Source organism: Sarcophilus harrisii, chromosome 4 (assembly GCF_902635505.1).
Source record: "Sarcophilus harrisii chromosome 4, mSarHar1.11, whole genome shotgun sequence".
In the NCBI taxonomy this organism is placed as follows: domain Eukaryota; kingdom Metazoa; phylum Chordata; class Mammalia; order Dasyuromorphia; family Dasyuridae; genus Sarcophilus; species Sarcophilus harrisii.
Window position 1 is genome coordinate 136,938,540 of NC_045429.1, and position 72,089 is coordinate 137,010,628.

Below are 72,089 nucleotides of genomic sequence, written 5' to 3' on the forward strand. Positions count from 1 at the left end.
ACACAGGGATATCATCTTGAAAATGTCACATGGCTCCTGAATGTTAAATCATTTTCCTCATTTTCTTCTTTTATAAAGGCAGGATTGAGCGCGCAGTGGCTAGCAAGTCAGCTTCAAAGCCAAGAAGACTTAGATAAAAGTCTTGACTCTGACACTGGCTCTGCTACTGGCTCTATGAATTTGAAATATCATTTAACCACTTGGTATGTTCTATGCCAGAGCTTCTGAATTCTTTCCACTAGCAACCCCTTTTCTCCCAGGAAATTTTTATGTGCCCTCGGGTATATAGATATTTAAGTATATTTAATATAGATAATTAAGTATTGATTTATACAAATCAAACATTTACTAATAATAAATTGTAATTTTGCAACCTCCACATTTAGTGACATGAGCCCACATGGCATTCCCCATATTCAAAGAAACTTTGCTCTGTTGCAGTTTTCTCTGCCAATGAAATCCTAGGTCTAGTTCCTATTGTTATCTTGTGTGTCCTCATCTGTTTTTCTTACATATTGTGTCACATGGGATTCTTTATCTGCAGATTTCTCTTGATATTATATTGATTCCTTGCTTTTAAACTGATAGTTGTGTGCATTCCTAAAGTAAACTTCCTGAAAGTTTCTTTTTTTACTTGTTGTTATATTGCAGTCTTCCCCTTTACAAAATCAATGGGCTTTTACTGTAAAAAGAAATCTATTTTTACTCAGATGAATATCAAAACCTCTGGTTAGAATAAATATTCAAGAATTGTTCTCACAAGGAATGAACAGGCTGATTTCAGAAAAACCTGGAAAGACTTATGTGAACTGATACTGAATAAAGAGAGCAGAACTAGAAAAAACTGTAATAGCAAGATCGCGTGATGATCAACTATGATTGCCTTTTAATTCATCTCAGTGATACGGTGATCCAAAAACAATTCTAGAAGACTTTGAGTGGAAAATAACATCCATGTCCAGAAAAAGAACTATGGAGACTCAATGTGGATCAAAGCATAATATTTTCACTTTTTATTGTTGTTAATGTTTTTTGTTAGTTGTTGTTTTCTTGTGTTTTGTCCCCTTTGGTTCTGATTTTTCTTTCCCAACATGACTCACATGGAAATATAGTGACTCATATGGAATCAATTTCCATATGGAAATATATTAAATATTATGTACATGTACAACCTATATCAGTTTGCATGCTGCCTTGGGAAGGGGAGAATTAAGAGGAGAAAAAAATTGGAACTCAAAATTTTACAAAAAGCAATGTTGACAACCATCTTTAGTTGTAATTAGAAAAATGATATATCATTAAAATAATTTTTAAAAAAGAATATTCAGCTTAATTGTGTGCTTGTGATGATCATATTTTGTGCCCACTTCTAGCCAATTAAAATTAAGGTTGGTAACTTTAAATAGCATTTCCTTGGAGAATATGAGGAATGTACAGAGCTTTCCAAAAATGCCTTCTGTAAATGGGTTTTGTTCATATGCCATGACTGCCAAGTATTTTTACTGCATTAAGAATGCTGCTTCAGCTGCATTTGAGTAGAATAATGGTGATCTCTAATGGCCTGTGTTGAGTTAATCATAGTTATTCGTTCCCTGGAAACAAGTCTGAATATAAGCCACTTTCATTTCCCATTTAGATTCTTGAAGTATAGCCATTCCAATATATACAATCTATAACCACTATTTGTTGGAATTAAATTAAATACAAAATATACACTCAAAAAAAAAAAAATCTGCAGTCCACAACTATGTAGAAACTCAGGATAAAAAGAATCACAATTTCCAGTTAGGGCATCTTAAGGAATACTGATTTAAAGGAAAATTAGATCTTTGAATACTCTCTTCTACCTTTTCCATAAAAACTAGCCATTTGCCCATTTCCCTTTGGTATTGAGTATGTATGTACTCTATCATTCATCCACCTATGCTAGAGGCAGACATTTTTTATTTTCACAATGTACCTGAACCCTCCTTCTTCACCACAAACCGTATGCATTAAAGGCTTCCTCTCTTATTCCCACAGTTCCCCAGCTATTGGTGTTATGGCTTACAATGTCTTTTCATTCAACACCCACACATCCCTCTGAGGAGGAAGCATGGAAAAGATCCAGTGGATGAAAGTGTTCTTAGAGCTCAGAGGTAGGAAGAGAAGGGCTCCTTATAAAAGATATAGAGAAATCATTAAAGTGAACAGAGCTAGTGCTTGATGACTACCTTTTCCGTTAAAAAAAAAAAAAAGTGTATACATAAATACTGGCACATATTACGCTTTTCATGTAACAAAAATGAAATTAAATATTTCTTCGGAAATTGAAAGTCTTTTTTAAAGGAAAAAGACAATTTAGTGTAGAAGGCTTAGAGGGACATTTGGTGCTGAGAGGGTTTTTTTGGCACAATTTTTCTTCTTTAAAAAATGTTAGACCTGGAATCCAATTTTCTATAATTGCAATAGAAAGTCCAGAGCAGTATTCTCTTCCAGAGAAACAGAATGTCAGAATTGGAAGAGATGGATCAAATCTTTAGATCAGAAAGGGACCTGGGAATCCATTTAGCCCGATGCTCTCATTTTACAGATGAGAAAACAAAGACCTAAAGAAAATAAAGTGACTTGCCCATGGCCAAAGGTGATAAATTACAAAGCCAGTTCAAATTCTGACTATAAATCCAGGGTCATTCCTCACTTCTAGCTTACCTTATCTATCAAGCTTCACCTGCCTACAACATACAAGGACTATAACTTGAAAGCTACCATTGAGAAGGAACTATCTCTTGAAACAGTCAGCCTATTTCATTTTAATATAGCTCAGATAGCAAGCTTTTTTTTTTATATTGTGCCTCCACTGTCCACTCTGCAACTTCTACTCATTGCTCCTACTTTTGCTCTTGAAGGCCAAGAAGAATAAATTCAACCTCTCTTCCACATGATAATCCTTCAAACACTAGAAGGCAAATCTCCTAATATCTCCTTCCTAAAGTTCTTGTTCTCCAATACCCTCACCAGATCCCCATGTGGAATATCTAAGATTTTCACCATCTTAACTATCTCCTCTGGATACTCTCCAATTAATCAACATGCTTCCTAAAATGGGGTATCCCATACTGAATGTATGTTCCAGATAAAGTCTGATCTTGGCAGAATACAGTAGAACTAATACCTGCCATATCCTAGATATTATGCCTAAGATTCTGTTGGCATTCTTGACTGCCATATCAAAATGCTTGCTGACATATTGAGCTTATAAGTCTCCTAAAAGTCACACATTTTTCAAATGATTTGCTATGTATCCACACTCCATTCCTCTTATCTTGAATACATGAAGTAGATTTTTTTGAAATCATGTATACTTTACATTGATCCTCATTGAACTTCAGTGATTTAAGAATTAAAGAATGAGACATTTTGTGTGACTTCTTTTTAATATAGCTGAAGTGCTCAATCATGCTACACTTCTGCACAAAAATCATCAGTGTCTCTCTTCCAGTTCCATGCCTTTTTTCCTACCACCCCTCTAGTCTAAGAAGTTACCTCACTCACCAACTCCTATTTACAAATCCCTCCTTTGTTTCTGGTTTTAACTGAGATACCACCTCTTTCATGAAATATTCTCTTACTATATACTGCTTAAGCTCACCTTGGTTGTTAAAATAAACTCTTGGTTCTAATTTCTTATTGCATATTTGCCTGGTTCTCCTTCACTCATATCAAATTCTACCTTATATTGTATTTATTCATGTATATATTATATGCTCCCTATTAGAATATAAACTCTCTGAGAGTAAGAGGCTGTGCCCTTTTTTCATCTTTGTATCTTCGCTGCTGTGTATGATGCTTTGCATGCAAGGGAAACATCAAAAAATTGGTGGATAATTAAGTTATATATGATTACAGATTTTAGTTCAAGTCATGAGAGACAAATTATGACTGTCTTTAGGAATAAATTATTCCTATGCTGATTATATGTATATGTAGCTATATCTATTGCTATTTCAATCTATTAATCCAGTTGCATGACTAGAATATTCAGAGACTGCACAATGGACAAATATCAGAGAAAATATGGCTCAAAACTGAGGTGATGAATTTGATCACACTATAGTTACATGATTGTTAGCTTTTTCTGTATATCACAAAATGAAATGGAAAATTTCCCATTATATGGTTAATTCATGATCACATACAGAGTCAGACCAGTTAACCTGTGCGTTTTAAAACCTCTTTGGAAGCATGAATCCTGTGGCATTTTCCTTTATTAAATCAATCGTATATTTATTCAACTTTCTTTTCTTTTGAGGTAACTAATTTCATGAATGTACATTCACAACTCTTCTAATTCAATGCCCAAGGAATCAGTGATTTTGTTAAAGCAGGTATCACTCCACTGATACAGATATATAACCATTCTTAAGAGTTACTATGGTGAGAAATTTGTTTTTTATCATCTTGGAGGCAACCTTTTGAGAAGCCCTCTGGCATAATTCTCATAAGATAAGTAAATACTTCCTTATCAAGTGATAATTACCAACTCCTCTTAAAATTGCTAGATTGACTCCCGACTCTAATCTTCAATCTAAATCACATTGAAACTGAATGAGCCACTTAAAAATGTGTTTGCTGTGTTCCTCTAGCAGGTCAAATTTCAATACAGCCAGCAACATCACAAAAAAAATTTTCTACTGAACAGCTTTCAACTGCATGTCTAAAGCCTATAAAAAAAGAGACTGCCAAGAATATAGAGACTTTGAGGCAAGATAAAATAGGACACACACAACATGAGGTTCTACACTCCTTCAGGCTACTAATAATGTTATCATTATTAATAATAATATAATTATATAATTAATATAATAATAATAATAGCATCATTGCTATGTCACTGGTAAGTGGTGAAAGGTTATTTTATAAAAAGTTTGAGGAACTTTGGGATCAAAGAGTACACACACACGCGCCTCCTTTAGGAAGAAAGCAATTTGCATGAATATGTAACAGTTACATTAAAAAAAAATTAAGTGGCAGTTGCTTTGGTTCAACAACTTTTTGCTAATCTTCAATGATGGCTTAAAAACATGGAAATCCTGGATCAAATGCTTTCATAAAAACATTTCCCTGACACTGAGTTCCTAGGAAAATTAAGTCAACTAGAAAATACAAGGAAGGTCACTTTGGCACCACACTTTTGGTTATTAGATAAGACTTGAATAGAAGACATTATATATTAGCTACTCATGTTTTTTGGGCCAAATGGTAATCAATATTTTCAATATAGCAAATATCCTGAAAAACAATGTAGCTACCTTTTTGCAAAAATTGCTATAAAGTAAAATGTTTGTTTCCCTAATTTGATAATGTAGTATAACAATGATAGCTCATAATGCCCAAGGTGTGTGAAATACTTTATGTAAGAGTATGACCCTTCCAACACTAAATGTTTTTGTTAAAAAGCTAGCCCGTTATTTTATTAGGGAAGGGAACTCCCATTGAGGAACAATTACCTCTACAAATATAAATGGTACCTTCCTGATAATTAACAATCATAAACTTGCTGGGAACAGCAACAATTGTTAAGGACCATGCCTAGGTGAAGGGGCAGGTCAATTCTCCAAGAGCCTCCACAGCTGTGAATCACAACAAGGAGTTGCAAAGCAGCCTTTACTGACACAGGTGTTCCTTGTGGACTGGAATGAAATAAATTGGAGGCAGAGGGAAAAAGGAGGGAGGTCAGATAATGCAACGCCTCTCAGTCTCCTTGTATTATCATCATTCTTTCACATGAAAAGATCCATTCTACAGGTCTAAGTTAGACCTCCAGCAGACACTGGCAGATAGTTCCCGTATCACAAAAGATAACCATCACATGGCCAGTATGTGTCAGAGGCAGAATTCTGAAACCACATCTTCTTGATTCCAAAGCAAGCTCTCTATCTATTGCCCTAAGGATTGCCTGTACTCCTAGACTTTCAATAAACTTTCTTGTACCCTCCATTCAATATGAAAAGAAACATTCCAAAATTCACTCAGTATATGTACATAAGAAATAGCCCAAAGAGGCTAATTTCAACAGAATAATAATATAATTATTTACCAGATATTCCCCAAACCCCTTGACAAGATTCTTAAAAGTGTAGAGTAGGGATATACCCTAGATCTGAAACCTCTGTACTCTATCTACTATGCTATTATTAGTGTCCTTACTTTATAGATAAGGAAACTGAGGTACTTTGAGTTTAAGTGACTTGTTCAGGGTCACACAACTAGTAAGTGTGTTATGCAGGTTCTAAATCTACATCTTCTTGACTCTAAAGAAGATATAAAAAATAAAACTTTATTGAATTAATTATGCCAGACTATAGTGAAAAGAGCATTGAACTTCTGGTCCTAAGTCAGATGACCTTTTCATCTTAGATCTGCTGTTTATTAACTTTATGACTATGGTAAAACACATATCTACCTTATTTGAACCTACTTTTCCTCATCTGTAGACAGGGGGGTGAAGCACTAGACAGAATGCTGAATCTGGAGTAGGAGGACTCATTCTCAAATCTGGCCTCTGACACTTTTTAGCTGTACAACCCTCCACAAGTCACTTAACCTTGACTGCCTCAGTTCTTCCTCTGTCAAATGAGCTGGAAAAGAAAATGGCAAATCATTCCAGTATTTTTGCCAAGAAAATCCCAAATGGAATCATGAAGAGTTGAACATGACTAAGAACAACAATAACAAAAACAAATGAACAAAACCAAAAAGTTGACAGAAATAAGGACCCTATATCCCACCACAGGCTTCTGAGAATTAAATGCTACCAGGTATAATTGCTTTACCAATATAAGCTGCAATTGTTATCATTCAGCCAGTTTCTGCTAGAGAAACTGAATGGGCCTTACAGAAGCCAATAAATTCTTCAAGATAGGTTTATCCAACATTTAATCAAGGGACAAGGTTCTACAGAGATGTAGGACACAGGATCTAGCAATTTGTTTAGAAAGAGTGTAGCTACATCCAAACACTTAGACTGAATGCTGCTGGAGCCAGGGAAAATTTCCTAAAGACTTATTGGAAAAAATGGAAATATTTTCATATTTCTTCTCTACAGAACATCTGTCAGAACCACCACTACTACAATAGAAAATAATAAAAACCCCAAAACAGATGTGTCTGTTTTCTTTCATGGATCTCCTGATTTCTAGGAAACTTTATCAGGAACAGTAATGGACAGAAATTGCAGAGAGCTATATTTCAGATTTATATAAGTCTAACTCAATAAGTATTTGTTAAGCAACTTCTAGGCAATAGACACTAGTAATAAAAGAAAAGCAAAAAAAAAAAAACAAAAAAAAACAGTTCTGGTTCTCATGGTCTAAAGGAGAAACATCATGCAAACAATTAGGTATAGAAAGATATGTAAATGATAAATTGGAGGTAATCTCAGAGTAAAGACATTAGCATTAGGAAAGACACCTTTTGCTTTTTGCAAAAGGTGAGTTTAGCTGGGAGATGAAGTTACCAGAGAAGCTGAGAGGAGGGAAGAGAATCTTAGACAAGGGGAGGCAACCAGTAAAAAAGCAAAGTCAGGAGATGGAAGGTCTTGGTCAATGAACAGCAAAGAGACTAATGTTATTCAACTTCAGAGTGTGTAAGAGGTGGTTATTAGGAGAGTTAGGGAGTAAGGTATAAGAAGATTCTAAAGATAGGAAAGAACCAGGTTATAAAGCACTTTAAAGGCCAAGCAGGATTTTATATTTGATACTAGAGGTAAAGGGGTCACTAGAATTTAATGAATAAGTGGATAACATGATAAAATCAATATCATAGAAAGATCAACTTGACAGCTGAGTGGGAAACAGATTGAATGGGGAAACAAAGCTGGGAAACCAAACAACAGGCTATTGCAGTAGTCCAAATAAGAAGTGGTAAAGACCTATACTCTAAAGAAAAACTATCTAATAATTAGTATTGTATAAAAGTAGAATGATTTGCTTCAGAAGGTGGCAAGTTCTCCATAACTGGAAGCTTTTAAAAAAGGTTGGAAATATCATTGAAGGTGTTCCTATTCAGGGCAGCCTTGGAGTAGGACTCTGAGATGATCTGATTCTATGATTATTTGGTCAGTAAAGTTAAGGTGGATGACATACCTCTAACTAGAGAAACAAAGTCCCTAAATGATTTGAGAAAAACAGGACAATGAAGGAAAAAGGAAAATAAAGGATGCATGGAGTGAAAACTCAAAGATCTGCAAATGTCAGTCCACAGTATTTTTAACTTTTCCTAACTGATGTCACAGGAATGATAAGTATATAAACTTTATAGTTAATATTTCTAACAGTTTCTTCAGTTATTTTATAATCAAAACTTTCCTGGGCATAGTCTGAAAATTCTACTTTCAGGTATCCAAATTAGAGTACTGGATAGAAGTGAGTTGGAATTTTTTTTTTCCACGCCCCTCGTATAATCCCAGAAGCAGGCCTGGTCGGAATGAATTGCTTTGCAAGTTTTTTGGGGGATTGCTCATACAGCTTATGTTTGTTTTGTTTTGAGTCTTGACTTGTGATTTCATTGCTGTAGGGAACTCTGATTGAAAAAAAACTCTACCAAAATGGATCTGTAACTACTCTTCAAATGATGTGTTTCTTAAGACAGAGAGATAAAGAGCCTTGCCCAGAGTCCCAGAGTTAGAGAAAGACCTTAAATCTATGTCTTCTACATTGAGAAACTATCTACTACTACATAATGCCTCTAGCTAATTCTTTTTCTTTAATATACAAAAGTGCCAAAAAATTTCCATTTATAAGGAATATAATTTACTTTTTATATCTATAAATTGGCTATGAAAAACTGAACACAGAATGTAGAAGTCATTTCCCAACTGCCACACTCATATGAAGTTGCTCTTCATAGCTGAATGGCAATGAAAAGGCAGAACATTCATTACTGCTGAAGTAATGTTGTACTCCAGGCAGTGTTGATTTTGAAATAATAATAACTCACGTAACACTTCAGTTTCCCACCATTTTCATATCCATGATCTCATCTGAACCTAACAATAACCTTTGTGAAGTAAGCCAGGCAATTATTATCGACCTCATTTCATACAAATATGGGAAATCAGACTACAGATCCAGCACCATAGTGGAAGGCTGCTGAATTAGGAGTTAAAAGAAAATGACCAGGTTGGAATCCTGCTTCTGATTTATGAGTTACATTCTATAAGTGAGTCACATCTTACCTTTTGAATATTAAGGGACTGAACTGATCTATGAAGTTCCTTCTACCCCTAAATCTATGATCCTGTGCTCTTAATTTCTTTATCTGTAAACAGGAGATAACATTTCTTTATCTGTAAACAGGAGATAACCTGTTTACAGATAAACCTCACAGGGTTGTGATGGGAATCAAATGAGGCATTTATGAATGGCATTTTGGAACTCAAAAGCTACATAATTATTCTTTTATTATTATTGGATTAGTTGGGACACACAATGGAGGAGATAGGACTAGCACCCACAGGCTTTCTGATCGCTAATTCCATCGGACCTCATTTTAGGAAAATAGGGAGGAGAAATAAAAATCTGTATGGTACCTTCTATGTATGAAGCACAGTGCTAAAATGCTTTTTATAAATATTATCTCATTTGATCCTCAAAAAAATTTTTTTTGAAATAGATGCTATTATTATCTTCATTGTACAAATGAGAAAAGTGAGAAAAACAAAGGTTAAATGTCAACTTGCCTAGGGTCACTCAGCAAGTTTCTGAGCCCAGATCTGAACTCAGATCTTCCTGACTACAGATCCATTGCTCTACCCACTGGGCCATCAGCTGCCAGGTTGTGACAATATATTCTTCAACTGAAGGCACCCTAGATAGGGTGGTGCTCATTGACACCCTAACATTTATCAAGTGCCTATTATGTACAGGGAACCACACTTTGTCTTGGAAATGTAAAAAAGAAAAACAAGGCTATCAAGGAACTTAGAAATGAATGGAAAGTCTACTATGGAGGAGGGGAGGAAATATCTCTACAAACATATATTTTAAAAAGTATGGTACAAGGAAGAAAGTGATAATCCAAACATAGTATTGATAAGAAAATTTGTGTTTCAGGTAGCAAGGGCAAGAAGAAGTTGTTAATCAAACAAGATTCATCCAACTTGCGCCTTGAAGAAAGCATTTCAACAAATCAGGTAAGCAACAAACATTTAGTTCCAACAGGATTTCAGACATTAAGAGATATACTCACAAACACATGGAAGAAGGAGAAGAAAGAAAAAAGGATCAAGAGAAAAGGATTCAAATACAGTTTGACTGGGATGTGGAAAATGTTTTTACCAATGAAGTAGATTAAAAAAAAAAAAAAACTATCAAATCTGTAGGTAACACAAAGCTGGGAAGATTAGCTAATGTATCAGATGACAGTCAGGAACAAAGGGAGCTCAAAAGGCTAAAAAATAAGACTTAATATTCTTAAAAATGCAACAATGAATGTAAAATCCGATATGGATCCAACAGTAAATTTTTGAGGAGTGTGATAGGTAGATAGCAGTTTGTCTGAAAAATATCTGAGGATGTTAGTGGAGAGGCAAGCTCAGTGTGAACTAAGAAAGTAAAACTACAGCCAAAAAAATGGATGTAATCACAGTCTGCATTCATAAAGGCACAAAACTCCAAAAGAGGGAGGCAGGTGGAGAATTACTATCTTTTATACTTATTGAGGTCACCTTTAAATTTTGATGTCCCATTTTTGGGTACCATATTTTAATTGTTAAGTTTAAATACATTGAAAAATGGGAATGGTCTTTCATTTCATTTTATTTTTTATCCTTAGTACCTAGCCTTGCAGACAGCAGACAGACAATAGATAATTAATGGATTGGATTAGATGGTGAGCAAAGGCACTAAGATTTGCAAAGTGTACAATGGACAATAAATGATTCCGTCTGGTAAGACCACAACCATAATGTATCAGAATGGGAGTAATGTGAGTAGATGCTGAGAAAATAGAAAAATTCCAATTTCTGAAAGGACTTAAATTTCAGGCTGAGTTTGATCTTTATTTGGTAAGAAGAATGAAGGAAGCAAGCATTTTCTTATTAAATGCCTACTATGTACCAGGCATTGTGTAAAATGCTTTACAAACATTATTTTCTTTGATATTCCACACAAATCCCTATAACAATCCTGTGAAGGAGATACTATTATTATCCCCACTTTACAATTGAGGAAAAGAATTTGATTATGATATCACAGAAGCTAAGGAAGGAAAAATGATAAGGAATGTGATGTTAATATTTTTAATATTTCCAAATGATGCATGGAGGCCAAAGAGGAAGATGAGGGCTGAGAAAAAACCAATGAGAGTGTAAATAAGATTGTCTTTGAGAAAAGTTTCTGTAAAAATAGTGATACAAATAGAAACTGGAATTTAAAACGTCAAAATGAATTACTATTCAGCAATGAAAGGAAGAAATAGAAACACAGTATAATGAGGTAGAAGAGTCAAAAAAATTTTTAAAGGATGAGGGGGATCTAAATATGTCTGCAAGCTAATAGGAAAAAGGGAAGGAAAGGGTTTTTTTTGTTTTGTTTTTCAGTTAGAACTCTTCAATTGATCAGGACCACGAATATATATACCTTAAATGCTTATAGGTTTGATACAAAGGATATTCTATTAAAATTCTTATAGTCTAACAAAATCTACTATGATGTAAATCATAAAGCCCCAAATCTTGATTACTCAGAAAAGTAAATAGTTGAGATGCGCATCGGTGTAAAATTTATTATACCATTATCTCAGGTATCCTTCTCCCAAATGCTTTTAGTCTGAAGGAAAGGTTTAACATGTGTTACAGACATATGGAGTTGAAAGGGAAAGAGGATAGGGGTGTCAATCTAAACTAATGTTTTTGAAAGTCTGGGGAAATTTGGTGTTAATTACAGTGCTAGCTAGAATTTTGCTAAAGGATTTTCATGCTACCAAAAACCTTTCCCTCTAAAATATTAAATGATAAATTATGTATCATAAATGTCTTTGGGCTATAATTTTTATATGAAATTACATTTAATTTCTTCTATAATTTCTCTGACTCTCTTACATCACAGCAGGGTGTATCATACCTCAGATTCCTCAAATTAGCAAATAAGTTCCTTTAATACTTTTCAAGCAACAAAGTGTACTATGGCCAAATTAGTTCAGGAAATGCTAAGCTAAATAGTTTCTTAGGGTCTCTTCTAGAGACAAAATTCTATGACTATAAATTCCAAAGCAGGAAGGGGAACTACAAGAAGAAACAAAGCAGAAGGCCACTTGGGGTACAAGGCCAAAGAAACAGATGTGGGATGGGGTGGTACTTAGGGGTGGGTAGTAAAAGGCAGTGGAAAAACAGGACACCAGCAGAAGAAAGGGCAGTAAGGGCAAACATTGGTTTTACTCACTGTTTTGCCTTGGGCTAGCTTTGTTTACTATGACTATAAGGGTAAAAAAAATCAAAAAATGATTCATTTACTTGAATGACAATATGCATCTGATTCAGTAGTATGTAACTAGACACCCCTTTATTCTGGCTGACTGGTTGTATTTATACACTGGACTGAAAGGTAAATGAATATAAAAAGAAATTTCTTAAGCATTTAACCTTCTTCCTATTTAAGAAACTTAGAAATTATCCATGAAGAAAACAAATTACTTTTAGAATGTGATAAGGAAATCAATTTTTGCATGGAAATGCTTCACTAATAAAAAGAAAAAAAAAACAAAAAAACTTTTTATATGATTGTGTTTTATATGGTTGATAAGAAAAATGAGTAAAACCCGTAATGGAAAATGTCACAAAGACATATTATAATGAAACAATACTAAAAAATGATTGTAAATCTTATTTTAGCTTACTTCCCTGAAATTTACAAAAGAGAAATTATTGTCATAGAACTCTATACACAGTTGGTGTTTAATAAATATTTATTAAATATGCTTCTGACTGAAGAGGACAACTACAAAACAAATGAAAGAAATGTTGACTTAGGTGTTTCAGCTCTGTCATCCCTTTTTTTTTTTTTATCAGATTTTTTAAAAACGTACCAAGTATAAAAATATAAAGATTATTTTGGAAAAAGAAAAGAGAATAGTCTAGAAATATAAACTGGGTCATGAGGTATGAGGGAGAAAAGGGTTTCTTAATTACATAGGAATGAATTTGTCAAGATAAATGGATCTAACCTGCTATCTTGAAGACTCACAAACAGAATAACTTCTAAATAGCAGAGGAAATTTTTGGAAAGTGGCCTACCTGCTGCCCTCTGATGGCTGACTTAAATTCTAAATAAAATTTACTTGAGTTTGGGCTAAGAAATTAAATTTTTATTGTGAAGCACAATGTCAATATTGGGATCATAAGGCTTTTATAGATCAATTGGTACTATCCTCACATTGAAAATGATTTTAAATGAGGCTCAGAAATGTTAAGCCTAATATCATACATACCACAATAAAAGGCGGTTAAAATTCAAACATAGGTTCTTAACTCTTTCCTTAATACTGTGGAAAGGCAGTATATTTGTCTGGATATATGATAGCTAATAAAATAGACATGAATTATAACAGTAATTACTATCATGGCAGTACTTTAAGCCTCTGATTTCAAGTCTGGACATTGCTTCCACAAATGTTTCTATACTTCCTTCTATTCCTTAATGGATATGAAGGGTTATGGCTGAAAAAATAAATCATCTAGTGGCAAATGTTCAGGGGATGACTCTTTTTGACCCAAGGTAGGCTCATCTTATATACCACACATACAATCCATCCCTGTGACTGAACTCAAAACCTTTCCATTATGAAACCTTTCCATTGCTAAAGCTTGTACCTTGAGGGAAGGAGCTGGGATTAACTTCATTTTATGATGAGGATAGGAATCAGAAGAAGATTTTAATGGAACATTTCAATTGACCTTTTCTTCTAATTCTACTCCCTCAATAAGACATTATATTATACAATTTGACCACGTCATGATCCTCCTCATAAACTCTTATTGTTCCGTCTAGGATCAAATACAAACTCTTTTGGCATTTATTTAAATAACTTACAGCCTGGTTCTAACTTATCTTTCTAAGCTTATAAGCATTACTTTCTTTCTTGCTATTACTTAAATGTGATAGTCAATCTTCTACCTTTGTGACTTCACACCTGCCTGAACATCAATATTTCCTTACCTGTTTCTTAGAATCACTAGCTTTCTTCAAAGCACAGTTCAAATGCCACCCTACTGATAACTATAGTTGCTAATGCCCACTCTATGAAATTATCTTGTATTTACTTTGTATCTGCCTTTTTTTACATGTTGTTTCCCTGACAGGATGTAGGCTCCTTGAAGGCAGGGACCATATCATTTTGTTTCTGTATTCCCAGTCCCTAAAATATAGGAAATGATCTTGACACTGGAGGGAAAGCAGAATACTTAATTATTATTTAGCTTATCTTTCCTCATCCCTTCTTACCTACCTCCCACCCACTACTCACCCCTGGCCCACTAAGTTTTCTGGGTTTTTTTGCTGAGGCAATTAGGGGTAAGTGACTTGCCCAGGGTTACACAGCCAGGAAGTGTTAAGTGCCTGAGGCCAGATTTGAACTCAGGTCCTCCTGACTTCAGAGCTGGTGCTCTATCTACTGTGCCACCTAGCTGCCCCCCTTCCACCTTCAATGCTTTAAAACCAATCATCATCATCATCATCATCATCATCATCATCATCATCATCATCCTCATCATTTTCAGGCTAGGAAGCAAAGAGCCTAAGTGGTTCATAGGATCTGAATTTCAAGATAATGAAAATGTTAATGAAAAGTTAATAAGAAAATCCTATCGGCTTTGAATAAATACAATGAATACAAGCTGGGACAAGTTACATCCTAGGGAACTGAAGGAACTGGTAGCTGTGGTTACTGAGCCAAAAAGTGGTCCTTGAAAATTAGTGGTGAAATTCCTGGGTCAGGTGACCAGCAAAATGGATCCTCAGATCCCCATAACCCTTCAAACCTCTCCAAAACAGAAATCATGCACCAAAGATAAAGGAACTTCAACTGACTCCATGGTCTGAGACATTAGAAAAACAAAAGAAAGTAAAAACTCCAAGAACTAATGCCTAATTCATGCCCCCCTCCTTTACTACCCAGCACAATACCAGCAGAAAGCTTCACAAGTTGACCTGATCTATGGATTTGTAACAAACGTAACACCACATTTCCAGTCCCTCTTCCTTCTTTCCATTTCTGTGGAGATCCAAATTCCAAACTGCAGAAATATCCTCAGGCCTTGAGAGCCTGAGCCACAGCAGTAGTCTCTACTACCAAAGATCTCTCTGAGAGGAGGAGGAACATAGAGAAAGGTACAACAGATACATCTGAGCACAAGTCCACAGCCCTCTTCCCCAACATTCCCCATCCCCAACCTTGGATATCTAAACTTTCAAGAGCAGAAATCAAAATACAGATTGCAATGGTACCAGCATGGAATTACTTTGTTTAGCCAGACCGGAAAACTAAGAAATAGAGGGAGTAGGACAAGTACTGGGCACTCCTTTGAAATTCACTAAGCCTGGAGGAAAGATGGCACTCTCCAGCTGGAACCAAGCTGGTGCTCCCCAAAGTCAATCCAGGCAGAGACCTAAATTGGTGAACCATGAATTTTCCAGTCTGGGAAAAGGCTAAAATGCATTATTATTCGCCCCAAAGGAAACCACCATCAGAAGGGACCGAATTAAAAAGTGAGCAATTAAGGAAAATAAGGAGGATGGGAGAAGAGGGAGGAAGACCAAAATTACCATAGATCTCAGAAAAAAGAGAACTCCACAAACTCTTAGGCATAAGCAGATAAACCAACAGGGAAGATATTAATAGCAGAAAGAAATATGGCCTCATTTAGGCAAAGAATTCATAGATCACCTACAGAAAAAAACCCAAGGCTTTAAGCCCCAAGACACATAATGGTTAACTTGAGAAAAAAGAAATTCTGTAAGTGGCTAAGATACATACCTTTAAATACAAAGGAAAGGAAAATTTAATAACCCAAGACTATTATACCTACCAGAAAATGCAGAGGGAATGGAATAATATGTTCCCAAAACCAAATGGGTCTCAAGATGCAATCCAAAATGACCTATCTTGAAAAATCCTAGCTCTACTATAAATGAAAATATATGGACATTTGATAATAAAGAGGTGTTTAAAACATTTTCAGAAAGAAAACCAGAATTGAACTGATTATTTACTTCTCAAACACTCCAAACAACAGAGATGCATGAGGAATGAATAAATACAACAAAGGCATCAACATCAGTAGAGTAACATCAAAGAAACCAATAAAAGATTTCTTTTTAAATGTACACAAAAACATAGGAGTGAAAGCGGAGATTGGAAAAAGTGATATTGGAGAGGTGAGCTTGGGTTGTTATGACAGAGCCTAGAAACACCCAGCCTACAGGTGCATCAATGTTTCTTGTAGATTAAATTACAAAATGGGAAAATGTGTAGAATGGAGGAGGAAGGAGGAGAATAGAAGGGAATACATGATGTGCTCCAGTTAAACTTAGGGCTAGCAATGAGGGGAAAATGACTTTTATAGTCTTTCAGAAAAAGCTTGCAAGGAAGTGGATAAGGAGGCAAAGGGAATTAAAATATTGGAGGTCTTGCTTTGGTAATGGGAGGGAGTTCCATTGATGAATGCTCTTATACATAAAGAGAGAAGTTCCGTGAAAGGAGATGGGGACCTTGTGCTGGGTACTGTCTATGGGGATTTGTTGCATGAAAAGGCCATTGGTTCAGGAGCTCTGGAGTTCCTGGAGACAACTGGTTCCTGATGGAGTGGTAGAGCATTGATTTAGATAAATGAATATGACCAGGAAGAAATAGTGGTGGGCTATATAATTAAGGAGATGGGGATGAAGTGGAAGATTACTGACATGGTATAATGTTGTTCCCCAGAAGAATTAACATTTTTTTCTGATAGTAAGCCACAACAGAAAAAAGAAGTCCAAGATGCAACCTCATCAAATCAGTGACAGAAACAACTTCAAACAGGATAGACTAGAATTGATAACTCAGATGATCTGATTACATGAGAAATTCAGAATAGTGTTAGGTTATATAAATATAGGGACCATGAACCAAAGAATGAGATTCTAGAGAAGATAGAGAGGATGAATATAATGAAGAGAATGAGGGAGAAAAATCCTCTCTGGAAAGGAGAAAATCTTGTTATAAAGAATGAAATAAATAATAATAATTAAAAACCCTAAGGAACAGAATTAGTTGGAGAGGATAAGAAAAAGGAAGAATCTACTTGACAGAAAGAAAAACAATGAGTGGAAGAATTAAATATCAGATAAATGCAGGAAAGAAAAAGGAACTGTTAGTAAGCAAAACTCCAAAAAGTAACAAATACGACACAAGACACGTAGAAGAATGCCAGAGGGAACAAGGGTACCTTAAAAAAAAAAAAAATTTAAGCTAAAGAAACTGAAGAGATATAGTACTATGTTTATGGAAAATATAAACCTAACTTTAAGTGTGAATGGATTAAACAAGCCAATGAAATTAAAAAGTGACAGATTAGATAAAACAAAATTCTACAATCTGCAGCTTACAAAAAACGCATTTTAAAAACAGACATCCACAAAATAAAACTGACTGACTGGAAGAATATGTACTATGTACCAAATGAATCCAAAAAAGCAGAGATTGCAGTTGTGCTATCTGACAAAGCAAAAATATTCAAAAAGTAAAAAGGGACAAATAAGCAAGGAAACTATACTATAGTGAAAGTAATCATAAGTAAAAACCAAAATTTAGATGTCTTAGCATCCACATTCACAAAAGAAACATCAGCTTAGCTACAAAAATATGCATAAACAAAAACACAACAATAACAAGATACTTCAATGTCACCTTTCACAGCTTTTAATAAGTCTAACAGAAAGATAAATAAAGGGGGAAAATATGAAACAACAAATTACTGAAGAAATTATATACAAAAAGACTTAAAGCATCATCTAAATGAAACTGCAAAAAATATATATATATATATATATATTTCTCAGCACCACATGGGACTTTTACAAAAACTGACCATTTATTAGAGCATAGAGATATTTCAAACAAATGTTCAAAGGCAGAAATAGTAAATGTAATTTCATAATGTAATAAAAATAGTCACTGATATAGGGATCACAAACAAAAGACAAATGGCGACTTAACAATGAAATCCTAAATAATGATGGGTCAAAGAACAAATCATAGAAACAATAAATTATGTGAAAAAAATGATAATGATGAAACAACATACCAGAATTTCTGGGATGCAGCTAAAGCAGTCCTCAGGGGAAAAATCATATCCCTACAAACATACATTAACAAAATAGAAAAAAAGAGAATATTAATGAACTGAATATACATTTTAACAATTAGAAGCCAACAAATGAACAAGCCTAAAATAAACACAAAAGAAGACATATTAAAAATTAGAGGAAAAATAGATAAACTACAAATTGAAAAAATAGTGTAGAGTTGTTCATGATGGAATACATCTGTAGAATTTACTCCTAGGGAGGCTGAGACTAGCCACATTACTTGGAAATTCTGAATTTCAGTTGTAAAACATTATCTGCACTAAATTCTGTTCCAATATGGTGAATCTCTAGGATTTGAACTTAGGGTGCCTAAGAAAAAGATAATCAGCTCAGACTAGAAAAGAAGCAGATCACATCTTCTATGCCAATCAGCAGAGGTATGGAATATTACTGGATTTAGTTACTGAGTTTCTGGATAAGACCAGGTGGGAAGGGAGGGGGGAAGGAAGGAAGCAAGGGAGGGAGGGAGAAAGGAAACGAAGGAAGGGAGGAAGGAAGGAAGGAAGAAAAGAAGGAAGGAAGGGAGAGGAAGGAAGGAAGGGAGGAAGGAGAGAAGAAGGGAGGAAGGGAGGAAGGGAGGAAGGGAGGAAGGAAGGAGGAAGGAAGGAAAGGAAAGAGGAAGGAAGGAAGAAAGGGAGAGAGGGAGGGAGGGAGGGAGAAAGGAAAGAAGGGAGGGAGGGAGGAAGGAAGGAAGGAAGGAAGGAAGGAAGGAAGGAAGGAAGGAAGGAAGAAAGGAGAGAGGGAGGGAGGGAGGGAGAAAGGAAAGAAGGGAGGGAGGGAGGAAGGAAGGAAGGAAGGAAGGAAGGAAGGAAGGAAGGAAGGAAGGAAGGAAGGAAGGAAGAGAAAAGCAAGGAAGGGAGGAAGGAAGGAAGGGAGGAAGAAAGAGAGAAAGGAAGGAAGGGAGGAAGGAAGGAAGGAGGAAGGAAGGGAGGGAGAGGAGGGAGGGAAGAAAGAAGGAAGGGAGGGAGGAAAGGAGGAAGGAAGGAAAGAAGGGAGGGAGGGAGGGAGGGAGGAAGGAAGGAAAGAAGGGAGAGAGAAGAAGGTAGAGAAGAAGGGAGGGAGGGAGGGAATTTACATTACATTAACTTCATCCAGAACAGGTTACTATCATTTCTTTTCTTGGCAAGGAGTTAGTGAGAAAGGTGGGATGACACAATAAAAACAGTACAACATTTGACAATATGTCTTATGATATTCTTGTGGACAAGATGAGAGAGTTACAAGTTTCACATAGCATAGTTTTGCATTTGAAACTGGTTTAATGGCGGCTTTCAAAGAATGATGACTAACTGATCAATGACTAATTAATGTCAAGCTGAAGTGAGATCTCCAGTGAAATGTCAAAATGTAGAGTGATTTCTAGTGAAGTATCTCAAAAATCTATTCTTGGCCCTGTGGCATTCAACATTTTTATGTAAGGGTAGTTCATCCACCCTAATTAATGTAATCCCAGAAAGCCTAGCTGGATTGACTCAATCAATCAAAGTTTTAATTAGATACAAAAAAATTTTAATCAATTTGAAAGAGAGAGACACTTTGGTCATCATATGGAAGCAAATAAACCTCAAAATGATTGTCTTGTAATTAGTTGAGATAAATAGCTGAGACCTGTAGGTTATGGGCAAAGAAGCAAAATGGGATTTTAACTTTCATGTCACAGGGGCAACTTGAGCATGGGTGAATCCAATGGAAGAAGATTCCTGAAACAAAATGCTTCAGATGGGGAGGAATGAGCTTATCTCTTTCCCAGCCTCCGTTGACAAGATTACAACCCTATGAACTTCAAGAGTTCTGAAGATCTGGATTTTCCACTAGGAGGTGGAAGTATACTTAGAATAGGTGTGTGACTACCAGCAGTATCTTAATCTGGAGCTGACAGACATGCTAAGTATAAACTGAACAAGGAAAGACAGTATGCAGGATATATACACTGATCTGAAGAGGTCAGCAAAGAGCAATACTTAGAAGTTCATGAAGACTCCAATGTCCAAGAGGTATCAATACACCTTTAAGTTACATGTGCTCCCTAAGTTTGAGTCTATTCTTCCTAGGGACTTTTGAGTCTTTAAAGGAGTACAATTCCTTTTAGTGAAGGAGGGATTTAAAAATATATATATAACATTTAACTTACTATATCTGTTCAATAAATATTCTTTCTAGCCCCTTAGATTTACCCTGAGAACCCTAAGTGGAGAATAACCATCCACCCTTTGGGGATTTGGCTTGCGTAGAGGTAGCTTAGGGCAATGAACCTTGGAAAGATGCTCCACAAAGAAGTGGCTAGGATAAAGGCATAGATGTGTGTTTATGAAATACACATATAGCAAAAAGTTGAATAAGACAGCTAATACATAAAGTGATATAATCAGGACATTAAAATATCTCAATATTCTGGCATGATATTCTGGCATGACTAGATGTCATCACTAGACCTTAGATGACCACATGCCAGGGATGTTGAATGAGGGATGCTTGCTTAGGTATAGGTTATATCTGTTACTGTTGTCCAGGCATTTCAGTTCTGTATGACTCTTCATTGCCTTGTTTTGGGCTTTCTTGGCAAACTATTGAGATGGTTTGCCTTATCCTTCTCCAACTCATTGTATAGATGAAGAACTGAGACAAACAGTATTAAGTGACTTGCCCATGATTACACAGCTAGTAAACTCTGAGACTATATTTGAACTCAGGAGGATAAAGCCTTCCTGACCTCAAGCCCAACCTTACCACCTAAATGACTTTTAAATAGAGGCTGATTCTAAATGTGATAAAGAGAAAGATAAGCTTTAAAAGATGTGTTCTCTATTTTCCTCTGAATTTACATAATGAATTAGTGTGTAAGAGGAGAAAGAGAATGGGGTCAATGGAAAAAGGGCTGGATCTGATATCAAGGTACAAGGGATGAAATCTCATTTCTGCTACTTATTACTTGTGTCACCTAAGGCAAATCATTTGACTTCTCTGGGTCTCAGTTTTCACATCTGTAATAAAAGGTTGAAATGATGATCTCTCTCTGATCTTAATTTTTTAGTTTTAAATCCATCATCCTAAGTGGTTTTATAGTTTTATAGAGAGAGAGATAATACACACACACACACATATATGTAATGTCCAGGATAGCTTTCTGGAGGTCCTCTGGACCGGCCTTGGTCTCAGCAGGACAGACACCACGAGAATTGTCAGGAATAGAGTCTAAAGTCTTTATTGTCAACATCGAAGTTTGTCTCCTTCATAGTTTGTTCCAGTCTGACCAACTGCCTCTGATTGCCTCTGTCCCCACTTCTCTTAGTCCTTGAATACCCTATTACAATTACATCATTACAGCATACTAGAGTGATTATATTATATCATACCAAATATATGTGAACTAGAGAATTATTATCTCATCAATTCCACTGAGTTAACACCTTGTTGTAAATGTCCTTGTTTCAAGTATACTTCTCCAGAGTTCCGTCCCTTTACACACACACACACACACACACACACACACATCCCTTATATATAATTTTGTATGATCTGAAAGTAGTGGCATGGCCTTACTTTCATAACATAGATGGACATTTAAAAATTCTAAACTTCTCTACCTGGGTGGTTGAAAACAAATACGTTATATTTATCAGTCTAGATAGAAAAGAAAGTAGTGGTTTATGATATGTAAGTTATAAAATTTGGCAAAAATCTCCAACAAACTTTCAAACCCTAGTCATTTAGCTGAATTCAAGAGAACACAAAAATTCTTAAAAAACTGATTTATAAAGTCAGGTGTGGTGGTATATGCCTATAATTCTTGTTGCCTAGAAGGTTGGGGTTAGTGGATCACCTGAGCTTAGAAATTGTAAGCTGTAGTATGACTTAAACCTACAGGGGTCACAGGGTTATCTAAGCAGGTGAAACTGGTTCAGGCTGAAAATGGGGCAAATCCAAGGTCCTATGACAATCAATAGTGAGATCAGTTTTGTGAGTAGTTGCTGTTCTTCTAGACTGGGAAAAATAGGGAGACCCAGCATCATGATAAATGTGGAAATATGTATAGAAGAACTGCACATGTTTAACATATATTGGATTACCCTCTGTCTAGGGGACGGAGACCTGAGAAAGGGAGGAAGAACAATTTGGAATGTAAGGTTTTGCAAGGGTGAATGTTGAAAACTATCTTTGCATGCGTTTTGAAAATAAAGAGCTATTTAAAAAAAATAAACTAAAAAATTAGGGAGACCTAAATGAAACAACAATAAAAAGTTCTTTATAAACTACAAAAAAAGCATACATATATAGTTAGGAAAAAACTACAATGAAAGATATAAAAATGAATTTGCTTTTTAGTACATTAACTGTCACTGGAGAGATATACAACTATATATAAGTAGTGGGGAAAAAATTCAACAAATACAATTCAATAAGCAATTAAATGTTTAACACATTTGAGGTACTGTGCTAAGTGTTAGTGATAAAAGAATAAAAAGTAGCATGATCTCTTCCTTCAAAAAACTTATGTTTTACTGGGAATACCAGAAGATTATAGATCTAGAGTCAGAGAGTAACTCACAAAGACAATGAACTCAACTCCTTCATTTTTTACATAAGGAAACTAAAGTTCAGAGAAGTGCTTTGACCAGGATCTCAGAACTAGTATTATCAGATACACATACACATAAGTTAACCCCTGTTTGCAATTTTATTTACTTCTCTAAATTCTTTTTATCATTTTACAGCATTGGTTTGGGAACGACAGGATATAGTGCTCCATGAAGCAGGAAAGCCTATTTACCTTTTAGAAGCAATATTTACTTATTTTGTTTGTCTGGTATTAAAACCACACATACAGTTTTTAACAAAATCTGATCTGATATGAGCAGAAAAATCATGGGACAAGATTCATTTACAAAGTATTTGGCTAAAATATTTAGGGGATGAAATACTATTAAATGCTATTTAATCTAATCATACAATAAAATACAATATGATTTTTAAGAAGTTGAACTCCACACTCCTATCAGATCATGTTCACCTGAACAATTTTGAAATAATTCCTCTGAAATCACCTCTATAAGATGTAAGACACTGAAATACTGATATTCTTATAAGTATTTATATTCTTTTTTAAAAATTACTTTCTAACCAAAATAAACCCCTTAACGGATATGATCTGAAGCAGTGTTAAGAAACAGATGTGAAAAAAATACCCACAATATTTATAGACCATCAATGCTGATATTCAAACTGGCTAATACACCTAAGAATCTTAACTGAAGGCTTACTATGGATCTACCCAATTTCAAATTCTTTTAGATATACTACTACCATGAAATATAATAGTACTTTCTGGTCTCAAGTAGATTACTTTAGCTTTGGGAGTGGGAAGTGGATGGAGAGAATAGTTCTGAACTCTACTCACAATGAAAATCATAATCCAAACATCAGCCTCATCACTTTCAAGCCTGGATAAACCTAACTTTTTTAGGCATACAGTGACCTCTACTGGTGTACAGGCAGAAGACACCAAAATGGAAATTTCCCTGGAACTCTGTTACAAGATTAAGAAGCTATAAAATGTATTTAAACATCATTATAAAACTTTTCCTTTTCTGCCATCAGACACTCTTCCATCTGAACAACACAGAGAATGCCACAAAATGAGAGACAATATATTAACTGCTAAGTTAATTTAGCAGTTAATCGTGGTGGTGGTTTCTGCATGCTGAAAGATGCAACTATAAAGGTATTGCCAAAAAATAAAATAAACAAATGTAACAAAATTCATGTCACAGTGATTCTGTTTTGATGACTCTTTACCAATACGACAAGTTACCCAAGGAACAAAACCAAAAATACATCTCTCAGAACTATGCAACTCCTTAAACCTATCTAACCATAAAAAGTTGGTAAAGTATTTAATAACCGATTTCTAGGTACCAGGGATTAAGGAACCACAGGATTCTGGTATCACAAGAGCTATTCTGAGAGAGTTCTAGAACATATGCAATTCCTTTGTTTATCCAGAAGCTATCAACTCAGTTCAAAAACATATTCCAGGTACTATTTTATGCCAGATGCAGGAAACATAAAAACAAATGTGATACTGATCCTATTCGCAACAAGTTTATAATTGAATGAAGGGAAGAACAACTTAGAGATGACCAAGCCTCCAAGAGTTTATTCCTGATCAAATGAACACTCTGACCATCCTTCAGTTTAGGTCTGTATTTCTGTGGATCAACCAGAACCAAGCCCTCTTCTCAGTATGGGGAGGTAAATAATTTCACAGTGACAAAGGGACAGCTAATGGACAGACTGAAAAGCAAAGACATATCCTACTTAGCTGGTGGAGTATTATGGTCTGTTAATGTTAACTGGTTTGGGGAAAAACAATTACAAATGAAATTAATATTACAAAGGGACAGATTAGCTATTTGGAGAAATGGTCTAAAAAGATGATTAGTCAGACAAGGTTACAGTAGAGTTTTATGATTTTAAAATGGAATCTGGTTATAATGTAACAGCACTATTATAAAATTAAGGTGCCAAGAGCCTATATATTATAAATGATAGTGGAAAGCTTATTAAGAAAAGCACTGCAGAGATTAATGAGAAATTTGGCCTCTGAAAAATTATTAAAATTATTTGAAGGTGGAAAAGTCTGGCAATGGCTTAAATTTATATATATCATTTTATGTTTAACAAATGCATTCCTTACAACTTTATGACTTCAGTAGTATTAAGAATTACCATCTCTATTTGAAAGATGAGGAAGTTGAGAGAATAAGAATTAGAAACATGCTAATTTCTATACTGCATTAAATGACATAATTATAGGGAAGTCTTATAATAGTGGTGGTGTAGTGCTAGGTCTAGGTTACCCATTTTCTATCAAGCAATTATTACTATATATAATTATTATGTATAGTATATATACAGTATAGATTAGGAGATATAAGAGCACACATATTCTCTGGTTATTAACTGTTTTGGGGAAAATATAATTCTGGGGTGGCAGTTAACTCTGGAAAAATCCTATAAATGGATGACTGTCAAACAAAGTTATTGCACATTTTCTTTTTAAAATTTACAACTTTAAAATGGGATCTGTTTATATTATATTAACACTGTTATTCTAAATTATAAGAATAAAATTATACAAAGTATTAAATCTATAATGATAAAAGAGAGGCAGCATCAAACTTTATACAGAGCTGGCAATGGAATTGGGGAGACCTGCTTATAATCCACTCTTTGGCATATATTCTTTTATTAACTGATTATGTACCTACTATGTGCCAGGCATTGTGCTAATAAGCACTGAGAATACAAAATGGGGCAAAAAATACTCCTTGCCTTCAAAGAGTTTACAATCTAATAATGAAGCACATCTTTTAGGATCCTAGGTAACTCTCTGAAACTCTTAACCTACAAAGAAGGTGATAAATCTGCTGTCCCAGCATTTTCCTAAGCCACTGAAACCACAAGTCCAATTTTTATCCTTATATAACTTTAGAAAGCAGAGGCAACAGTAGTTGACAATTATATAGTGGCTTAAGTTTGAAAAGTGTTTAATGAACATTTTTCATTTGCTTCTCACCTGTGAGGAAGCTATTAATTTTAGATTAATTTTAGACTCCCTTCTACCACTATACCACACTGTTATTCTTCTAGAAATGTCATAATATAAATGGCCAACATAATACTTGAAAATATGGAAATACTGTATAATGCTTAGTCAAGTATATATTACATATTATATTTCTCTGCTTGAAGGATAATACTCCCTAGACACTAAAGTATTATTTGGTGGAATATAGAAACAATTTATGGAAAGGCAATTTAGTGTCCTGAAATGATTAAGGCTTTTTCAAAATAATTACTTTAATATAAATGTTTACGAGAGAGAGAGAGAGAGAGAGAGAGAGAGAGAGAGAGAGAGAGAGAGAGAGAGAGAGAGAAGAGAGAGAAAGGAGGAAACATCGAAGTCTTAACTTCATGTTAGTTTTTCTCCAATATGCTCCTTGAGGAAAAGGGCTGTTCTTTTATTCTGTGCCTAATGCCTAGTACTATGACTTTCAAATAGCAGGTGATTAATAAATGCTTAGGCTATATTACAGAAAACCATTTCCAAAGAAGTGATTGTCAAATATTTTAAAATATATTGGAAAAAGGTAAAGGGGCAGGAGGAAAGGCAAGAAAATGAAAGGAAAATCCAAAGTAGAGGTGGATTAAATAGCATTCTTCCACCACCCTACCATACCCTTTTAACTCAATTTCTCTATTTATTCCGTTAGAGAAAAACAACTATTATACTATAAAGAGGAACAACACATATAGTTTTACTGGTATAGGAAACTCCTGGGTAAGAGGAATCTCTTTATCAACTCTGTAGTTTCTCAGAAACTTTTAGATATAGGAGGTGACCTAGAGCAGAGAGAGTCTCATCTAGGGTCATATAGACAAGCATGTACACTTTGGTCTTTCTGGCTTAGAAGTCTCTCACACCAAAGGGCTCTCATAAATTATGGAAATTTCCATTATTTCTTAAGCTAAAATGCTCACCAACTTGAGAGTTTTCTGCAGGTAGTTGCATCAATCATAGTTTTTGTTTATAATTTGTTTTTGATCTTGTCTGCCTAAAATGACAGTGTTTGTTTTCTTTAATCAATACAGTGCTGTAAAGGTCAACTCTTTTAGGACTGGTTTTGAGCAAAACTACTTAGAGTAGTTTTGTGAAAGCTTGAATAACAGAACTTTAAAATGTCTTGTCAATGGTGTATATTGATAGCTACAAAGAAACTACTTAGCCTTTCAATAGCAGAAATACTCAAGAGAACATAAGCTATAGTTATACAATAATAAACATGGTGGGGGAATAATGTGTTAGAGTACACAATTATATACAGTCATGACTTTGATCTAAAGAACAGCCATTTTTAAGCTTTTGGGAGTAGGGACAGCTATTTTTGATTTTATGTTGACCTGAGACAACATGTTATGTACTTCCAGTAGAAAGCCAACAAGAAAAAGTGATTTTAAAAAATATTTCTGGTTAAGTAATGCAGTATATGTTTAGGAAAAAAAAAAACTTTTTAAAAATGTAAATCTAGTCCCTAAATTCTGAAAATTGATAAGGATTCTTTATAAAAGTATGACATAGTCAAAGCTATATTATTCTACATTCTCTCTAACCAGGAATCTCTTTTTAGAAAATTGATTTCTTATCAAATAAATCTTCAAATTACAATGTGCTAAATGTACCTGAAATAAGGCCAGGAATAGGGCCTGCTAAGAGGTTGTTTTCCTGATATTTGAGGACTAAATAAATTACATGCATACACATTATTTTCTAAGTCTTTTCAGTAAAAGGAAAAGGAAGCTGGAGATACAAATAATCATTAGACAACATGAAAAAACTAGGATTTTGTAACTGAAATGCACTCACTCCCTTTTATATTCCTTAAGACCTTGCTTAAGCATCACCCTCTACAACAAACTTTTATGATTCTCTCAATTGTTAGTACCCTCCCCCTCAAATTACATTGCAATTTAACTATACTACATTTATTTATGATTATTCTACATATACTTATATGCGTTTTCATGCCCTCCATTAGAATGTAAGCTTTGTTAATAAGGATAGTTTCATTTTTATCCTCAGTATTTAGCATAGTGAGTTACACACAGAAGACATTAAATAAATGCTCATTGACTGGTTTTTGATTAAGCCACTTTTGTGGCAGAGATGCTGAAGTAACTTGCCACTTCCTTCTTTAGCTCATTTTACAAATGAGGAAATTGAGGCAAACAGTGACTTGTCCACAGTCACAGCTATTAAATATCTGAGGCTAGATTTGAACTAACAAAGATGAGTCTTCCCAAGTCTAGGCCTAGCACTTTATCCACTTTGCCAAATAAGCTGCCTATTACTTCCCTACTCATTTATTAGAATGTCTGCTACACAAAACTTCTACTATATACATGAAGAATCTTTCCAAGTCTAATTTTAAAAATATTTTTTCTACAAATGTCTCACATACCTCCTAAGCAACAAATTAATTTAACAAAAATAATATGATATAGACCTATGAAAATAAATGTTTGTTTACTATTCTATTCAATTCAATAAACATTTATTTACCTACTATATCCAAATTTCTCTATTAGGCCTTATCTGTCCTCAAGGTGTTTAACTTACTGGAACAATTCTCTAATGAAAAAATGTCAAGGAGTAGAGTAGGAGCCAAGAGTTGTGACAGAAGGAAAATGATTATTTCCCAGCATAGCGCTAAATCTAAACCTGAGGAAGAAGAAAAATGTTTTATTTTGAAACTCATGCTTTTTCGTAGTTACTGAACATACCAGCAATCTAACAAGGGTTCAAGGGTTCATTAAATGCCTATTAAGTGTCAGGAACTGGGCTAGGAAGCATTAAACAAAATAGTCCCTTACCTTATAGGGCTCACATCTTACTGGAATATATGTTGGGAAAGAAAAGGGTATGAAGAAGAGGTGGAGCAGGAGGAAGGCTAATAACTAGAGCAATCATTCAGTAGCAATTGAGTTGTGAATGGAAGTTGGAGATTCCAAGAGGTGAAGCAGTAGGAGTATCACATTTCAAACATGTAGAATAACCTTTGCACAAAAATAAAGGAAAAGAGATGAAATGTTGGCTACATGGAATAGTAAGTAGGATAGGTTAGCTGTTCATAAGAACTGTGAAATTCTGAAAGACAGTTTGGAGCCAAACTGTGAGGGATTTTAAATGTCAACCAGAGAAACTATATATAGTTATCACAGAAGCCATAGGGAGCTTCATAAGCAAAAGAGTGGCATGGTCAGATCCGTAGGAACAATTTGTCAGCTTTGTGAAATATGGATTGGAAGGAGAGGCTGGAAGTAGGGAGATTAGGATACTATCACAATAGCCCAGGGGGTAGAGTTGAGAGCCTGAACTATAATGATGGCCATGTGAGAACAGATAGGGTAGAGGCAAAAGGTGTGGAGATAGAATTGACAATCAATAACTGACTGGATATTGGCAAATCAGAGAGAGAAGGGAGAGTGGAGGATGATTCTAAGAGTATAAAGATGGGAAGTTAGAAAGTGAGACAATGAAGTTGGCTGATCGTGAGACAATGAAGTTGGCTGATCTTTTAAGACTCCTAATCAAAACATAATTACAAAGAAGTAGTTTCTATACTATAACTATTTGTATAATAAAACTGAATGCTCACAGCCTAATTACAACTTTTTAAAATTTTTATCCAATTATTAATTATACTATCACAGATGTCAGAGTTGAAGGCATCAGAGTAGCTAGCTAGTCCAACCCATATTGGAATAAGAATTCCTGATATAGTATATTCAACAAGTAATCACCAGGCCTCTGCTTGATGGAAGAAGAATCAACTATCTCCCATTGCTTTTAAACCTATCTAATTATTGTGTTATTCTTGACATCAGGCCCAAATTTGCCTCTCTGCAATTTCTATCAGTCTCTCCTGGTTTTTTTGTGCCATGACAAGTCTGATTAGTCAGTCAGATAACAATTAAGAATGTGGTGGGGGGGTGGGGGGGGTGGATAAGGAGGGAAGCATTGTACTAAGATCTGGGTACACAAAATGAAAACAACAACAAACAATATCTGTTCTCAAGAGTTCATAATCTAACAGGAAAAAACTATTCAAGTAACTATGTACAAACAAAATATGTGTGTGTGCGTCTCCGTATATTCTCAGAGAGAAGGCATTAAGTGTTAGAAGGACTGGAAAAGGCATCTTGCAGATAGTGGAACTTTTGCTGAAACCTGAAGGAAAGCAGGAAAATTAGGGGAAAGAAGTGAGAAGGGAGAGCATTATTGGCATGGAAGACAGAGTTCTGAGGAACAGCAAAAGGTCCAACATCACTGAATCACAGAATACATGATAAGAGATTAAACGGAAGAAGAACAGAAAGGTAAGAAGGGGTAGGTTTATGGAGGGTTTTGAAAGCCAGAGAGAAGGTTTTATATTTGATCCTGAAGATAACTGGAGGTCAATGGAATTTTGTGAATAATGGAATATCAAATCAGCTCTTCAATATGTTCCTTGGTCTGTTTTGAAATTCACTGAATTCTTTCTTTGATGCAGTTCAAAGAGAAAAAAGTGCTTCTGCACTTGACACTGCTCAGTACTGGTCACACTTGGTTGTTGTCTTGATTGAGCAGTAGTAAGATGAGGTTGGCTCCACTACTAGAAAGGCATATTTGTCCTCACTGCCTCTGCTGTTGGCCTCAGCTGTGAACAGCCCCTCTCCAGAGAAGATCAAGCCTGCAGGACATGATGCTCAAAGTTGTGCCACTCAGTGAGCAGGTTGTGGGGCAGCTCCTTTAGAAGGGGTGCAACTGCATTGTGTGGTCTCCTAGATCCTAAAACAGTAGTACTAGGAGAGGCCCAGAGTGCGAGCAAGTCCAGACATGGTGGCACAAGCACCAACAGAGAGAGCCGAGCAGCCCAGGTAGCAGTGGTGAAGGACCTAAGACTCCTGGAAGCCCCAAGCCCTAGGTGGTGGCCAAAGCCCTAGGCAGTGGAGAACACAGTACCATAGCTCCCCATCCAGGCCTCTCACCTCCTGAGGAAGTTTGGGAAGAGAATAAAGGTCGAGGTTCCTCTCAGAAAGCGAGTTGGGTAAAGAAGGGAGAGCCTGGCTAGGCTAGGCTAGCTTGTCTCTCTGCAGCTGGAAGTTCCACTTGCCCTTTTGGGAAATTAAAAAGGGAAGAATGATTAGGCTGTGGACTGGAGATGTACTCTTTATAGAAAAAAATTTATTCAATACTCATTATTCTCACCACTCTTCGTGCCTTCTGTAGTCAATTAATGACCACTATCTATCAAGGTACCACTATACTTAAAGACAGCTATAATGCTCCATTTAGACTTTTCTTTAGATTAAACATTCCCAGCTTCATCAATTGACTCTTATATAGGACTAGTCCTTGTCTAAGTAAGAGTCATTTGATATTACTTCATAGATTGTTAGTAAGCCATGAAAGAGAAATAGCAAGATGAGGTTCATTACCTGTTTATCATGCCATCAAATAATTATGCTTCAATCACCTTCACCTTTTGCTACCTTTCAAAAAAAAATTAAACCCTTGTACCATTCACCAAAACAAAATTACAGAGGAAAAAAAATAGATCTAGGTGATCACAGAATAGAAATAATGGTGAGGGGAACTGAAGAAAAGAGAGACAGTGAGATAGGTTAGTCCTTTTGAAACTCTTAATATGTGCATCATAATGAATAGAACAAAGAAGCATTTTGCATACCAAACCTATTTTGTATAATAAATCTGAATGCCCACAATCTGATTACAGCATAATCTATTCAATTATTAATCACAATATCCATAGGATATATGCAACATTTTCCTCTCTAAAAAACATGGGGAATTCAAAATATATTCAAAAGACTTTTTACATTTATTGAGGGCATTATTTCCTGCAAATGACCTCTGGTAAAAAATTCAAAATTTCACAATAGTAAAATAATCAATGTCCATGCTGTTTGTTTAAAGGGATCACAATTAAGGTTCTTCCTAAAGCCAATCACATTCTTGATTTTGAATGACCCAAAAAACAAACAAAATAATACCCCACAACAAACCACTTTTTGCCAGAAATATCATATGTATTCAATATTAACTTGTTTATAAAGCAAACTGAGCCCTCCTCCTGGATGTGTGTGTGACAGAGGGGCTTATGTAGCTCAGTAAAACTATGAGCTAAGTCATGTAGGATTACTTAAGACAGGTCATTCCAGCAGTTGGCATGTAGGATTACCTAAGACAGACAGGTCATTCCAGCAGTTGGAATTCCTTGAGCTAAGGAGCTATTTTAAATCCTAAAAAAAATGACACTGTTAAAGTGCTATACTTAATATACCAGCAAATTTGGAAAACTCAATAGTGGACGCTGGATTGGAAAAGATTAAGTAATGTTCTAATCTTAAAGAAGAGCCAAAATTAAATACCTATGCTCATTTCACACTAGAAAGATTATGCTTAAGATTCTGCAAGCTAGCTCCAGAAATATGTGAACTGAGAATTACCAGAAATGGTTTTTGAAAAGGCTGAAGAATTAGAGTCCAAATTGCCAACATTCACTGGATCAGAGAGAAAACAAGGGAGAAAAACATCTACTTCTGCTTCACTGACCAAATACCAAAGCTTTTGAGTGTGTGGATCACAACATAATGTCCTCAAAGAGATGGGACAACCAGAACATTTTACCTGTCTCCTGAGGCACCTGTATGCAATGCAGGCCAAGAAGCAAAGATTTAAACATGGAACCACTGATTGGTTTAAGTTTTACTTAATTTCTATGATGAGTCCATCATATGAAATTCAGCTAGGCTGGACAAATTAAAATCCAGAATTAATACTATTGGAAGAAATATTATATGCTTCTAGGAGAAATATAAAAAATCTTAGCTATACAGATAATACCATTCTGATGACAAAATGTGAAGAAGAATTTTTTAAAAAGCTGGTTTGAAGCATGGCAACTGGTTCCATCACTTCTTGGCAAATAGAAGGAAAAGAAATGGAAGCAAAGTTTATAATCTTGGGCTGAAAAACCACTGCAGATGGCAATACAGCTATCTGTACCTTGGAAGGCAAGCTAAGTCATATCTGGACTGTGTGTTAAAAGTATATTTTTCACAATAGTCCACATAGTCAAAGCTATGATTTTTTCCAGTGGCAATGTTTGGCTTGTGAGAGCAGGACAATAGGAAAGTTGAGAGTCACAAAATAAGTACTTTCCAGTTGTGGTCCTGGAGAAGATTCCTGAAAGTCCCTTGGACAAGGATATTAAATCAATCAATACTTAGAGAAATCAATTCAGAATATTTACTATAAGTTCAAATACTGAAGCTGAAACTAAAATATTTTGTCCACAATGAAAAGATAAGATTCATTGAAAAAGACCCTTTTTAACTACTGATAATATAAAATATTTAGGAATCTATCTGCCAAGGGAAAATCAGAAACTTTATGAGCAAAATTACAGACCACTTTTCACACAAATTAAGTCTGATCTAACCAATTGGAAAAATATTAAATGCTCTTGGATAGGGCGAGCAAATATAATAAAGATGACAATATTACCTAAACTAATCTATTTATTTAGCGCTATACCAATCAGACTCCCAAAAAACTATTTTAATGACCTAGAAAAAATAACAACAAAATTCTTATGGAAAAACAAAAGGTCAAGAATTTCAAGGGAATTAATGGAAAAAAAAATCAAATGAAAGTGGCTTAGCTGTACCAGATCTAAAATTATATTATAGAGCAGCAGTTACCAAAACCATTTGGTATTGGCTAAGGAATAGATTAGTTGATCAGTGCAATAGGTTAGGTTCAAGGGACAAAACAGTCAACAACTATAGCAACCTAGTCTTTGACAAACCCAAAGACCCTAGCTTTTGGGATAACTTACTGTTTGACAAAAATTGCTGGGAAAATTGGAAACTAATATAGCAGAAACTAGGCATTGATCCACACTTAACACTGTACACCAAGATAAGGTCAAAATGGGTTCATGACTTAGGCATAAAGAATGAAATTATTAATAAATTAGAGGAACACAGGATAGTTTACCTCTTCAACCTGTGGAAGGGGAAGGATTTTATGACCGAAGAAGAACTAGAGATCATTACTGATAACAAAATAGAAAATTTCGATTATACCGAACTGAAAAGTTTTTGTACAAACAAAACTAATGCAGACAAGATTAGAAGGGAAGCAATAAAATGGGAAAATATTTTTACAGTCAAAGGTTCTGATAAAGGCCTCATTTCCAAAATATATAGAGAATTAACTCTAATTTATAAAAAATCAAGCCCTTCTCCAATTGAAAAATGGTCAAAGGATATGAACAGACAATTCTCAGATGAAGAAATTGAAACTATTTCTAGTCATATGAAAAGATGACTAGAAATTATTAATTTTATTATTATTAAATTATTAATCAGAGAAATGCAAATTAAGACAACTCTAAGATACCACTACACACCTGTCAGATTGGCTAAGATGACAGGAAAAAATAATGATGATTATTGGAGGGGATGTGGGAAAACTGGGACATTGATTCATTGTTGGTGGAGTTGTGAACGAATCCAACCATTTTGGAGAGTAGTTTGGAACTATGCTCAAAAAGTTATCAAACTGTGCATACCCTTTGATCCAGCAGTGTTACTACTGGGATTATATCCCAAAGAGATTATAAAGAAGGGAAAGGGACCTGTATGTGCACGAATGTTTGTGGCAACCCTTTTCGTAGTGGCTAAAAACTGGAAACTGAATGGATGTCCATCAGTTGGAGAATGGCTGAATAAATTGTGGTATATGAATATTATGGAATATTACTGTTCTGTAAGAAATGACCAACAGGATAATTTCAGAAAGGCCTGGAGAGACTTACACGAACTGATGCTGAGTGAAATGAGCAGGATCAGGAGATCATTATATACTTCAACAACAATACTATATGATGACCAGTTCTGATGGACCAGCCCATCCTCAGGGGGTCACAAAGAGCTGAACATAGCTGAATAAATGAACAACAACAAACTGACCATCACTTCTTTTAGGTATATGCCTAACATTAACCTGCTTGACATTAACTGATTTATTCCATAAAAACATCCTAAGTGAAAATAAGCTATTTGCTCATTTATAATGGGCAAATAGCTGAATCGTATCTAGATAAGATATCCCTATTTTATAGGGGGGGGGGTTGTTATCATGTATCAGTGGTGCTACTGTAAAATAACATCAGCTAGAATAACCTTATATGGGATGTCTCTCTAATTATTCTTGGATAGCTAGCAATATCAAAACAAAAACTAAGATTTTCTATTATTGGAAACTATTCCTTTCAAATAACAGTGCTTTTAGGTTAAAGGCTCATGACATACAAGCCATGTTATGGACTATAATATATGGCTTTCTGTTAAGTGAATTAAAATTTTTTTATTTAACTCATACTTTTTTAAAAGAGTAAACATATCAGATTTTAAAATTTAATCTACATTGTTAACATTTTGGTTCTCTTGAGCTAGTACTAACCAGCTTAAGTTCACTGTTGATTATGAAATACTTAAGGATTACCTGTTGGGAGATTATACAAATTCCTAACTTGTGAATTATGAAATTATTTTTAAATACTTTGATAAATATATTTCAATACAATTGATTTCTTCTTCTATAATGTCCGTATTTTATTCCGTGTACTTAAAAACATTCTGAGAAATAGTCCATTAGGCTTCATCAGACTGCCAAAGAAGTCCATGACACCAAAAAGTTAAGAACCCCTTACTTAAAGAGAAAATTAAAATGCATCAATAAGAAATTGTGACCTAGGTAAAAACAAAAAGCCTCTGTATTATGATGGAACAAATTGAGACATGGTAAGATCAGTTCCAAAATAACATTTTTTTAATAAAGGCTTCAGTTTTTAACCAGTGAAAATAGTGCATGCATGCATGCATACACATGTAAGTACAAAAACACAAGCAAGTTAAAAACTTAATGGCAGGTAATAATGATGGCATGATTACCTAAAATAAAATTTGTCCTTTAAAAATATTGCAGATAATAGAAAAAATGAGTGACCTGTGAAGACATTTCAGTTGCTTGTGATATGCATCCTTGAGTGAATGACCTACTCCTATTCAAACTGTCATTCTCAGTGCTTAAAGGTCAATTAGGATGTGTATAATTAAATTGCTTCTTTTCCTTGTGGTATCATTGCTTTTCACACAGATTACAGAAAAGAGATTCTAATTTAGAATGGTTGTCAGGGTAGATGCAAATTAGAACTGAAGCCCTGTATCTTGTGATTTGGAAACCTAGGATGGAAGATGACATAATCAGTGTCTAGGCAGAAGAATGAAGAATTTAGGGATCTATTCCTGGATCCATCTATAAACAGAAACATTACATTGAAATCATTTAACTATTAAGTACTTGGATTTGTTGGTCAAATAATTTAAAACTGATACTAAGTTTAATCACTCAAAGGATTATTAACCTGGGGTGGTATTTATTTTGATAACTGTATTTTGAAATAATTTTCTTTGTAATCCTATATATTTAATTATTTGCATTTAAAAACAATGCTCAAATTTCACAGACTTCAACCTCCAAAGATCACCTAAAAATAAAGCAAAATCCCAAAAAGGTATGTTGCAAAATGCCTTTAAAAGAGCCACTACCTCAGTATAAGTGATGTTTTATAGTGAAAAAAATAACAGATAAAGATGGAGGAGAGGTATTGGTAAGTCATGCAGATTTATTTCATAAGTAGATAGTTCTCAAAACTTTTTTGGTCTTAGCACTCACCCACTTAAAAATTGAGTACCCTAATGAGCATTCATTTATGAGGGTTGTATCTATTTACTATATTAGAAATCACATCATCTTACTGTTGTTATAGAAGTGACTTTGTCCTCATGGACCCCGTAAAAATAAGGTCTTAGGGACCTTAAGACATTAAGAACCACTGTTTTAGGCCATAGGACATTCATTCAATCACATTTAATATGCAGGTTGAATTCCCATGATAAGTTGTTTAAAAAAGCCTTTACAGACTCATTTCCAAAATATATAGAGAATTGACTCTAATTTATAAGAAATCAAGCCATTCTCCAACTGATAAATGGTCAAAGGATATGAACAGACAATTTTCAGATGATGAAATTAAAACTATTACTACTCATATGAAAGAGTGTTCCAAATCACTATTGATCAGAGAAATGCAAATTAAGACAACTCTGAGATACCACTACACACCTGTCAGATTGGCTAGAATGACAGGGAACGATAACACGGAATATTGGAGGGGATGCGGGAAAACAGGGACACTGATACATTGTTGGTGGAATTGTGAATACATCCAGCCATTCTGGAGAGCAATTTGGAACTATGCCCAAAAAGTTATCAAACTGTGCATACCCTTTGATCCAGCAGTGTCTCTACTGGGTTTATACCCCAAAGAGATACTAAAAAAGGGAAAGGGACCTGTATGTGCCAAAATGTTTGTGGCAGCCCTGTTTGTAGTGGCCAGAAGCTGGAAAATGAATGGATGCCCATCAATTGGAGAATGGTTGAGTAAATTGTAGTATATGAATGTTATGGAATATTATTGTTCTGTAAGAAATGACCAGCAGGACGAACACAGAGAGGATTGGCGAGACTTACATGAACTGATGCTGAGCGAAATGAGCAGAACCAGGAAATCATTATATACCTCAACAACGATACTGTATGAGGATGTATTCTGAAGGAAGTGGATTTCTTCAACAAAGACAAGATCTAACTTAGTTTCAATTGATCAAGGATGGGCAGAAGCAGCTACACCCAAAGAAAGAATACTAGGAAATGAATGTAAACTGCTTGCATTTTTGATCTTCTTCCCTGGTTATTTATACCTTCTAAATCCAATTCTCCCTGAGCAACAAGAAAACTGTTTGGTTCTGCACACATATGTTATATCCAAGATCTACTGTAATCTATTTAACATGTATAGGACTGCTTGCCATCTTGGGGAGAGGATGGAGGGAGGGAGTGGAAAAATCGGAACAGAAGTGAGTGCAAGGGATAATGTAAAAAATTACCCTGGCATGGATTCTGTCAATAAAAAGTTATTCAATAAAAAATAAATAAATAAATAAAGAAGAAAAATAAAATAAAATAGTACTGGAAAAAAAAAAAAAAACCCTTTACAGATCCACAGGATTTGGGAAGGAACCTTAGAAACCAATGAATGTATTAACCACCGTTACAATATATCATTTGAAGAGTTGAAAACTACCCTAATATTTCAAAATTCTCGTCTTAATATTTTTATAATTGAATTTCAAATGTATCATTTATAACATGCTCATTAGAGACAGGGTGAATAAAAACTGGTTGTGAATATATTGACATGATTCAGTGAACAATTTTCAAAACAATAAAAATCAAAGGATTTAGAACTGGAAAATTTAGAACTAATCAAATTAAATAAACTGAGAAGAAAGATGAAGCAATTTGCTTAAAATCACTCATGTGGTAAGCAGCAAAAGTGAGATCTGACCCCATGTTCTCCAATTCCAGAGTCAACACTCTTAAGTTTTCATGATTACTTGCCTCCCCATAAATTTCACATATTGGTCCTAATTTTGCTTTTGAAAATGCATACTATCCCTTTCATAGACCTAATCATTTGACTACTTAAAGAAGCTGTAACGTCTCTTCTCTCTCATGGCTTGGACACTTCTCATTCCTTCAACTATCTTCATGTACTTTGTATGCAGCTAATTTGTAGAAATTATTCAGAACTACCGTTATGCCAGCATTTTAAATTAGTAAGCGTAATCAGATATAGGAGAAACAATAGGGGGAAATTAGATGTAATCCAAAATTATTAAACAAAAAGTTTATGGAATATTTTGCTTAAAATTATTCACCCCAAGGAAGAGGTATGACAAGATACTCCCAACCCACTCCTTTACAGAAATGAGAAGTCAATTGGATTGATTAGTTGCATAAATTTTCTGCCTTACAAAATTTATTGATTTTGCTGAATTTTTTTCTTTTTAAACCTATCTATTAAATGGAATGGTTCTCTGGGATTGGAAGAGAAAGAAATACAGGGGGAAAAATTTGGTGGGAAAAAATCTGGTAATGTAAAAAATAAAATACATAAAAAATTAAAAAAAACAAAAAGTACTTTCTCTGAAAGGCCAAAAAGAGCTCATAGCAGCATCGGCCATTCACATAGAACAATTAGCATCCAATTTGCCTTTGGAATTTCTAGCTACCTATAAAGTATCTCTAACAACATGACTTATTAAAATCCTATGTCCTAGCCTAGGAAGTATTGTTCACTAGGTACTAGGGCATTTTAATAGCTCTCTTGGTGGGGGCGACTAGGAGAACTCATTCATTGTGGGTGGTTCTTTCAGATATAAACAAAGAGTAGCTTTGTGAATGTGATCTTTTTCATACAGTGATCTAAGAGGGCCACATCATCCAAAATAGCAATCCTCTGCCCCAGAGGCAGCATTCCTTTAGGTATAAAAGTTTGTTTTCTGCCTTGTCCTTATGTGGCACTTATTTAAAAGGAATTATTCTGAAAAGAGTTCAACCCCCTGTCAGCCAACATTTTGGTGAAGATTACTTAGAATGGGGCAAAGGATAGGCACCTGTGGGAAGAAAGAGATGTTTATGTGGCTGTAGAAGTATAAAAACAACTTCACCTATTTTTATAAGCTTGGCTAAGCTAGACAATTACGTGTAGTAGATCCAAGGATATAGCAAATTTCTCCCATCCAGGCATGAGTTATCATTTCTAGAACACCAGCTTTGTGTCATTCTCATGTTCAAATGTTAAATTGGGAATTCTCTATTGTTCAGGCAATCACCAAATCTTAAGAGCTGGAAGGTATCTCTGCACTCACTTAAAATTCCTCAGAATTCTCTTTCTTTTAGAAACCATTCAAGGTCATCTCTTACTAAAAGAAGTCATTCCCCAAATCCTAGTTTCCTCTCTCCCTATTTGTATTTATCCTAAACATGTTTATATATGTTCACTATCTTCTCTGATAGAATGTAAGTTCCTTAAGAGTACAGATTATTACTGTGCTCTAAAGCCTATAAAATCATAGATAACTTTGACCTAACAATCCCACTACTAGGCATGAATGACAAGATTTAAAAAAAAAAAAAAGGAAAGGAAAAAGACCTATATGTACAAAAATATAGCAGCTCTTTTCTCAAGGCAAAGAATTGGAAATTGAGGGGATGTCCATCAACTGGGGAATGGCTAAATAAATTGTGGTATGTAATTATGATGGAATATTACTATTTTATGAGAAAAGATGAGCAGGATGCTCAGAAAAACCTGGGAGTTCTCCATAAGCTCATGCAAAATGAAATGTACTATGTACAAAGTAAAAGCAATGTGGTAGGATGATTAGCTGTGAATAATTGCTATTCTCAGCAATACAATGATCCAAGATTTCTCTGAAGGACTTATGATGAAAAATGTTATCAACATCCAGAGCAGAAACTGATTGTGTCTGAATATAGACTTGAAGCATTCCTTTTTTTTAAACTTTGGAATCTGGAATTCAAAATTTTAAAAACAAATGTAAAAAAAAACTTTTACATATAACTGGAAAAATTATATAGTGTAAGTATGTATGTATGTTTAAAAAGTAGGGATCATCCTATTATTTGCTTTTGTAACTCCAGTCCTTAGCACAATACCTGGCACATAACAGGCTTTTAATATGTTTTTTGGCTGACTGATCTAGTTTAATTAATACCTGACCAACAATCCCCTCTACAACATTCCTGACAAGTGGTCATCCAGGATCTGCTTGAAGATCTTCACTGAAGTAAAACTCATTTGGCAGTCCATTCCAAGCTTGTGCGAAATGGATGATTAGAAATGGAAGAAAAGTAAGCAAGAGGATAATAGATGTTCAAGTCTATAGTAGTAATAATGAAATTTAAGAAAACCTAAAGGAAGATCTTACCACAGGGAGAAACTGATACTTTGTGAGGTGTCTGTGGAAGATAAACAATATTCAAAATGAAGGTATGAATGATTGTGATGTTCAGTGTGGAAGAAATAGCCAAGAATTCAATGAAAATATAGTTTCTTATATATAAATATATATATAAAAAGCTAACTTCTAATTTTTTAAAAGTAACTTTCTTGAACCAAAGTGGATTACTCCCTCTTCCTCATTCCTGTCCTGAACTCTCAAAAATATGCTATATTTTAAACCTGGTCTCTTTGTTTCTTTAATTGTTGAATTACTTGCAATCTTATAACAAAATCAGTTTTGGAAAGGTTCATGGAAGAGATTTAGCCCAACTCCAACTTGATCATTAATCCCCTCTATAATACTGTTATACACTTTCTGCCTAAACACTCAAGTATGGGAGAAAAACTTTTTCACAGTTCTAGAAGTGAGAAATTTTTTCTTCCTCAAATCATGTCTAAAACTGTCTCTCTACAACTTCAACCCATTGTTTCTAAAACTGTCCTCTAAGCCAAGCAGGACAAATCTAACCTTTCTGTCATATAACAAACACACAAAGATAGTTATATTCCCCCTAAATTGTCTCTTCTCCAGGTTGCCCATTCATCAACTAATCCTCATTATAATATGGTCTTCAGTCTTCTCACTATCCTGACACCTGTTATACAGGAATGCTGCAACTTATCAATGTCTTTCCTAAAATGTGGTGCCTGGAAATTAACACAAGACTCTAGATGTGATTTCTTTCCAGATGTGATTTCTCTCCACGGTAACATGAAACAATCACTACTTTACTCTTTCAAGATATATTTAAACTTTTAATGGAACTTAGAATCTTAACTGCTGTGTCAGTTTGAGAGTGCAGTCTGCTAAAACTCCTGTTTTTTTTTTTTCCAAAGAAAAGCTCTTTAATTATACCTTTGTCATCCTATGTTCGTGAAACTCATTTTTTTTTAACCAGAGGTATAAAAATTTGCATTTATTTCTATTAAATTTCACCTTATTCAACTGATTCTGCCATTCTAACCACTGAGATCTGAGTCCTGACTTTTATCATCCAATCTGCTGATTAGATATAGCCTGCTGGCTATTCTAAGCTTTTGATAAGCATGTCATCATTCAAAGTCATAGATAAAATGGTTCTAATTAAATCCTCCCTGATACTATTTATCTGCTAATCATTTTCTTCCTCAGATCTAACATCACACTTTCTTTTGTACCTCAAATATATTTGTGACATATTATCATGTACTTATAATTTATTATTTATATCTATCCATAGTTAACTATCTACCTACCTATTTAATTATTCATCCACTCAAGTGCTTCAAGCTCTAAAAGAGGATGCTTTGTATAGTAATTTTCCCTTTGTATTTTCCCTTCTGTATATATATAAAACAAATAAATGATTACTAAATAAATGCAAACATGTAGACTGTTCATTTTTATATCTATAAAAGTGTATATATATATATATATATATATATATATATGTGTAAGTGAATAAACCCACCCAAGTAGATTATAGACAGGCAAGCTATAAACATTTCTGAGAGCAAATGTGTTCTAATATTGGCTAATAATCTATTTGGAATGAAGACAATAAGTTAATAAATATCTCTGAGTTATGTGATCTTAAGCAAGCTGTACTTTAAATTTGTTTGTTCTTCAGTAAAATGGGAGGTAGGCGGGGTGAGAAGAGAATTATATGATATCTAAGATCCTTTCTTGATTTAAAATTTTGTAATTCTATCAAGAGATGAATGAATAGTTAATATTTTGTATTTACAGTTTCCCTCTTACTTATAGGGAATTTATACTGGAACAGGTGTTAAGACAATCTGATTTTCTTCACAGAAACAATATTTAAATTTTAGAATGAAGATTCGTAACTAAGGTGCTTTTGCCTAATTTTAGGAAAAATGACCACAAACACCAAATTTAAACAACTATTTAATCAATTATGAATAATATATCTGTAACTTATACAGTATAAATTTAAGTTATATATATATATATATATATATATATAATTCAAACAGCGCAAAACAGTAAGCCAAACACACTGTTTTAATATGATGCAGTGTTACAGGGTATCTTACAAAATTCTTCAGTTTTATCTTTCAAATTTAATTTAAGCTATAAAAGTTTTTCTGAAATAAGCCAAAAGGTAAAAGGATGTCTTTAATAGGGTGTAGAATTTAAAAAAGGATTTGTTATGCTGCTTTTCTTCATTTATGACAGGTTTTTCTATAGTGAGCACAAAGATCAAGCTGATAGTAATTGTGTTGTGTTTTTTTTTTTTTTTCTTTTCCCCCTTACAAGTAAGATTATGGTCAAGATCCATTTATATAAAATTGGCCAATGACATGTATTTGTTTGGCTTGCCATAGTATAGACAGTATAACATGGCTTTAATAGAATACATAGTAAATCTCTGTGAGGTTGAGGATTTTTTACAAAGTTAGAAAAACTAGCATTTTCTGAGGGTTCTCTAGAATATATTAAATAATCTCTGAGATATAGAGAATATAGAATAATCTAAAACCAATTTGATTTTACATCAAGATTTTGTTCTCTTGAACGTACTTAAGGAATTGGTAAGGGTCATTAAAAGGCATTTTTCCTTAAAAAGGAATAGCACAATTTTTTAATCTGGATTTTTACAGTTTTCAAAAATCTTAACATTTTAATTAGAAAAAAAATTCTAAAAAATTTGAATAAGAAATAGAAAGAGGAGTAAGTTAACAAATCTAGGTTCCTCCTATAAGGAGACTGTTATACAGTCTGATATTAAGAAGTTAAAACTGCAAAACTACTTCACTTCTTGACCTAAAAAAAACTAATGTTTTTTTTTTTTTTTCAAATGCATTTGAAGGAGTAAGTAAACTCATGCATATTATCAGGCTGGACAAAAAAACTGCTCAAGTAAAATAATACACTCATTGAGAACCTAGTGAAGTTTTCGGAGTGGAGGGATTGTTTCATTCTTGGTATGTGGATTCCCACCAATCTAGCATAATGCCTAGAAAATAGCAGGCACTTAATAAATGCTTCTAGATTGATTGATTGACTGAGTCCTATTAACAGATACAATTCTGAATAGTAACTATCAACTAATCCCTAAGCTCACTAAGTTTTAAAAGAAAAGATGTAAAAAGAAAGGAAGGGCCATTATCATTTATAGGAAAGAATTAATTCCTTTTTTTTTGGGGGGGGGGGAGAGGGGGAGTGAGGCAATTGGGGTTAAGTGACTTGCCCAGGGTCATACAGCCAAGAAATGTTAATTGTCTGAGACCAGATTGGAACTCAGTTTCTCCTGACTTCAGAGCTGGTGCTCTATACACTCCACTAACTAGTTGCACTGAAAGAATTAATTCTTTAAAAATTAGATTTTAGAAAATATTATGTGCAAAACCAAATACAGAAACTTTTAAAAGAAAATGTACACCCACAATGCAGAACTCCTCAGGGTAGTAAATATGACAAAGAAATTAAGAATAATGGAATACAGAAATAAATAAAAGGAAGCAATAATACATGTTACATGATCAGAGTAGGTTAGGAAAAAATATATCTGCCAAAAGCATAGGAATTTTATTTCAAAATTTTAAAACATGTATTCTAAATATTAATTATGACAAATTCAGAGTGTATGTTTAGACTTTCTCACAAACTAGTTTTGAGATGAATCTTCCTTTTCAGATTCAATAATTCTTTCCCCCCAATTCATTACCCTTTTCCTCCCTTTTATAATTACCTATACACAAAATTAGTCTCTGAAATTTAAAATTGGATTTTTGGCACACACTAGGAACTTAATAAATATATGTCAACAACACCCCTCTCCCTTTCCAAAAAAAGTCAAAGTTTTGAGAAGAATGCTTTAAAGGGTACTTTTAATAATGCAGGCACAAGCTTACTCTCACCTTAAGTGGCCCCTAAATTTATTATTTCTGTTGAGTCAGCCAGGATTGAAACTTTGGAGCAAAGTCTCTTAACTTTTTGGTTTCAGGAACCTTTTTGTCAATCTGATTAGTCAGCCAATTGACATTTTTAAAATTAAACATTTACTATGTCCCTGGCATGGTGCTAAACATGAGATATAAAGAAAGGCAAAAGCCATTCCAGCTCTCATGGAGCTCACAGTTTAATTTGGTGATGCCTATGGACCCTTTCTTGGAATAATATTTTCAAATGCACAAAATCAGACACTTCAGATTCCAGATTTGTAAACAAGTTCACAGACTGCAGACTAAGAATTCATGTTTTAAGTCTCTTTAACTCTAGCCTTTCTCTTACCATTACAGGACACACAAGACCATAAAACAGCTCACTACTAAATTCTTACCAAGTAATATCAATATTCCTTCATCATTTGTTGATCCCTAATTTTTTTTCTAAGTGCTACCACTGTCCAAGTTCCTTATCACCTCTAGAAGATTTCTGTTAAGAGTCTATCAAATCTGGTCTCAGACACTTAACACTTCCTAGCTGTGTGACCCTGGGCAAATCATTCAACCCCAATTGTCTCAGCAAAAAAAACAAAAAATTCAACAACTGGTCTTCTTTTCTCCAAATTCTTCTTTATCCCTTCACATCACTGCATGAATAATTTTTCTTGCATTTGCTCCAATTCTAAAACCTTTTAGTGTCTGCCCAATATTTACTACATAAAACAGGCTTTTTAATATGGCTTTCAAAAAACTATTAAAATAAATCAATAAAACTCACACAAAATGAAGAAAATGTAAAATCTTTCATCTCATTCTGTCTTACCAACTATTAAAATAAATTATTAGAATATTTATCTTTAGCTCTTAAGTCTTTTACAACAAATTAGTTGCAACAGGCCTTGAAGACATAAAACCTAACTTTTTCATCCATTACTTCTTTCTCTCCCAAGCATGTTTATTTATTTCTGGCATATCCACCAGGGAATACATAATTAAAATGATTATATTGTAGGGATAAGAGACCAGTAGGGATAAGAGACCAGTAGGGATAAGAGTTGTCATGTCTCAAATCTATGATTTGACCTAGATTGCATCTAATATGAGATGGTTTTGTTTTTATGACTTGAGTAAGGAAGGTCATTTATTTAGTACAAACTGGTAGAAAAAAGTCATTAATATAGCACTGCACTATAGAACTCTCTGAGTCCAAAAGGATATTAAAGAAAGTTTCCTCCCCTAGATGTTCACTATAATAAGAAAATCTTAAGTCTAATCACTAGCCCTAGTCCTAGTCTAAGGATAGTACTAAAAAAATCCATTAAAGTGAATCAAATTAAAATATCATCTAAAAAAAAAAAATCAGAAAACAAATCATCATTTAAAAATGTTTAAAAAAGAACAATTCCCTGGTTTGATGTAAGTAATTATTTCACAAAAATAAATTCAAACCTATGTGTCAACACTATATTCCTTTGAAATGCATTTCTATAAAATGAAATTTTTATGGTGTATACCCATAAAATATAAACTTGTATAATAACTGGAAACCTTTACTTTGATTAGACAGAGTCTTTAAACTTTCAAAAATGATAAAATCACAGATAGTATTGTTTGTATAGAGCTAGAAAGGGACATCAAAAGCCTCCTAATTCAAATTCATTTCACATTTAGGGAGACTGAAGTCCAGGAAGTATAAGTGACTTGTCCAATATAACAGAGACAGTAAAATAGCAAAAGGCAGAATTTGAACTAGGTTCCCTGATTCCAGATTTTAGTAATATTCCCCGCCCTTGTGCCAGTTTCTAAAAATTTGGCATAATTAATTTAAATATATTTTATTTGGAAAATACTATAAACTTTTAAAAGCTTGTTTTAATATTTTTATGCAAAATGATCTTTTTAGAAGTTCACCCTTATTCCATTCCAAATCCTGCTTTTAATGAAAGTACGAGTGCTTGCCCGGAAGAGCATGTGCAGACACACGCGTGCGCGCGCGCGCGCGCACACACACACACACAGACAGACACACACACAATTGAAGAATTTAATCCCTTAAGAATTACAAAATAATCATGTGCCTCAAGTCTCATATTATCAGCTGCCAAACAGACATTTCAAACTGAATATATCACAGACCTCTCAAATTCACTATGTCCAAAATATAAATCATCTTTAACCTCATCCCCTGACCCCACCTACCACCTCTCTCAATTTTTCCTGTTACTATTGAGAGCACCACCATTCTCCAAATCATTCAGACACATATATTAAATCTGTTGTCAAATCTACATTTCTAATAATAATACTAACTGGCATTTATATAGTTCTTTAAGTTTTTTATTATTATGACTATAATTATCTACCTTCATATTATGAAGGTATTTTCCACTCATACAACTGCCCATCTGTGGCAGGCTCTTATTGATTCACCCCTTGAATATTATAATTATCTATTTAATTGTCTGTCTGCCTCAAGTCTCTTCCCACTCTACTTTATCTTTCACTTAAAAGCTAAAATGATCGTTTTCAACAGTGAATCTGATCATGTTATCCTTATACTCACTCCATAAACTCACTTTCTCTTTTAGTTCTAGAATCAAACAAAGTTTAAGTTTGCCTTTTAAATCCCTTTATAACCTGTCTCCTTACAAACTTTCCAGTCTTTTTGCTTACTTATATCATTCCAGTCACATAAGGCTTCTTAACATTTCTCTATCTCCCAACTTCATACCTTTGCACTGCCTGTCCTCCATGCCTAGAAACACCCTCCCTTCCTTCAAGAAAATATGCTCAAATTCCATCTAGTGTGAGCTATCCAAAACTGCAAGAAACTTTCCTTTGATATTACTTCCTGTTTTAATCTGTATATACCTTACACATACAAGATAAATATTTTGTTTCTATGCTGTCTCGCACCCAGTAGAACGTTAAACTCCTGGAGCTCCAGGACTATGTCTTTGGCTTTGTTTCCCAGAGCTTAATACTGAGCCTGAACACTTACGAAACATTTAATAAATGTCTTTTGACAACTAAGAAAAGTTAATCCTTAAATAAAGAATTAGAAAACTCAATGGAAAGCTGTATCTATAGATAATACTACTATATTATCCACTTATCCACTATAGATAAATGGAAAATAATACTATACTAAAGTGCCAAGTAATTAAAATATCCATTACTTCACAATTGATAAAAATATCACTTTTTTACATTTATGAATTTTAAAAAATATATTTAAATATAAATTTCAATTATCACTGAGAAAAATTGCAACAAACTGGAAGGGAATAATAAACAAAGTGTAGGGTACTAAATAAAGTACATCTGTTATCTTTCATAAATTGCATAGTTTATAAAGCCACAAAGTACCAGATAATGACTAAATACAACAACAGAACCCTCACTATCCAATTACACTGCATGGTTCTAGCAAAAACACTTTGCTATTTTGAATACAGAAGATTTTGCAAATTTTAAAAGGATAGGTCCTAAATCTAGACAAGTAAAGGAATTCAAATTCATTAGGGAGGTAGCATTCTTAAAATTCTTTCTAAAATAAATTAAAGGGGTAGTTGGGTGGTCCAGTTGATAGAGCACCAGCCCTGAAGTCAGGAGGACCTGAGTTCAAATGTGGTCTCAGTCACTTAACACTTCCTAGCTGTGTGACCCTAGGCAAGTCACTTAACCTCAAATGCGTCAGGCAAAAATAAAATAAAATGTATTTTAAAAAAATTAATTATATTGAAGAAGCAAAATTACTGAGTACATTCCTCAAATGATTTACAGGGAAACTAAAACAGAACAACTAAGGATCTTTGGCAACTTGGCAATAACAAAACAACAACAACAACAACAACAACAACAAAACACCTTACAAATAAAATTTTTAAATGCTATTGGGAAACCTCATAACATATACCCAGAAAAAAGTAAAGGGTATAGAAAGTAAATCAGTTAATATTTCTATTTTCAAAAAAGAAAACTTAGAACACTCTGGGATCCCAAAAACAATTAAATCAATCAACATCAATTATATTTGTTAAGTGCTCATTATATGTCTAGTAATGTGCTAAGGGAAGAGGATATAAAAAAAGCGAAAGAGAGTGCTTTGCTCTTAAGGAGTTCACAATCTAATAGAAGAGACAATATGAAAACAAATATGTACAAAAAAAGCTATGTACTGGAAAAACAGAAAATAACAAGGTGCCCTAAAGAGTGAATGGGAAAGGCTTCCTGAAGACAGGATTGTAGATAAGACTTAAATGAAACAGGAAAGCTAACTAAATAGAGGTGAAGGAGAGCATGGGTAAGAGGCAAAGAAAATATTCAGTGCCAGAAGATGAGAGGGTATTGTTTGTGGTACAAGTAGGAGATTAGTGCTCCTGGATTGAAGCATACATGGCAGAGAGTAATAAAAAAGAAAACAACCAGCCTTTTAAGGAGAGCTTTCCAAATTATGATACAATTACTGATGACTTTATTCTAATAGGAATAAAGCTAAAATGGTAAACATATATTAAAGTATAGGGGAAAAAAAGTTATTTTCTGTAAGACCAATATTAACTAATTAATAACCTAAAAAAATCTGATTACACAGTCTCTATTATTTTAAATTTACATCCTTCCTAAATAAAGAATGACTGACAGGTACTCCTTAGAGAGGAAAAGAAAAAAACATGTTCTGAAGTTAATTCAGAGACAAGGAAATGTGTTTTAAGAAATGTACAAAATGTCAGCAGTGGACACAGAATAGAATCAGTTGCAAAACAAAATTTTATTTTCTTAGTATATCAAAAGAAGAATTAAACTCAGATCTTAGCAATACTATCTGTATTATCAACTTAGCAACACTAATCTGTACACCTTTCAGTAAAGTTTACACTGACCAAACATGACCAAAAGCTCAAACAAATAATATTTTGTGGGACAATGGGTCAACATATGGCAACATTAATGATAAATATCTGCAAAAAGACTATAATGGAAATAACTATCTTATGCATTGTCTGGTTAATGAAGACAAAATGGTAGAGAAATTCTATGAAGATCTTAGTAAGATCCTCCAAATTACTTTAATACGTGGTGACTTCTGTGCAGAAGTGGGAAAAGATGAAGTAGAAATATATGGCAAAGTGTCTTTTGGGAGGAAAAATATGAAAGGTAAAAAAGAAAGGCCTCTTTATCATGAATACTTTCTTCAAAAAGCAAAAAGAGGAGAGAAAAAATTGGTAGGGAGAAGAGAGAAAGAATTGGTAGGTGCTGAAAACATTAAATGGTAACAAAACTGATACCGTAGTAGACAGAAAAAAGACTTATTGTTAAGGACATGTTAGTTACCTCTGTTAGTTTTTTGCAAAGTCAGATCATTAACCTATCCGAGTCAAGATCAGAATTTGTAATAAACAAGAATAGTAATGAGAAAAAGCTGGCATACAAGAAGATTTTACTCTGAATTATTTTTAAAAACCTAGTAAAGTCAATGAGTATAGTAATCTAGTATTTAATAAACCCAAAAACTCCAGCTTCTGGGATAAGAACTTATCATTTGACAAAAATTGTTGGGAAAATTGGAAAACAATATGGCAGAAACTAGGCATTGATCAACACCTTACCAAAGAAAGGTCAAAATGAGTTCATGATTTAAACATAAAGGGTGACACTTATTATAAGCAAATTAGGAGAACAAGGGACAATCTCTCAGATCTGTGAAGTTAGGAATTTGTGGCCAAAAAAGAATTAAAGAACATTATGAAATGTACAATGAATAATCTTGAATAAATTTTAACGGTTTTATAGAAACAAAACCAATGAGCCAAGATTAGAAGGGAAGCAGAAAATAGGGGAAAAATTTACATCCAAGGGTTCTAATAAAAGGCCTCATTTCTAAAATATATAGACAACTGACTCAAATTTTAAGAATTCAAGCCATTCCCAAACTGATAGTCAAGAAACATGGAAAAATAATTATCAGATTAAGAAATTAAATCCATTTCTTGTCAGAAAAAAAAAAATGTTCTAAATTACTATTGGTGAGAGAAATGCAAATTAAGACAACTAACTCTGAGGTACCACTTCACACCTCTCAGATTGGCCAAAAATGACAAGAAAAGATAATGATAAAACCTATTGAAAATAATAAATGCAAAATGAACTACAGAAATGACAATATTGACTATAATAATCTCATCCAGAATTATTAAACAAAAAAATTAAACCAGAATAATTAAACAAGGCAATTTTCTTTTGATAATTATGTTTTAATAACATTAAATAAATTCACTAAAATCTATGCTAACGCTAATTCTTAGGAACTTGTACATTATCATATGAAATGCTCTAAAATGCTAATAACCGCATGCTTTTAAAAATAAATCAAGGAAGAGGAAGGAAGGGAGAGAAAACATGTTGAAACACAAGGTTTTGCAAAGGTGAATGCTGAAAACTATCTTTGCATGTGTATTTGGAAAAACAAAATACTCTTAAACAGCCTTAGATTTTTTCCTTAAACAAAAAGTTAAAAATTTGTAATTTGTAATTTACAAACAGAGATACATGAACAAAGGGAGGCATATTCTTAGAGGCTATATCCATCAAAAAATAGCATATTTGTAATAAGATCTTTGGAAAGGCATAATTTTCTCAAAGTTTAGGAAAGTATTCTGATTAAATCTTTGTTATGTGCTGTAAAATACTTGAAGGAAATTCAGCAACTCAGCATGTAAAATTAAATTTGGAATCAGAAAAATCTGAGTTCAAATTCCCACCTTTCATACTTACTAGTAACACCTCATCTATAAAATAGGAATTATACTAATGCTTAGAATAATAATTGACCTCAAAGTTACTGAGAGGATCAAATGAGATAATGATAATGAGATAACTTTTCAAATTTTAAAGCACTATTATAGGAAATGTCAGTTGTTAACTCCTGGCCATGGTCAAAAGACAAATGCAAAAAAATTCTAAATCTCCAGGGTTTTTTTAAGCACCATCTTAGCTATTCAGAATATATCATTCAAGTACATTTGTAGCAAACCCTATATCCAAATGAACTCAGCACCCAAAGAAGGAAAGCAATTTTGTAAGTAGCAGCACTTGAAGAAAGAAGTAAGGAGAAGGAGGAGACAGAGGGAAAGGGGGAAGATGGGAGAAAGAGAAATGAAAACATTCAGTTGTTTGGACTAAATGGTTTACAAAGAGAGAATTCAAAGGATTTTCTTTAATTTGCTTTTATGTTATGAGTAGATGTGATAATCAGAAGCAACAAAATCTTTTCACTGAAAAAACAGTATCAGCATGGGATGTCATTGGGTTGAGATGTGATGGTCTTAGTGAAATCTTCATGAGAAATCAACAAAAACAAGTTATGTATTTTCTATAGACACTGTCCTAAAATGCTATTAAAGCATCAAATTATGAGATTATGTTTGGCCAAATTTTTATCCTTGTTTCCTCATCAACACAAAACTTTGTGGACATGTTAGGTAGATAGAATATTACATGTAAAACTTATATTTTAGTAAAGAATGATGGCGGCATCTGAGTGTTAAATAACCCTTGTCCTTACAATTTTATATCTATACAGGTGTTCACACTTTGACTCTAGTCTAATATTAATTTGGCTTTCCTTTTACACAAATCCTAAAAGATTCTCTTATAAAATCTTTCAATATTGTCTGTTAAAAATATCACAGTTGTATATTACAATAAAATTAGGTGTTTTAAAAAATTAATAATCGAATTTGCCTTTAACATCTGAAAAGATGATCAGGCATTGCTTTAGAGATTGGGAATAAACTTACTGATAATGCTTATTCAAACAAGAATCAGTTCTACTCAATTGTACAACCATTCAATGACTACAAGGATTTTACTAAGCTTATACAAAATTTTTTGTTGTTCAGTCATGTCCAATTCTTTGTGATCCCATGGGCCATAGCATGCCAAGCCCTTCTGTGCTCCATTATATCCTAAAGTCTGTCTAAACTCATATTTATTGCTTCCATGACACTATGTATCCATCTTATCCTTATTCTTTTTGCCTTCAATCTTTTCCAACATCCATTAGTCTTTTCTAGTGTATTTTGTCTTCTCATTATATAGCCAAAGCATTTAAGTTTCACCATGTGACCTTTCAGTGAATAGTCCAAGTTAATTTCTTTAAGTATTGACTGATTTGATCTTCTTGCTGTCCAAGGGACTCTCAAAAGTCTCCTCTAGCACAATTTGAAAATGCTGATTCTGAGGCAATTAGTTTTTTCTTATATTCCAACTCGCACCACCATATGTTATTGGTGAAAAGAACACAGCTTTGACTACACAGACCTTTGTTGGGAGGTGAATAACTGTTTTTTAGAATGCAGTCCAGATTTGACATACCTTTCCTTCCAAGGAGCAAATGTTTCTTAATTTCATAGATCTCTGGGCCCCAAAATATGAAATTTGATTCTTTTTCCACTTTTTCTTCTTTTATTTGCCAAGAAGTGATGGGACTAGTTCGCCCCTCTTGGACACTACCTTATTGTGGCAGAAGGACTTGTGTAGCTCAATAAAATTATTAGCTATGTCATGCAGGGTTATCAAAAATAGGTCATGGAAGAGTTGTGACAAAAAGTCATTTACTGGAGAAGGAAATGGCAGACCACCTCAATACCTTTGTTAAGAAAACACAGTATTAAAATAATATAAGAAATATCAAAGATGAATTAGACAGGTGATTAAAAACAAATCACAACATGGAGGAAACAGAGGTTATGATAGCTACCAAATTACTATTAGTTCTGCTTGGTCCTATAGCACAGAAATAGAACTAACAGGAAAAAGTTACAGACAGGCACTTTTTGGCTCAAACATAAACTCCAAAAATACAGAGCTGTCCCAAAATGGAATGAACTGTTTTGGGAGGCTGGATAACTACTTAGATCCTATTCAGGTAAGATGACCTTTTAGTTCATAAGATCATAGGATGCAGAGTTAGAAGGCATCTTAGAAGATTCTAATGACTCCTCCAATAAGATTGCATGCTAATAAAAAATCATTTAATTTATATTTTTCCCTTTGAGAATATGAAAAAGTGTTGATAAATAGAAAGCTAATTATCTAAATGTTACAAAATATGGGCATATACCTTAGGCAGGGACAAAGATAAGATACTTTAGGAGAGCTGGTTTAAGTAAACCTCTATATTTTAAACTTCAGGAGAACACTGATTTCATTTAAGTAGCATTACCTTTATTGATACAGATCACAGGGCAGATCTATCTTTTTATCCCATGCAAGTCTTGTCCCAAGTTTTCCCTCAGATCTTCCAGAGTGCCAGTGTGCTACAAGCTTTTAGTTTTTTTTTTAAATACTTCATGAGTATCAGTGCAGCATTCTAGCTTAATTGTTAGGCTCTTCTCAACATACTAGGGTCCTCCCTCACATTCTTCTGACATTAAGTAAATACTAATGAAGAACACAAGCTATTCTTCTGGTATGACATGCTCTCACCGTGTGATCAATTCATGTTCTTTTTAGACTATACATTTCTTTAATGACACTTTATTTACACTGCTTCTGCTTGATTTTCATTTGTAATATGTTGTAGCCTACCTATACCCATCATGCAATTTTCCATTGCTATTTGGGAGATCCTCAGTTTTATTCTTTGAAAACTGTAGTGTTCTGTGAATCAGTCATACATATATCATCACTGGGAGAATATTAGTGATTGGGCTTTTTAAGGAGAAGATTAAGTCATTAAAAAAACTGTATAATATCCTGGAATCAACACAATTCATCCACAGATAGGAGGTTCTAGAGAACTTCATCATGTAAAGGGAATTCCTCTATTTGGCCCCTATACTGGATTTGATCCCAGACAGGGAGCACCTTCAGGAAGGATATTCCTCAATTCTGTGCCATAACTGATTAAGTCACCAAAAGGTTGTTGAATTGAATTATTCCTATGCTGTATTTATCAAAGAATTTTTATGTACTTACTATATGCATAAAGACTCATTAGAAGACTGTCCTTAAGGCTACTGCCAAGTCAAAAATTATTTTTTATAAAAGAGGAACACAGATCTTCTTTACCTTTTAGTCAATAGAATGACTATAAAGATGTGCTCTACTGTAGACTATCACTTGGTAAAAAGTTTTCTTTTCAAATTTGTCAAGCACACTCTTGATACATCTGTAGAACATTCTCATAAAGATATTTATGAAGACAACAAAGTAAATATATGGGTGGGTAAATGAAAAAGTATTTATTAGGAACCTATTATATGCAATGCAGTGTGCTAAGCATTAGGGATACAAATAGAAAAATAACACCATCCCTGCTCTCAAGAAGCACACACATTGTAGTGGGAAAGACAATATATATAAAAGGTTTCTGATCTACAGCTACAGAGGCAAAGCAGATAGTAATCTTTCATCTCTAATTTTATTTTTATTAGTAAAATCATGTCAATTTCTGATGTTATGTCAAGGTGCCAAGGGCTTTGGAAAACTTTTTATTCTGGGTGCTGTGAAATTAATTGCTAGGGATACTTGCCAAGATGATGGCTGGGGGGGGGGGGGGGGGGGGGGGGTAAGCTAGAAAGAGAATTGATAACCTGATAGGTGCTATCATTACCAGGATTTTTAGGTTTACCTGCCCATTTGTCAGTAGTTAAATAATTGTGGTGGCAAGAAGGTACATAGTAATAATCTATTCTCTAAATTACCTATTTGGAATATTAATACTATCCATGTCAGCTTTCCCTCCTATTTTTGAGAGATTGTCCTTTCCCTATTACATTCTATACATATTAAAAAGGTATCCTTAATATTCCAAAACCTTATCTGCAACAATATGTACATGCCTCTGTATTTGGTCTAATCTAGACATTACTCTTGACTTTGTATTCTTTGATGATATTTCTGTTCCTACACCTAAAAATGAGGAATAGATTAGGGTTTGGGGCTCTATATGGAATGATCCTATTGTCACTGATAAAGAAAACAAATTATAGTAAACAATGACAAACCTGTCTGATTTTCTATTTCTAATTATCTTGCCAGCATCATCTATGAATTATCTTATTAGTGAAAACTTAATTAGGTTTCATACTGATCTATAGAGTTGTTTATACCTCCACTGGCTTATTTTCTAAGGGGAAAAGTGCTTACAATCTTTCAAATAAGACTAATATTTTACAAAGAAATCTAGTTTCTAAATTGTCACCTTTGCACTCTCTCTTTATACAATATATAACACATAACTGGCATTTAACAAATGCCTTATAGGCTAACAATATGACAAGGAATTTGAAGCAATATGATGTAGTAGAAAGACTGATGGAAATGATGTTAGATGCTTTTATTAGAATTTATTACTTGTTTGCCTTTGGGGAAGTCACTTAAAGTATCTGTGGATCTCAATTTTTTTCACCAGTAAAATAAAAGGACTTCTCTAGATGAACACAATTCTTAGTCACTTAGTCAGTGAAACAAGTGTTTGCTCAGGTGCCTTCTAGAATCCTGGGACAATATTTTATAGCTGTTAAACTTCTATAGGAAATGGTGACAGTCTAAATCAGTATCGCTGCTTTTTTCCAATTCATGTACCAATAACCTATTTAAGAAGGTATTGACACAATTATCTATGGAGTTTAATTATTATCTTTTCTTACAATTTGATTGCGATTTTAACCTTTGCTAGTCAATAGGCTAATTACGTATAGCTTTTGCTGACACAGCTCTCATTTGTGTCTTTAAGTAGTTGCTTCTGATCTACTAAGATTTACCTGATTTCACTTTTCAAGGCTTTGGGGGAGGGGAAATTGGTGCTCAATTCAGCACTTCTAAAATCTCTTTAAAATATCAATACAAAAAAACCCCAACAGATTTGTAGCATAAAGCTGCCTGCTTCTATGTATATACAAACACTCCACATATACACACCACACATTAAAGAACTATACATAGAACTTCATTTAACTATGTTCCGTGAAGAACTCATCTATACCAATGTGACTTTTAAATAGCCTTTCTGTCACTCTGATGACAAAAGAGAATAAATTTATAATAGCTCTCAAATATCTCCCTTTACTAAGAATGCTAAGAGTTTTTCTAACGACAAAATATGAAAAACTTAAAAAACAGATGCAGTCAACTTTGTGTTATTCACAACAAAAAAATCACTGATTGTAGAGATCATTTAGTTCAATTCTCTTATTTGAATTAACGTGGTTAAGTGGTTTGTTTAAAGACCATGGCTACTATGATCACTATCTCTGATGAGAAAATATTTGGTACTAACCATTACCCTCACATCCCTTTGATTTAAATCCTGTACTTTCCATTAGGTGAGCAGAAGCACGAATAATTCATATGTGACATTCATTGAAAAAAACATACATGTGTTCTTTCTTCCTGTGCTTCAAGCCCCTATAAACTCAAAATTATTTTTAGATCATAGGGATTTACAGCTATAAAGGACCTTAGCAATCCCTTTGTTTAAATGCCTAACTATAGATGGGTTGAGTGACTTGTTCCTATCACAGAGGTAAATAGCACTGGAATTTTAATAGTGATCCTTTGACTCTAAACTAAATTACCTTGAGAACAAACTGCAAGGTGAAAAAGTAAAATAGAGGAAGCTACAGATAATCCATAAAATGAACATAAAGAGCTGATGGTATGAGTAATAAAAAAAAAAAAAAATTAAGGACTTTATTAAGTAACCAAAAATCAGAAAAAAAAAAAAAAAAAGTCTATAAAAGAAGGGAAAAATTACAGGAGAAAAAAGAAAAAAGAGTAAAAGAAATTTCCTTCAGAAATTCATAAATACCATTAGTGGACAAATTTGATAAAGATTCTAGGTACTGGAAGAAAGCTGTAATTAGAAGCCTTATTAACAAAGAGCTGGGCTTGCTATCTCTGATGAGAAAATATAAATAAGCAGGAGAAAATAGGGAAACAGAATTGGTCCCAGGCACAAAAAATAATTACGAACATAAAGGCTTTCAAATATATAATATTCCACACTGTGTTCAAGGTATAATTCTAAAAAGAACATAAAGATAATTACTTTATGTTTGCTTAATATGAAGATCCCTTGAAATCCCTTGGATGATAACCAAGCTTAAAGAAAACCTAATCCATTGTTTTTTCTTTCTTTTTGTTTCATGAACAGATAAAATGAGTGAGTTGAAAGGAAAAGAGAAGATGGCAACAGAATATAAGGTAATTGGTTAGAATATGTTGAAGTAACAAGAGAGCTTGTTGCAGTTGATATAGCACTGAGTTCTAGCCTCCAAATAAAAATAGAACACTGTCACGAAGAACTTTTAAATGAGAAGGCTACTTGGACCACTGCAAATTGACATCTTCTCTGGAACTAGTAGTCTTAAAGAGTTGTCTAGATTTTGGAGACACATGGAAAGAGTTATACAAACTGCTACAATGTAAAACTAAGATCAGAAGATTATCAACACAATAATAATAATAATAACAATGAGTTTTACAAATAAAGAAGGAATGCTCAGAACCAGAACAGTTTTCAAAATTACAACTATACTATAAAATCAAAACTTTGAAAGCTCTAAGAACCATGACACAACCATCCATGATTTCAGAGGATCAATAATTAAACATGCTATCTGTTCCAGAGAGATGATGGAGTTAGGTCCAGAATGACTTTTTTGTTGTTGTTGTTTATAGCCATGAAGGGAATTTTGCTTGATTATGCTTATCTGTTACAAGAAATTGTCCTTTCTTTTCCTTTTCATTTTTCCCCACAGTGGGATGTGAATAAGAGAGAAAACAATTATGGTTTGTTGTTATTTTTTTAAGTGAACAAGAAGATGGTGGAAGTTATTACAAATGTGAAATGCTTGCATGTGCTTGCATAAGCAGTCACTGTTATTACTAGTTTTACCTGTTTTACTTTGAGAGACTTCTCACAAAGTAGTAATCTGTAAGTATATATAACATAAAAAATAAAATGCCAATAAAACTTAAAAACAAAAACAAATCTTAACTTAGACATTATTGTGACCCTAGGCAAGCCATCTAATCTCTAAATCTCAGTCTCATCTGTAAAATGATCATAATAATAGGTTTAATGTGAGATTTTTTTTTTTAAGAAGACAATTAAGGAACTTGCCAAACCTTAAAGTGCTATAAAAATGTTAGTCACTGTTACTGTTACACACAGCTGTCTTAAGTTTGTTGAACTACTTTTCTCTTTTTTATTTTTTGCTATTGATGACACCTCTCTGGGCACAGAGGAAGGATATATTTGGAAATAAATATGATGAGAAAAAAAATAAAAAAATTTTAAGGGGAAAAAAGAAGAAAAGATCTGTTTAGAATACTAAGCTTCAGAGCAGCTGGATGACACAATAGGTAGAAAGACAGGATTAAAACCAGAAAGACTTGACTTAAAATCTGGACCCCACATCTGGAAGTTTTATGACCAAATTTCCTCTACAAGACTAGGAAGCCAATTCACCAACGGTAGATGCCATCTCAGAACAGCCCCAGACAAATTGTCTGATTGGCATAAGAAACAAACATATTTATGCATATAGGTACAAAAGAGAGGATTCAATTCAACAAATGTTTACTGGGTGCCTACTGTGAGTGTGGCATATTGCCAAGTACTTAAAAAAAAAAAAAAAATGAAAGCAGTCTCAAGTCATCAAGGATCCTACATAGTAATGAAGGGAAATATGAACATAAATAAGTGCAAACCACAGTGAAAATAATAGATTTTCTAGAGGGAAAGTGGGTCTAATAAAGGGTCAGTAAAAGTCTGGCAGAGGAGGCCTATCAAATGGACCTTGAAAGAAGCTTAAGGATTCTATAAGGCATATATAGAAATACATTCTAGATATGTGAGAATTCTTGCATTAAGGGCAGAGGTGGAAAATGGAATATCCTGCATGGGAAACAGCTAGCAAGATATTTTGCCTAGGAGGTAAACTGTCTAGGGCCAGAATAAATACGTTATCTGAGACCGAATAAAGAAAGATTGAAGATTTTTGAGTTAGGGCAGCATATGATTTTATCTGCACTACCAAGATCTGTCTAGCTCACAGCTTATGCAGGGAGAAGTTAACTACAAAGTTCTAAGTTTACCACATGGAAGACAAGTCAGTGTAGACATAAATGGTGCCCCTCTAAGATGATGAAATTGTAGGGTCCACTAATTAGGAACAGAAAATGAGTAGTGCTATTTTCCATGTTTTGAATATGAATTTCCCAGTCCAGGCAACAGAAAAATAGGCTAAAGTCAGTTACTACTGAGAACTCACAAGGATATGACCAATATCTGAATGAACTCTTTACTTGATTGATTCAGAAATGTAACCATCAACATACACTGAGTAATGGTCCAGATAGATAAGAATTCAAAAGATGAGTACTGTTGATAAATTTTACCAATAAATTGGTAAATAAAATTATATATTGAATGGAAAAATGTAAAACAAGTACATATTCACAAGGATGTCTTTTGGGGGTGGAGGCAGGTGTGGATAAGAAGGGAAACAACTAGTGTGTTTTTTATATAATATCTCTTCATATTTGAAGTTAGGTCCTCCTGACTTCAGGGCTGGTGTTTCATCCACTGTACCACTGGACTGTCCTTCATAATGTAGTCTTGATAAATTGTGAATGATCATGGACTTTTACTTTATATTTTAAGGAAGAAAAAGATATAAAAGAATATAAATATAATAAATTTTGTTAAATGATTAATCACCTGTGAGTAACAAACATATGAGTTATAAAATAACAGTACAATGTCTAAATAATTGAATATAATGTGATATTCCTAAATTTTTCTATGATATTGTAAAGTAATTTGGTTGGTTAACAAAAAACTAAATGTTTTTTTTTAATTTGTGTGAGGAGAAAATGTTCCTGGGGAAACTATTCTGTAAAATATCCATCTAAAACCACCAAAAATATTTTCATTAAAAAAAATATAGGTTATCTATCAGTAGTACAAATTCAATATATAGCATATAGAAGCAAAAAACTGGCAGCTTAATATTTTATAATTACAGCTTAATATTTGATATTTACTAAGTAAATGTCTGATAATTTACAAATAAAGTTTGATAATTTACTAAGTAAAAACTGATTGCTTGACAAAAATTTCTGGGGAAATTACAAAGGAATGTAACTGAAATTAGGTTTAGAGTAACCTCTCATGCTACCTGCCAAGCTAAACTCCAGTTAGAAACATGTTAGATATAAAATGTCACACCATAAACAAACTAGAGGAACAAGAAATTTCCTTAAAATTCTGTGGTAAGAAAGGAATTCATGACTAAACAAAAAATAGAAAGGATTTTTTCAGAAGATAAAGTGGATAATTGAGTACATAAAATTAAAAAGGTTTTAGACAAATAAACAACATCAATGCAACCAAAGTTAGGAAGAGAACATTTAACAGGGAGAAAATCTTTGCGGCTAATTTTCCAAATAAAGAGGTCATTTTAAAAATGTGGACAAAATGTGAACAGAATGGAAACAAATTTATAATAATAATAACCATTCTCAACAGATAAACCATCAAAGAATATGAACAGACAATCTTTAAAGGGAAAAAAAATTCAGACTATCAATGGTCATATGAAAATAATTCTAAATCATTATCAAAGAAATGTAAACTAAAACAATTTATACCCTTCAGATTAGCAAAGATGACAAAAAAAAAAGCAAATGAAAAAGGTTGGAGGGACTGTAGGAAAACAGGCAGGTTAATGCACTGCTGATGGAACTATGAATTGGAATAATCTTTCTGGGGATCCAACTGGAACTCTGACTCGAAGGTTTCTACAACTCTATTCTGTTATTATGCTAAGTATTTTTTGATCTAACTACATACTCATCTATACCAGTTACATCTGAAAGAGAGAAAATAAATTGGAAAAAGATCCATTTGGAAAAAAAAAAAAAAATCTTTGTTGCGGTTTCTTTTTGTAGAGGCAAAGAACTAGAAGCTAAGAGGATAACTATCTAATGGAGAACAAATATAGTGGAATATTACAGGTGCTATGAGAAATGATGAAATGAGTATTTCTACAAATTAAGACAACTCTAAGATACCACCACACACCTGTCAGATTGGCTAAGATGACAGGAAAAAATAATAATGATTGTTGGAGGGGATGCGGGAAAACTGGGACATTGATGCATTGTTGGTGGAGTTGTGAACGAATCCAACCACTTTGGAGAGTAGTTTGGAACTATGCTCAAAAAGTTATCAAACTGTGCATACCCTTTGATCCAGCAGTGTTACTATTGGGCTTATATCCCAAAGAGATTATAAAGAAGGGAAAGGGACCTGTATGTGCACGAATGTTTGTGGCAGCCCTTTCTGTAGTGGCTAGAAACTGGAAACTGAATGGATGTCCATCAGTTGGAGAATGGCTGAATAAATTGTGGTATATGAATATTATGGAATATTACTGTTCTGTAAGAAATGACCAACAGGATGATTTAAGAAAGGCCTGGAGAGACTTACACGAACTGATGCTGAGTGAAATGAGCAGGACCAGGAGATCATTATATACTTCAACAACAATACTATATGATGACCAGTTCTGATGGACCTGGCCATCCTCAGCAATGAGATCAACCAAATCATTTTAATGGAGCAGTATAGAACTGAACCAGCTATGCCCAGAGAAAGAACTCTGGGAGATGACTAAAAACCATTACATTGAATTCCCAATCCCTATATTTATGCCCACATGCATTTTTGATTTCCTTCACAAGCTAATTGTACAATATTTCAGAGTCTGATTCTTTTTGTACAGCAAAATAACGTTTTGGTCATGTATATTTATTGTGTATCTAATTTATATTTTAATGTACTTAGCATCTACTGGTCATCCTGCCATCTGGGGGAGGGGGTGGGGGGTAAGAGGTGAAAAATTGGAACAAGAGGTTTGGCAATGTTAATGCTGTAAAGTTACCCATGCATATATCTTGTAAATAAAAGGCTATTAAAAAAAAAAAAGAAACAAAGAAAGGAGTATTTCTGACAAATCTGGGAAGACTTGTATGATGGCATACAGTGAAGAAAGCAGAACCAGAAGAAAAAAAAATTAATAACTTTGTAAAGATATACCCTTTGAAAGACCAAAGAGCTTTGAATTATTACAATGCACTATGATGTCAGAGGATTCATGATAGTAAGCCATCCTCCCTACCTACCTCAGAAGTGATGAAATTAAGATAGAAATTGAGACATATTTTTGGAAAATGGCCCTTGTAGGAATTTATTTTCCCTGACTCTGCATACTTATTAGAAGAATATTTTCTTCCTTCTCCTGGGGGGAGAAAAAGGATAGAAGGGAAAGAAAATATTTTGTGGAAAAAAGTTATTAAAAAAAGAAAACCTATTATGTTAAATTGTATATTTAAAATAAAATAATTCCACCTCAGCCTACTTGCAATACATACCTCACAAGAAAAACAAGTTTCTAATTTTAAGTCCTTAAATCAGTGGTATAGCAAATTTAAGTAGTCACATACTGAATTTAAAATATCTATATTGTAGTATATATTTTATTATTTCCCAATGATACTTTAAACTCGTTCAGGCTGCCCTCAATTTCACTGTAATTGACACCTTTGCCTATTTCCTATGATCAGGATCCTCTATTCCATAATGATAATCTATTTGGCCTACAAAAACATGAATTTTAAGTTTTTAACAGTAAAAGACAAAGAATAGATAAGCATTTTCCAAAGAGAGAACAAAGCTCTCTGGATGGAAGAAAAACTTATGATCTTTTAATATGAAGTCCCAAAAAGTGTTTCATTCTACGCTTTGTCAAATCTAGCTTCCTCACTTCTTTCATTAGTCATTATATAGGATCACTTTTCTTTGAAAATTTATTTATTTTAGGATTTCAGAATTCATAAGGTTCAGCTTCATTTTTAAGATGAAGAGACTGAAGTCCAGGGAAATTAAGACTTGCAGAAGTCTATAAAATAAGGCAGAGCTAGACCTAGAACTCAGATCTTCTAATACCTGATCATTTCATCTTTCTAAGGCCCTATACGCATTAGATGAATGCATGTTAGTGTTAGGATTCTCTCCCTATCAACACAGATATTCAGTTCTAGATCTTAGAAATAAAGTGATTTGCACAGACTTGCACTTAGGATGGTCCAGAAGTGGGACTTTAATCAAACTTTGCTGATTGCAACCTCTATTCAGCATATTGTGATGTCCCATGCTAAAAAAAAAAACAAAAAAAAAAAACCTTTTATTTATGTAAGGGTTTAAGATTTATAGAGCACGTATATACATTTATCCATTTGATCCTTGCAATAGTCCCATTGTCTAGGTAAAGCAAATATCAACTTCATTTTATACATAAGGAAACAGGATCAGATATAAGACTATAGATAAGTGTCACAACTGAGATTTGAACCCAGCTCCTCTAAGTTCAAGACTCTTTTATATATATCTCTTTATAGCAAAAAACAACACCAAAAAACCCACCTCCTTGAATGTAGTCTGTGGATCTTAGCAGAAAGAAAAAAAATTCCCATTTTTTTGCTTTTAATATCAAGTTCTCCACATGTATTTTTTTTCCTCCATACTCTAGTAAGATATAATTATATTAATAGGTTCCAAAAATATTTTTAGCAAAAGATGAATTAAAGATTTATTATTGTATTAAGATAGTTTTATCATATAGATCTAACAGCTCATACTTTTAAACCTTTAGTTTAAAATCACAGGGAAATTCTAATTTAGGGAGTACTTTTCCCAAACTGCTGTCCTTTCTTACAAATCACAATTGATGCTAATGATATTTTAATGAATTTTAATGTTTGTCAGAACAACTTTGATTATAAGATGATAAAAATCTGTTTTTCCACCTTTCTGAGGACAATATGGAATAAGTCTACTTATCCACTTTACTACCCTACATAACAGGACAAAGAAGAAAAACTTTTCTTGTCACCAGGAAAGAAAGGGAAAAAAATGAGGGGAAAAATCTGTAAAGTCTGTCCTATTCTTATATCAATTTCAATCTTCTAAAGTTAAAGCAGAGAAAACTTAAGATATATAAATAGATCAGAGGTACTCAGTAATTCTGGAGCCATACATATTACATGGTTAAGTGACTAATGACTCTATTCTTTAAATTTTAGAGTTCTTGAAGAACTGTATGTTAAAAGTGACAGAGACATGTCCATCACATTAAAAAATTGAATTATTTTAGTCAGGTATTAGAATGAAGATTCGTTCTTAGTGGTGATTGTTCATGTAGGCTTCACTGCTCTCTTGGAACCCCTACACACACACACACACACACACCCACACACACCCCCACACACCCCCACACAAAATTGGTCTTTTTACCAAGATCACCTTGCTTGTCTCTGACAAATAATGATTTTTTGTGGACCCTGTTAAGTTATTTAACTTCTCAAGTGTTCCTAGGTAACTCTTGATACAGTTGCAGAGAAAGTACCAACTTGCATTAGTGTTTTTCTTCATCTCAACATTTTCTATACCAATGAAAATATAGATCTCAGCCTATTTATTTATTAACCCTATTAATTTTTTAAGACTTAAGACAATGTTTCAATTCCTGTCATCAGGCTGAATAGATCAAACTTACTTAAATATGATAATATAGTCTCTTATTTTAGTTGTAATTCCCTACCAAATGAAGCCACAGGGTTAGCAATAAAGGTATATAAGTATTTAAACCATCACCTCAGGGCAAAGCTCTCAAATAAGTAAAGTCTAAAGTTAATTGCTTAAAAACAAACAAAACAAACCAGCCCATAGTTAATAAGGGATCAAAGAAGGATATCTATTCTACAATTCATTTCAGGATGCAAATTTAGCTTATTTAATGACAGATTCTCATACTATTTACATATTATATATTAGTTTTATAATTTCTAACCAGCTTCTATGAAACTTCACTACTAACCTTTTTTTTTAAAAGTTATAAATTTAAAAAATAATAAATTTGATTATTATTAATAGATTAATAAAACAATTGGGAGAGAATCTCACACTTTCTCTGTAAAATTTGTAGTTAATTTTGTGTTGTACTTCAATCTTATACTACTAGTCTACTTAGGCTATCATATTTAATACAAATTGAACTCCAAATATAGTTTTTTTTTTTTAAAGATGAAGACTAGGTTTCAATCTGTCTTCACCCTGAATAATTTATTATATATATATATATATAATTATGATTAAATATTATATAATAATATAATTATAATTTAATATAAATGAAGTTTATTCCTGCCCTGTAAAAATTTTGCCTTGGCTTCTTCCTGTTTTTCAATAATAAAGGACTTCAAAATAATGACATACTAATAATAAAAGTGGACTGCTACAGTGAAAAGAAATTGCCATAATGTGATCTTGGGCAAGTCACTTCATACTTTAATTTTTTAAATTTTCTCAAAATACATTTTGAGAAGCAAAACAAAACCAAAAACAGATAAACTGAAATATTTAGCTAGAAATAATGGCTATCATTTCTTTTGGTGATACTGTTTTTATCTCTCTTCCCTTCTTCAAAGTACAAGAAATACCCAGCAGAATTAAAGTTAGAGGGTAGGTAAATGAAATGAAGCCATATTAACTCTAAAGAAAAACTATAAAGGACAGTATTACTAATCCTGATATTACCTATGCCCTATAAATATCAAGGATCTTTTATAGAAAATAAAATGTTAATAAAAAGCAGTCTATGCTAACCCAAATAAAATAAAAAATACTTCAGGCAATGGATCATCCTTAAATTTCATGCAATGAGAAACTATATATAAGCACAAAAGGATCTTTTTTTTTTTTTTTTTTAAGTCTTTGGTAGAGAAATCTTATTAAATAGAGTAAGGAATTCCGAGTTCCTTACTATAACAAGAAATGCATTTTCCTATTTTAATCAGAATATGTGGAATGTGATTTAGCTATCATGATTAACACATTTGGAAAGTTACATTTCTATGCTATTTCTTCATTCCCTGCTATGACTTTCCAAATTGTGGTCATTTTTTCCCCCATATCTTTCCACAGAGTGCAAAGATGTGAACTTTACCTTCTTGTTATATAATATCACTGCCTCTTTTTATTTGCAGTTTCTGAAATGTTTGGGAAGCAAGGTACCCAAATTTTGCAGAGTAAATAGTTGGACTGTTGGCTTAAGGGAAGAGGGATGGAAAGAAGTATGCCTTCTTGTGGACTCTCCTTTTAAAGTACAGTGAGAACTACAGAACTTTGAGATGAGCCCATAGACAGGTTTTGTTTGCTTCTGACTACTTGACTGCAGGGTGAGGTGTTCTGTTTTTTTTTTTAAATATAAATCTTATAAAAGGCTAGATTGTGAAATTTTATTTTTTTTTTTCAGTTTAAGAGTGGTTACATACTGTTTTACTTAATTTTTCACAATTTTGTCTTTTTTCTCTGCCATTAGCTTATGTTTCATGTGTAAAATGAAGGTGATGTATTAGATCATCTCTATGGTCCCTTCACATTTTAAAATCATGTTTACCTGAATTTGGAACTTTGAAAGCCTTTTTTAATCTACATATAAAACTTTAAAAAAACAAAATAATCTTAATATAATTTTCAGTATTGAGGGTACAATTTAGTAAAAGATAATTCCATTTTCGGCCCTCCACCAAAAAAAAAAGTTGCTGTCATTTCTAGAGAGAGGTAAAATGGTATCTTGAAAAAAAACCTTTCCTCCTTTACCTCAGCAGAATGAATTAGACATTTAGAATGATTCAGAAAGATTCTTTAATTAGAAAATAAGTGAAAAATCTGACACATATTAATGATGGGCTGGTTCATTTGGTTAAGATAGGAAGCTGAGGCCAAAAGTTGATCCCTGCTAGACAGTTAACTCTATTTTTGAGGCAACCAATTCCATCCTTCCAAAGGCATGGCAATTCTTCAATTTATGGAGACCTAGTTTATGTAATGCATTGTAAATAGGTTGTTTAGAATTTGGAACAAACGCTTCTGGAAGAAGCAAAATCCCTAAAGATACTTCAGTTCCCAGATAGCAAGGCAACATGGTCAGTATCTGGTGCCCGTACAGAAAGTACTATAGGAACTAATCATTATATCTGTTTCCTTGGGAAAGTATATTCAGAGTTCCATATTAGGATAACAAAAATGTAGTTCTATTAGGAAGCAGTAATCTCCCCTTATTTCTCTCCAATTGCCAGATTTAAAAAGTACCTAATATTTCCTTAATCACATGAATTGGTCCCTCAGTCTGGGGTATAGGCTAATTAGCAGAATTAGAATGTGAAATGGTAGACCTTTTTTTCCCCCCTTCACTTCTTTATTCTTTGTGTCTAATAATTAGTAATAATAGCATGTTTTTGTATAAGGCTTTAAGATTTACTAAATGCTCTTTGAAACAACCCTGTGACAGTAATCTTCATTGTTCAAATGATTTACTAAAGATCAACAACCAAATCTGAAACTCATATTCAAACCAAGTTTCTCTTAATTCCAAGTCCAACATTCCCTCTATTTAAAGGTAGGCACTTAATAGTTGCTGAATCTGTTAAAGCATGGACTGATACGATTGTGGTGGTGAGTTGAGGATACAGGTAGTATACAGGGATTGGGTCGTCAAAGATGGTAAGGTGAAAGGTTTCCTTACAAGAAGGTATTTTCAGTTAGAGCCAGTTATCTTGTCACCCTCCTTTTTTCTTTTGATCCTCAGGGATTAGACTAAACACTACAATTCCCACTTCTTCATTATGACCAGTTATGCATGTGTTTCCATGACACAATGAAGAAACCAAGTTCTCCTCAAAACTCCCCAGTTTTCCCTCGGGTAGGGGAATCTTTAATTTTTGCCCCTCCTAGGGCTTTTCTGATTTCAGAAAGTCTTTCCCATAAACCTTAACTGCCCTTCTTTAATTATTTTTCTCAAGAGGAAAGATATATATATCTAAGTGATAATAATGGGTATACAAAAGACTGAAAATAAGCAGAATTAGTATCTATAATTTCACAAATAGGTGTTCCAGACTAACGTGGTAAAACAGGGAAGAGGTTTAAGTGCAAGCAACTTCATTATAATTGGGACATTATGAATGCTTGGGATGGGGAAGGGAAAGAACTTCCAAATTTCAGCAGATAAGAGGGAAGGAAAGTTTCTGTACTCATCCAGTGGAGCTGGTCATTCAAATTAAGTCAAGAACTATTTTAAAAAAGACTTTAATTTCATAGTGAATTTTTTCTACCACACACTTTCTGAGTTAAAATTGGTATAGAGGAAAGAATGATCTATATGGTAATTAGAAGACCAAGGTTCAAATTATTTTCCTACCTCTGTGGCTTTAGACAAGCCCCCTTACCTTTTTGGGGCCTCAGTTTTCTAAACTGAAAGAAGGTTGGGCTGGATGCTCTAACTCTCAATCTTACGATCCTGATGAACTTCCTTTCCTTTTTCCTCACTACCAAAGAACTGGCTTTTGCTTGGATGATGCAAAATTAACTTATAAATAAGACATAATTAGAAAGGGAAATCCAACAAAGAAGTCACAGTATTTTTCAAAAACAAATATGACTTTAGGACTAATAAGGGATTTGGAATATTTTCTACTATTTTTTCCCCTTACTAATGTTGAAAAGGACTGTTGTGAGGATCAAATGAAATATGTATAAAGAACTATGTAAACCATCAAGCCGAGTTAATTATTATTGGACATACTTTAAAAATAGACACTAAGGACTAAAAGGACAGATAATTGCTTTTATTTTAAGCTCCCTTTGCTCAAATAGCACTTTTCCTAAAATTTCATACATGCTTTAAATCATACATGCTTTTTTTCCCTTTATAAAGCAAAAATATATGTTATAAAAGTCCTCCTAGAAAACTAGGAATCAGGGCAGTTCAGAGGCGCAGTGAGAGTACCAGCCCTTTTAGTCAAGAGGACCTGACTTCAAATCTGGCTCAGACACTTAATACTTCCTAGCTGTGTGACTCTGGACAAGTCACTTAACCCCAGTTGCCTAAGCAAAAATTTAAAAAAAAAAAAAAAAAAAAAAAAAGAAAGAAAGAAAAGAGGAAGGAAGGAGGAAGGGAGGGAGAGAGGGAAGAAGGGGGAGGGAAGGAAGGAAGGAAAGAAGGAAAGGAAGGAAAGAAGGGAGGGTGTGAGGGAGGAAAGAAGGAAGGGAAGGTAAAAGGAAGGGAAGGAGGGAAGGAAGAAATGAAGGGAGGGAGGGAGGGAGGAAGAGAGGAAGGAAGAGAGGGAGGGAGGAAGGGAGGAAAGGAAGGAAAGGAAGGAAAGGAAGGAAAGGAAAGGAAGGAAGGAAGGAAAAAAAAGAAAAAGAAAAAGAAAACTAGGAATAACACATCTGGAAGAATATTTAATTATATCCCTTTGGAAAACATAAAAGGCTCCAAATATTTCCAGAAGAAATGTTAGTACTCTGAATTATAAAAAAATCATTTGTGTATATATGTACACACAGACACTCAACATACAGTTAATATGTGTCCCAAGCTTGACACATATTAGCTATATAACTATGGGCAAATCACTTAATGTCTTAATGCCCAAGCCAACTCAAAAATTAGGTTGAATACAGAATAGAATTAGGGTGAATATTCTTAGTAGTCCTTCATTTTACAACACACCTGTAAATCTGCAAACACTTTTTTAATTCCTTGGTTATGAGGAAAAAAAAAAAAAGTGGGACACAGATGCTATTCCCGAGTTATTAATAAGCATAGACCAACCCCATTAAATCAATTTTATGGAAAACTAGAGTATTTTAAGAATTCCATCTTTTTTTTCCTCATCAAATTTAACTTTTTAATCAAAAATCACATTAGATGTATAACCTGCTCACTTCTCTAAATTCTTAGGTTTTTCTCATTTGACAGCTCTGGAGTTGTACTATTTGGGAGGCCAATGATCATATTACACAATTTATAATTTTTCCTATGTTATATGTTGTCCTTTCTCTGTGTTCACATAATCTATTTTCATTCATTTCATTTTCAACAAAAAATACAATGTAGTACAACAGAATGAAGACAGAATATAGGATTAGAAAGCCTAAGTTCTAGTTCTATCTCTACTGCATACTAGCCTTGTGATCTCAGGCAAGATAAAGAAATTGAATGAAATGATCTTCAACATGCTATTGTATGATTTTCCTTATTAGTTAATGAATTTTTCATTAGCTGTCTTTTGGATTCTGTAAGACTAAGATTAACTCTGAAATTCCTGTCACTTTGCACAGACGGTCCTTTGCAAGGTTCTTTCTTTATACTTAAAACAATGTAAATTCCTGGATTTTGAACATTCTCTTAGGCCTATTTTCCAGAAAAAAAGAATTATCTTGTGAGTACTTTAAAAAATACAGATCAAAAAAATCAAGTGGAAACAAATGGTTCATTAACAGCAAAGGTGAAAGGTCAAAATGAAAATGCCTTAAAAGGCATGGAGCTACTTAATTCTTTTTTTTTTTTAATCAAAGAATGATTTTTATAATGGAAATAAATGACAAAAACATTTAACAGGGAAGTGGTCCCCTGAGATGAGTAAATAGATAACACAAGTGCTCCAGTTGAATTCAAATCATCTGACCCAGATAAACTACACCTTCAGGTTCTGAAAAAAAGTTATATGAGTTACTATATCTCTTATCTGAAAGTGATAAAACAATACCAATGCAGTTAAAATTAGAAGAAAAGCTGGACACATGGTTAACTTCTTTGCAGCATTTCTTGATAACAGCCTCATTTTAAAAATACATAGATTCAAATTTACAAAAACAAGAGCCATTTTCCAACTGATATATACTCAAAGGACATGAAAAGACAAATTTTAGAGAAAAAAATCCATGCTATCAATAACAATATTAAGTAAAACAACTCTGGGTATTATCTCATACCTAATGTATTGACAAAACTGACAAAAAAATTAAGTAAATGCTGGAATAACTATGGCGATAACATATCATGGATAGAGTTGTGAACTGGTTCAGGAAGCAATTTGAAACCACCTCCAAAAAGTTATTAAAGTTTTCATTCCCTCTGATATAACAGTATTATTTTCAATAACACAAAGTGATCAAAGGAAGAGAAAAAAGGATCCATAAGTACAAAAATATAAGTTTTCCCCCCTAGTGACGAAGAATTAGAAACTGAGGGGA

At 33.7% G+C, this 72,089-nt stretch overlaps 1 long non-coding RNA gene across 3 annotated transcripts; it reads left to right on the plus strand.

The window, feature by feature from the left end:
• The first annotated feature begins 9,081 nt into the window (after positions 1-9,081).
• LOC116419131 lies at positions 9,082-24,134 on the plus strand. Of its 3 annotated transcripts, XR_004229400.1 has the most exons (5): positions 9,082-9,201; positions 10,095-10,174; positions 18,675-18,760; positions 20,044-20,377; positions 23,979-24,134. It is a non-coding gene; the product is annotated as an uncharacterized LOC116419131 (long non-coding RNA). The 3 variants fall into 3 exon arrangements; XR_004229398.1 differs by lacking the exon at positions 18,675-18,760; XR_004229399.1 differs by lacking the exon at positions 18,675-18,760 and having other exon boundaries at positions 9,082-9,161.
• The last annotated feature ends 47,955 nt before the right edge of the window (positions 24,135-72,089 follow it).